At 40.9% G+C, this 60,948-nt stretch overlaps 1 pseudogene; it reads right to left on the bottom strand.

Moving 5' to 3' along the window:
• Positions 1-443: 443 nt before the first annotated feature.
• Positions 444-50,266, bottom strand: LOC133575018 (uncharacterized; annotated as a pseudogene).
• Between the last annotated feature and the right edge of the window lie 10,682 nt (positions 50,267-60,948).

Genomic DNA, 60,948 nt, shown 5'->3' with positions numbered 1-60,948 from the left:
AAGCACTTTGGGAATCATGCCAGGAATAGTAAAGCACTATTATTGAAGCTCAAGATGAGGGAAAAGAAGGACATCACTGCAAAGAGTTTAGCATCAAGACTGCATTTATTACACAGAATGTGCACAGCACAAACATACAATTAAATGATTTTCACATTGAACACATAATTTCCACCATATAACAATATGCTATTTATTTCTTAGATCATGGAAATAATCTACCAACCAATCCTTTTCATGATCACTCTTGCACACTTTTGTAGTCCAAAAGAAAGAAAAGTGAGGAAGCTGCCCTGTATACAAATACAACCTTCACATTTATGGACAATTGAATTTAAATACACTTATTATTATGTGGGACTTGGATCAAATAACATTTTAACTGAAATTAAGAGTATAGGGCCCATTTAATGTTGCTGTTCTTAACTTGTAACTCACACTTTCTAGATGACTTCGTACACATTTCACCATCTCTAAGAACAAAGTGGAAAGGAAAACATTTACTCTTTGTCGTGCGTCAGCATGTGTGCCGCCAGACTTTTCTCATAAGAATAATTTTTACCACAGACTGAGCAACTAAGATTTTCTCCTGTGTGTCCTCGCATGTGTCGAGTGAAATTTCTCTTACACGAAAAGCTGTCCGCGCACAGCGAGCAATTAAAGAGTTTTTCTCCCGTGTGTGTTCTCGCGTGCGACAACATGTGCGCCTTTTGATTGAACGTTTTGGTGCAAAGTGAGCAACTATAGGGTTTTTCACCCGTGTGTGTCCGCATGTGAACATCTAAATTGCTCTTGTTGGAAAAGCTCTCGCTGCAAATGGAGCACACAAAGGGTTTTTCTCCTGTGTGTGTTCGTTTGTGTTTCAGCAAAACGTCTTTGCGAGCAAACTTCTTACCACAGACTACGCAACTAAAGGATTTTTCTCCGGTGTGTCTCTGCATGTGTCGAGTCAAATCCCACTGATGAGAATAACATTCTCCACAAATTGCACAGCTAAAAGGTTTTTCTCCTGTGTGTATCCGCATGTGTGACACCATACTTACCTTGTAAATGAATCTTTTATCACAAATTGAACAACTAAACGGTTTTTCTGATGCGTGCGTTCCCATGTGTGATACCATATTTACCTTATGAGAGAATTTTTTATCACACACTGAGCAACTAAAGGGTTTTTCGCCAGTGTGTGTTTTCATGTGTGACAGCATATTTACCTTGTGGGTGAATCTTTTACCACAAACTGAGCAACTGAAAGGTTTTTCTGTGGAGTGCGTTCGCATGTGTAAATTCAAATTGCACCGTTGAGAAAATAGTTTACCACAAATTAAGCAACTAAAAGGTTTTTCCCCCGTGTGAGTTCTCATGTGCGATACCATATTTGACTTCTGAGAGAATGTTTTATCGCAGAATGAACAATTAAAAGGTTTTTCCCCTGTGTGCGTTCTCATGTGTTCGGTCAAAATGTAATTCTCAGAAAATCTACGACCACAAACTGAGCAAACAAAGGGTTTCTCGCCAGTGTGCGTCCGCATGTGGCGGGTAAAATCACAATTGTACGAAAATCGTTTCTCACAAACTGTGCAGGTGAATCGTTCTTTGCCGGTCTTGTTATCAGAGTGTTTGTTGTCAGTGTGAGTGCTCACATCACCTTCACAGTCTGTACCGCGGCTCATAGGTTCCTGAGTGTCCTTCCTGTCTCCATCCTCAGTTGAGTTGTCACTATCTGATAGCGGAGCTAAGTGGTTGTCTGCCTGTGGTTTCTTTTCATCGTCTTCTATCTTCACAGAGACTACAGTCAGTGGCAACTTGGCGAGGTCCGTCTCCTCCAGTCCCAGAAGACACTCTCCCTCCTGAGTGGTCCAGACTTCATCGTCCGCCGCCTCCTCTTTAACGTGGGCGGGCCGTGGCTCCTCCTGCACCAAAGTAGAGCTCCCCTCCTTCAGCTGACAGGGGTGTTCTTCTTGTGGCTGGACGTCTGCAGGACACAAACACTGTCAGGTTCAAACACTGATGACATCTATTAAACAAGACAAGAAGCAAGGAATTAAACAGACAGAATTCAATTTAGCTCAATTGAGGAGAAACGCGTAGACACTGTACCCACGCTCTGACGAAAGATTGTACGCCTCCTCTTTTATTTGGACTTTCCCTGATTACATGGCAACAGCTGTTTCTAAGGGAGGGGGGTCGTAAACAGCCATCGCCTTTGGTTACAAAACAGCTAAAAGAAAAGGTCGTAAAACATCGACGTCCCACTGGGGTGAGTTTTTCCTTGCCCTTATGTGGGCTCTGTACCGAGGATGTCGTTGTGGCTTGTGCAGCCCTTTGAGACACTTGTGATTTAGGGCTATATAAATAAACATTGATTGATTGATTGAAATGTTTTCGCCTTTTTATTAGCTTATTTCATCACAAATCACGTGATGAGGTCCCCCGACCACCATGTTGAAAGAATATTCAGAACAACACTTGAAAGCTCTGCCCGGCTGTTCTTTTTAGAATGTACAATAGTAATATATTGTTATACCATGTTCATAAGCAGAGTATTGTTTGTATATTGTTCAGTATTTGCTGTAGTGGGGGCCGCAGTTCACAGATGTTCTGTTTACCTCTTGGCAGGTGCGACTGCAATTTGAATTCTGTGCAAAAAGAGGGTTTGAGCAGCGCGATCTTAAATAATTGAACATTTGAAAGAGTTGTCAATAAAGTAGTGGAATTAAAAGAACATGGGTTCGGTTTTTTTTGGATTGTGGTATCAAATAAATATTGAAAATTGCGGAAATTATTAACCTGTTGTTACTATAACAATCTACAACAGGGGTGCTCATTACGTCGATCGCGAGCTACCGGTCGATCTCGGAGGGTGTGTCAGTTGATCACCAGCCAGGCATTAAAAAAATAGTCCTAAAAATGAGCGATCATAAATCTTCACAATGACGTCATTTTCGTCACTTGATTGACATCCACGGCACCCGAGGGTCTTCTGAGATGACGCTGGCTGCTGCCAGCTCATTAAAATTACCGACTGGAAGGCGAGAAACACTTTATTTCAACAGACTCTGGCGCCGTACCTGTCGTCAAAACTCCAAAGACCGACTGCACAGTTGCACAGTTGCGCTAACAAAATAGGAGTCTAAAAAAGCTGGCGTGCACAAGCTAGCAAGCTACAGAGTTTGCCGACAATGTATTTCTTGTAAAGTGTATACAAAGGAGTACGGAAGCTGGACAAATAAGATGCCAAAAACCAACCACTTTCATGTGGTATTGGACAGAAAGGAGGACTTTTTTTCTCCTCCATTCGAAAATGCGGACCTTATCAGCACCACTGTCTGATTCCTATCAATGCAAGTCATCAGAATCAGGTAATACACCAACTTATATTCTTGTCTTCATGAAAGAAAGGAATCTATATGTGTTAAACATGCTTGTATTATCTTTAAACACCTTTAACTTATTAACAATATTAACTATATGTGTTAAACATGCTTGTATTATCTTTAAACACCTTTAACTTGTTAACAATATTAACTATATGTATTAAACATTCTTGTATTATCATTAAACACCTTTAATTTTTTAACAATATTAACTATGTGTTAAACATGCTTGTATTATCATTAAACACCTTTAACTTGTTAACAATATTAACTATATGTGTTAAACATGCTTGTATTATCTTTAAACACCTTTAACTTGTTAACAATATTAACTATATGTATTTAACATGCTTGTATTATCATTAAACACCTTTAATTTTTTAACAATATTAACTATATGAGTTAAACATGCTTTCATTATCTTTAAACACCCTTTACTTGTTAACAATATTAACTATATGTATTAAACATACTTGTATTATCATTAAACACCTTTAATTTATTAACAATATTAACTATATGTGTTAAACATGCTTGCATTATCATTAAACACCTCTAACTTGTTAACAAAAACATATATTTCATAAATAAGTAAAATATAAATGATATATATGAATGAGGTAGATCCCCACGACTTGACCAATTGAAAAGTAGCTCGCCTGCAGAAAAAGTGTGAGCACCCCTGATCTACAAGGTTAATATAGCCGGCTTCTCTTTCTTCCCCTCCGTTTATCTGCTTTCTTTTGTATCTCTAGTTATCATTACATATATGTATCGTTGCATTTGAACAACTGTATTGTTGATAATTGTCATGTCTGTGTGATCATGTTTTGTTTTAGTCATGTTCGGTTTTGTTTTTGGACCTTTTGTGCACTTTTGTTGTTTTGTCACCATAGCAACCATTAGTTTTCACCTGTCACGTCACGCACCTGTTTCACGTTTTGAGTCACGCACCTGCTTTCACTAATCATGTCTATAGTATTTAAGTTCATTGTTTTCAGTTCGTCGTTCTGGCGACATCCCGCATCCATACCCCTGTCACACTCTGTCTACCTCTGCGCACTTCATGCCATGTCCAAGTAAGTTTTTTTTCTATTAATGCCAAAGTTAGTGTTTTTGTTTAATTGTTCACAGTTTTTTTGCCCACGTGCAAGTCTTTTTGTTTGGCTAGTCAAGTTTGTACATCCGCCTTGAGCGCGCTTTTTTGTTCCTTTGAATGTTATAAATAAATATGTATTTACCTTCACGCCATGACCAGTCCAGCTTTACTTGCATCTCGGGAAAACAAACACACCATAGTCCACGTCTTGACAATAATAGAGGTAAATTATTGGTATTATTCATTATCAATGGCGCTATTTCTATTGGTATTTGTATTGATCCATTTGCAGTGTTGGGTTAGTTACTGAAAACCAGTAACTAGTTACAGTTACTAGTTACTTTATTTCAAAAGTAACTCAGTTACTAACTCAGTTACTTAAACCAAAAAGTAATGCGTTACTGTGAAAGGCAACTACCGTATTTTCCGCACCATAAGCCGCCCTGGGTTATAAGCCGCGCCTTCAATGAACGGCATATTTCAAAACTTTGTCCACCTATAAGCCGCCCCGTGTTATAAGCCGCATCTAACTGCGCTAAAGGAATGTCAAAAAAAACAGTCAGATAGGTCAGTCAAACTTTAATAATATATTAAAAACCAGCGTGATGTGGGCGCGCATGGAGTCGTATATCAACATGGACGGAGCTGCGTGAAAAAAGCCACCCGGCCTCTTCGCGTAAACTTCCCTTAACCACTCGCTCATCTTTTCTTCATCCATCCATCCCTTCGAGTTAGCTTTTATGATGACGCCGGCTGGAAAGGTCTCTTTTGGCAAGGTCTTCCTTTTGAATATCACCATGGGTGGAAGTTTCTGGCCATTAGCATGGCAAGCTAGAACCACAGTGAAGGATGACTTCTCATTCCCTGTGGTGCGAATATTCACCGTACGTGCTCCCGTTGTATCCACAGTGCGGTTCACAGGAATATCAAAAGTCAGTGGAACCTCGTCCATGTTGATAATGTTCTCTGGCCGGATCTTTTTTTCAGCTATCTTGTTTTTACAATATGCACGGAAAGTAGCCAGCTTTTCTTGAAAGTCTTTAGGCAGTTGCTGTGAAATAGTAGTCCGTGTGCGGATGGAGAGATTGCGTCTTTTCATGAACCGGAAACCTGTCGCTTAGTAGGAGCCATTTTGTGGTCTTTACAGATGTAAACACACAAAGGAAATGAAACGTAATATCCGCGCGCTTCTTCTTCTTCTTCTACGCGGGCGGGTGGTTGCTTACAGTAGAAGAAGAAGCGCTTCCTCTTCTATGGGGGCGGGTGCTTACCTTGGCGGTTGCTTGCGTAGAAGAAGAAGCACTTCCTCTTCTACGGGGAAAAAAGATGGCGGCTGTTTACCGTAGTTGCGAGACCGAAACTTTATGAAAATGAATCTTAATATTAATCCATATATAAAGCGCACCGGGTTATAAGCCGCACTGTCAGCTTTTGAGTAAATTTGTGGTTTTTAGGTGCGGCTAATAGTGCGGAAAATACGGTATTTAGTTACTTATATATATATTTTTATTTTTTTAAGGCCCCATTTAATGCCCTTTTAGCCTTCATTTTAGTACTGTTATTGCACTGGAGAATAATACAATGTGTTGATCAACTTGACATGCATTTGCATCACTGAACTCTGCTAAGCAATGTGGTCTACATACAACACACAAAGACAAAGATATGTTTTAAAGGGCCAATTTGTTTCAGACCAGAACAAATTGACAAAACTATTTTAAATAGCTGCAACTTAACATACATAAGTAACAAACAGCATAATAACAACATAGCTGTAAAACAAGAAAGGCACACACTACATACATAAAGCCTAACCAGGCGTTTTTTTTATCTCAAGGAATTCTGAAATAAAATCATGTCTGAAGCCCAGAACACTCTACACATTTCCCCACTTAGTTTAGAGAAAAGGAAATATTAGCCTGGCCCACTAGTATCCCTCTTTAGGTTTGTGAACTTTATAGTCTAAACATTTAGAGTGATGTGATAATCAAACACTCTAAAAGTCTAAAATGAAAGAGTATATAAGAGAATTGACAGAGTGTGTGTACCTTCAGTGTGCAGTGCCTCATTAAAATCCAGCCGCTGTTGGAGGTGGAGGTGAAGTGTGTGTCTCTTTACTAGCTTCGTCGAAGCATGTTGTTTTTGTCGCTGTTTCAGCATATTTGAAACTTACATTCAACTAAAATGTTCTTTTCTTTGTGGTCGATAAAAGAAACGTACTGAAAATATCTCCATTTTAAGAAACTCGGCTTCGGGGTTCGCCATGACGTCTTGATAGTAGACACAGACACGCCCCCTCCCACACACACACTCACACACACACACACACACACACACGTACACACAGACAGCGCGCGGCGCGCCTCTTTTTCGTCGCCTCTTCAGCAGCGCTGCAACACTCAGATCTTCTCAGTTTCTAGCCGATACTACATAAAAAACAACGCAAAATAACGCAGTAACGCATCATGTAGTAACGGTAACTGAGTTACTGAATATAAAAAATAACGCGTTAGATTACTAGTTACCGCCGATAGTAACGGCGTTACAGTAACGCGTTACTTTGTAACGCGTTAGTCCCAACACTGTCCATTTGTAGTGTAATAATGCACATTGTCATTTCTGTATTATTTTTTATTTCACTAACTGCTTCTTTGCTATCACTTTCACCATCATATTTGTACATATCCTATTTGCTGATGCTGCTCTATTGTTGTTGTTGTGTTTGCTGTTATTGTTTTTGTCTCTCTGTCTTCACCCCCTCTTGTCCCCACAATTTCCCCCTCTCTCTTCCTTTTTTCTCTTTCTATCCCCTCGTTCTCCGGCCCGGCTGCACCAAATGATAATATAAATACATTTAATAAAGTCAAATACAAATAAGGCAACAAGAGAAGTATTGAGGAAATTCACAGGTATTGCTATCGACTACTGACATTTGTGGTGTCGTGACAACAGAACAGGACAAAACTAGACATTTAAAGGCCTACTGAAAGCCACTACTACCGACCACGCAGTGTGATAGTTTATATATTAATGATGAAATCTTAACAATGCAACACATGCCAATACGGCCGGGTTAGTTTACTAAAGTGCAATTTTAAATTTTGCGCGAAATATCCTGCTGAAAACGTCTCGGTATGATGACGTCAGCGCGTGACGTCACGGATTGTAGAGGACATTTTGGGACAGCATGGTGGCCAGCTATTAAGTCGTCTGTTTTCATCGCAAAATTCCACGGTATTCTGGACATCTGTGTTGGTGAATCTTTTGCAATTTGTTCAATGAACAATGGAGACGGCAAAGAAGAAAGCTGTAGGTGGGAAGCGGTGTATTGCGGGCGGCTGCAGCAACACAAACACGGCCGGTGTTTCATTGTTTACATTCCCGAAAGATGACAGTCAATATTTACCATTGGCCTGTGGAGAACTGGGACAACAGAGACTCTTACCAGGAGGACTTTGAGTTGGATGCGCAGACGCGGTACCGTGAGTACGCATGCAGCTGCGGCTTCCAAACATTTGATCGCTTGCCCGTACGTGCGTGCCGCTATGTGCATGTCACGTGGGGACTTTGGGGAAATATATGTGCTGTATGAACTTTGGGGAGGTGAACGGTACTTTGGGCTGTGGGATGGAGTGTGTTGTGCAGGTGTTTGAGTTGTATTGGACGGGAGGGGGGAGGTGTTTGTTATGCGGGATTAATTTGTGGCATATTAAATATAAGCCTAGTTGTGTTGTGGCTAATAGAGTATATATATGTCTTGTGTTTATTTACTGTTTTAGTCATTCCCAGCTGAATATCAGGTCCCACCCGCCTCTCACAGCATCTTCCCTATCTGAATCGCTCCCACTGCCCTCTAGTCCTTCACTCTCACTTTCCTCATCCACGAATCTTTCATCCTCGCTCAAATTAATGGGGATAATCGTCGCTTTCTCGGTCCGAATCGCTCTCGCTGCTGGTGGCCATGATTGTAAACAATGTGCGGATGTGAGGAGCTCCACAACCTGTGACGTCACGCTACTCGTCTGCTACTTCCGGTACAGGCAAGGCTTTTTTTTATCAGCGACCAAAAGTTGCGAACTTTATCGTCATACTTGCCAACCCTCCCGGATTTTCCGGGAGACTCCCGAAATTCAGCGCCTCTCCCGAAAACCTCCCAAAATTCAGGCGCAGCTGGAGGCCACGCCCCCTCCAGCTCCATGCGGACCTGAGTGACGTGTTGACAACACACAACAACAGCGTCTACCGTAAAGCAGTTCGTCTGCCGTAAACAGCAATGTTGTGACACTTTTAAACAGGACAATACTGCCATCTACTGTACATGCATATGTGACCCACCCATAATGTGTCACATTTTTGTGTTGATTTATTTATTTTATTTTGTGGTTTGAATTCGTTTTTGGAGCTGTCATTACACATTTATCAGTATTCACATTGGTCAGTAGGGGGCAGTAGGGCGTTTCTTCCCAATTGAATGCTATCACCTGCAGACCGGAAGTGTCTTGTCATTCTGATGATAGCGACCAGTCTGTGAACAATTGAAACGTCCTGTGTGCTTTTTCCTCCTGTATAACAGGTTAGTTTTGGTGAATCAACTCACTGAATAATATCCATGTGATCTTTATAAGTTTAAGTACACATTCTGATGGTGGAGCTTAACTCTAAAGTGTTTGTGAGTTGTAGTTTGTAAATGAACACTGAAATTCAAGTATTTATTTTATATATATATATATATATATATATATATATATATATATATATATATATATATATATATATATATATATATATATATATATATATATAAAAGCTGAATTTGACCAAGCAACCCCCCCCGTACCAAAAAGCCCTTGATGAAAGCGGATACAATTTCACCCTCACCTATGAACCCACGCCAGGAAACCAGCCAAAAAAGAACAGAAAACGAAACGACATCATCTGGTACAACCCCCCATACAGCAAAAACGTCTCAACTAACATTGGACACAAATTCCTCAATCTGATTGACAAACACTTTCCCAAAGACAACACCCTAAGAAAAGTATTCAACAAGAACAACATTAAATTGAGCTGTATGAACAATATACGACAAATTATCTCAAACCACAACAAAACAATTGCAAATGAGCCGTCGGCCCCCGGACAGAGCGACTCCAAAACCAACAAAGGCTGCAACTGTCGAAAGAAACCTGATTGCCCTCTCAACGGGGGGTGCTTACAAACATCAGTTGTCTACCAATCTAAGGTAACACGCAAGGACATTAACACATCCGACACATATGTAGAATTAACCGAGGGAGAGTTCAAAACCAGATGGAACAATCACAAGGCTTCTTTCAGGAACCAAAACCTGCGGAATACCACAGAACTCAGCAAACACATTTGGGACCTCAAAGACAATAATGTTGAATATTCAATAACATGGCAAATTCTTGCATCCAGCACACCTTACAATAGTGGTAATAAAAGATGCAACCTATGCTTGAAAGAGAAACTGTTTATTATTTACCGTCCAGACCTGTCATCCCTCAACAAGCGCAGCGAAATTGTAACAGCATGACGCCACAGACGGAAACACCTCCTAGGTAACACATGAGCCAATCACCACGCCCCTACGCCAGCCTGTACCCACCCACTCTGTGCCCTATATAAACCATGGTATGTGAATGCTCCCGTTAAAATCTCCTGATGATTGAGGGAACCCCCCCTCATGAAACAGGCCTGTAGAGATGAAATAGTCTTGTGATTTTTTTTACCACACATACATATATATATATATATATATATATATATATATATATATATATATATATATATATATATATATATATATATATATATGTATATATATATAGCTAGAATTCACTGAAAGTCAAGTATTCTTTATATATATATATATATACATATATCTTAACCACGCCCCCAACCACGCACCCCGCCCCACCCCCGACCACGCCCCCACCCCCCACCTCCCGAAATCGGAGGTCTCAAGGTTGGCAAGTATGTTTATCGTCGATGTTCTCTACTAAATCCTTTCAGCAAAAATATGGCAATATCGCGAAATGATCACGGGATGATCATAGGTGATCATATGATCATAGGGACGGCGTGGCGCAGTGGAAGAATGGCCGTGCGCGACCCGAGGGTCCCTGGTTCAATCCCCACCTAGTACCAACCTCGTCATGTCCGTTGTGTCCTGAGCAAGACACTTCACCCTTGCTCCTGATGGGTGCTGGTTAGCGCCTTGCATGGCAGCTCCCTCCATCAGTGTGTGAATGTGTGTGTGAATGGGTGAATGTGGAAATGGTATCAAAGCGCTTTGAGTTCCTTAAAAAAAGGTAGAAAAGCGCTATACAAGTACAACCCATTTATCATTTATCAAGTATGACACATAGAATGGACCTGCTATCCCCGTTTAAATAAGAAAATCGCATTTCAGTAGGCCTTTAACACCAGTACTTATGAGGGGGGAGTCGAGGGCACCACCCTCGACACCCACAAGCTGTACCTCTACTCAAACAACCTGTTACTGTAATGAGAAAGGCTAAATGGCGCCAAGTACCCATTGAAAACAGTGCTGGCTTGACCACCACGCATATTTAATGGGCGGGGCCTGAGCCGGACGTGACGTCAGTAGAATCCATGCAATCGACACCGTGATATTCATTTTGACAGTTAAACATATATTTCAAACACGACATCAATTCTATTAAAATGACAGCAAAGACGAATACATACCCTCGACATGTGATGTCATTTCCGTCTTGCAAAAGCCTTCCAGTTGTTGTCGTTGTCGCTCGTTCTCCCCTTTTGTGAGAGAAAGTTCCTCCTCGAAGGACGCTATCGTTCTTTCAAACATTTGGAATATTTCATCCGCTGCCAGCATCAACCTGTCCCTGACAAACTCTTTGTAAAACGACATTTTAAGCCTGTCTTTTCGCGGTGAAACTCAATTCCGTCAACCGGGCGCTTTGTCCTCTCGGGTCTTCTTGCTAACTTCCGCCTTTTCTTCTTCGGTGGAAGTTTGGCGGCGGCTGCAGCGTCCATGACGTCACAATGCTGCCACCGCGCGGCAGGAGTGACGACTGACGAAGTGCTTTTTCAACAGCTGAGGCTCAGACTACTACTTAGGGACCGTCTACAAAGACAACAAAATCCATAATAAAATTTAAAGCTGCAAGCAGCGTTGGTCGGGCCCGCGTATTTGGCAGGTGCTAGTCCTAAGTGTCCCAATACTTTTGTCCAGTTTTAGTAGTACGTGTCCCAATACTTTTGTCAAGTTGTAGTCCTAAGTGTCCCAATACATTTGTCCAGTGTAGGTGTCCCAATACTTTTGTCCGGTGGTAGTCATAAGTGTCCCAATACTTTTGTCTAGTGTACCTACCTTGTCTGCATTGTGTGGGCACGCTGGTGCTTCCTGCTTTTAAGCAGCCATCTTAAAAAAACAGCAGCGCAGCGGTTCTTTGAAGGGTCATAAAATCAAAACCGGAGCAGTTAGAAAAACGCTGTTCTGTACTTTTATACACAAGGGTTCAATCTCTCTCCTGTGTTAGTTTGAAGCCGAAACGACAAACGCGCTCAGAGGAGTTCGTTTTTGAAGGAAGGTGACCGGTTTTTACAAAAAATTTGTTTTGAAGGGGGAATAGCAAACTTCCTGTTGATTTTTGCGGGGGGTTGTCAATCTATGAAATGTAGGTCTAAGTGAGACCTACATAGAGGTTTTTGTTTCATGTCTCTCCGACCTTCCCAGTGGGAGTTACAGGCAGTTTTGTCATTTTTTTCCAGCGTTTTATTCAAAAATTGCGCTAGAGCACAATTTTGAGATTTGGGGTTAGGTTTTTTTATTAGATCGCAATTTTTGCCAGTCCTGATGTGTGTGTTTAGTTCGGTGAGTTTTGAAGCATGTGAAGGGGGTCAAATTACAGCTCAAAGAGGCGAAAGTGACGGTTTTTAGTACTTTTTTGTCTTGAAGGGGGAATTGCCAACTTCCTGTTGATTTCTGCCCAAGGATGTACAGTTATGAAATCTAGGTCTAAGTCAGACCTACATAGAGAATTTTGTTTCATGTCTTTCCGACCTTCCTAGTGGGAGTTACAGGCAGTCTAGTTTTTTTTCTTCCTAGGGGGCGCTAGAGCGCAATTTTGAGTTTTGGGGTTCGGTTTTTTCATTAAAAGACAATTTTCGCAGGTCCTGATGTGTGGGTCAAATATGGTGAGTTTTGAAACATGTTAAGTGGGTCAAATTAGTGCTCAAAGAGGCGGCCGGTATAATAATAATAAAACCTTACAAATTCAATAGGTCCTATATGTCCCATTGCATAAGGACTCCCTTTGGGAGTCCTTATACAATGGGCCATGCGGGCCCTAAAAACAAAAATCTAAATGATTATGTATTGTCGAGTCTCTGTAATCGTTTCAGACGTATTGGTTAACAGTACATGGCCGTGTTAGGTCGAGATAATAGTATTTAAATTTGTATTAATACATTTGTATGGCGATTCAATTCAATAACTTCATAATTGTACATCAGTGTCTTGCAAACTACACCACACATAGACGGTCACCAGTTGTTTGTACTACAAGTCCAATTTAAAATTAATAATATTTTGTGGATTTTAGACATATATTTTAAAAACTCAATTTTTAAAGGATTTGTGAATAAACAATATATATTCTCAAAAATCCCATGATTTATACATGTTGTCTAGTTGAACATACTACAAGTCTTATTTTGGGGGACACTTATTCTACTGATTTTTTGGGAAATATTTAAAATATAACATTTTCATTAGCTTTAAAATCCAATCCAATCCAATCCACTTGATTTATATAGCACATTTAAACAACAAAAATGTTTCCAAAGTGCTGCACAACAATATTAAAAACAATGTTCAAATATTATCCTTAGCCAATGACTGAATAAAAACAAATAAATAAATAGATATAAAACCAATATAAAAATAAATATGATTAAAAACGATTTTGAAGGTAAAGAAAACAAAGAAACAATTAAAACAGTAAATAGATTTTTTTGAAGCAATGGATGGAAACAACAATGGACATATATAAAATGGAGAAGATAACTGCCTTTATTAATTATAAATTGGAGAAATTTACTTCATACTGGGAAAATTGGGTCAACTATGTCACGCTCCATAAACCTGACTTTAATTTTTCGAATTAGGTATTGTATTACCAAAAAGAAAGGGAAAGAAAAAAGAAAAAAAAAAGGAAAAAAAAGGGGATTACTCCCTACAAGTGTATATGTAGGTATGTATATGTATGTATTTATATATATATATGTATGTATGTGTGGGTATATATGTATGTATATATATATATGGGTATCTGTTTATATTTTATGTATTATTATTTATTTCTCTTATTTTTATTTTTTATTTTTTATTTTTTTATTTCTTCTTTTTTCCCCCCTCTCTCTTTGTTTATTTAATTGATGTATTTGTAGATATTACTTCGTTTTGTTGTTGTTTCTTTCTTTTTTGGGGGGGGGGGGGTTTGATGTGAATATGATGTAATGGATAGGAATGTCTGATGCTGGATGTCAATAAAAATAAAATGAAAAAACAAAAACAAAACAGTAAATAGAAATCAAAATTTATAAAAAAAAACAAAACACAGAGGACAACAGAGGACAGAGGACCACACAACTCACGTAGTGTTAAAAGCCAAAGAATAAAAGTGGGTCTTAAGACGAGACTTAAAACACTCCACTGTGGGAGCAGCTTGAACAAACAAAATCATACACTATATCTTCTCAAAAATTCCATGACTTATATATGGCGTCTTGTTGAACGTACTATGTGTTATTTTAGGGAAAACTTATTTTACTGATTTAAAAAAAAAAAGTTCGTTTTTAAAATTTTCAAAAGCTTTATGAATGTAGATTGGGTCAAAACGATATAAATGGTGTCTAGTGAAATATACTTCAAGTTTTATTTGGGGTGAAAAATATGTTACTGATTTATGAGAAATAGTATAAAACATTTTTATTTTGAAAATCTTAAAGACTGTACAATATATCTTCTCAAACATCACAAGACTTATAGGTAGTGCCTAGTTCTTTCTACTACAAGTCCTATATTAGGGCAAAGTTATTCTATACTATACAGTGCTCAATACCGAGGTAGAGCGGCTTATATGTTAGGACAAGAAAAAACACGGAGGCTATTTCATCCCTACAAGCCTGTTTCGCAGGTTTCCTTGCTCAATCTTTTCAGCAACTTTTCAGTCTTTCGGCTGCTCTCCCTCTTGCGGCGTGGTCTCGGGCGCATGTGTCGGTTGTCTGGCTCAAACTCCAACACCAACTCCTGTGTCTCGGTCCGGCTGCTGCTAATAAGCATGGCAGGTGATTGGATGATCGGCCCCAGCTGGGTAATCCAATCACCTGCCAGCTGTGCTTCGAGGCCGGTCCTTACACACCCCGCTCTGCGGCAGACCTGCAGACCACGCCCCCCTCCTAAAAATAACGTTCAAAATATAAAACAATCTCATGCATCCATCCGTTTTCTACCGCACCTGTTCCAAGAAGTCGCATTAATGGTAATAAGTATTTCATTTATTATTGGTTAGCGTCAGAATAACAAGGTAATTAAAAAGAATAAGAGACTTAGTATACTCTAAAAATGTTGGTCTTACTTTTTTTTTCCAATTATGCAAATTAGACAATGATGTCATGTTGGAGACACGGATCAGGAGTTCTTAACGTTTTTAAACTCAGGATCACACCTTTTCCAGAAGAGAGGTGCTTATTCAAATATTATTAATTAATTCATGATTTTACTTTTGATTAATACATATAGTGAATGTACTTGCAGTTTAAAAACACAAAACTATGTACAAATAACAAATATATTGATTTATTATGGGGTGCCCACTGTAAAGGTTCAGTCACACTTTTCTAGCAGACATACTTTTTAGATTTAACTCGCTTTTTGTACATTTAACTCACTTTTCCTCACATTTGGCTAATTTTCATCACATTTAACTTTTTATTTATTTATTTTATTTTATTTTATTTTTTATTATTATTATTTTTATTTTTATGTTGGTCTTACTTAAAAATGCATGCATTTAGTTGTATTCGGTGTTAAAAAAATATATTATATGGTCTCATGGAAATACATTTTACAATATTTGGCTTTCATGGCTCTCTCAGCCAAAAAGCATTCCCAAGAACAGACCGGCCATACAATTTAGTGAAATTCAGATAAACGCAGATATTGAGTGTGTGGTTTTAAAAATATGGAGCACACAAAGGAGAGTCAGTATTATTAATGTCTACAATCCTGGAGGTCAGCTGGAGAGCAGTCAGCTTGAAGGTTTAGTCGGCGCAGGAGAGAAACCTGTCATTTGGTTTGGAGATTTTATTGTTTGGGGAAGTAATGCACTAAACAAAAATGGAGCTGTTTTGGAAGATTTGATTGATAAACAGGGATTAGTGGTCCTAAATGATGGGAGGCCGACATGGTTTGGAATAAGTTGGGGAGAGAAACCATGTATAGACGGAACTATTGCGTCTGCGGAACTTGCCCGAGTGGGAGAATGGGAACTAATGGACAGATGAACAATGATCCCGCTCCTATTCTAAGCAGGTCTGGGAAGGAGTTGATTAAAAATAGGCCAGAGAGGTATCGTTTTTAAGAGCTAGGTGGGAGGAATTTCGAATAAAAAGTCAGGAGGAGGTGGGCAATATGAGGGGTAATGACATAGATCAGACCTGGGAAAATTACTATAAATCTTGAACTATACCGGGGGTCGGCAACCCGCGGCTCCGGAGCCGCATGCGGCTCTTTGATCACTCTGATGCGGCTCAGCAGCTTACTTGCTGAACCCCCCAATTTTCCCGTGAGACTTCCGGATTTCAGTGCCCCTCGCAGAAAACTCCCGGGATTAATATTCACCGATTTTCACCCTTACATTTATAATAAGGGCGTGCCATGATGGTACAACATTTGGCGCCCTCTACAATCTGTATTAACAGCGTGCCAGCCCAAAACTTGTTACACATTATACATCTTCTGCTTGCGCACGCACGTGACAGCAATGCATACTTGGTCAACAGCCACACAGGTTACACTGACGGTGGTCATATAAAACAACTTTAACACTCTTACTAATAATGCGCCACACTTTGAACCAAAACCAAACAAGAATGACAAACACATTTCGGGAGAACATCTGCACCTTAACACAACATAAACACAACAGAACAAACACCCAGAATCCCATGCAGCCCTGACTCTTCCGGGCTACATTATACACCCCTGCTACCACCAAACCCCACCTCCACCCCAACCCTGCTCCCTCACACATCAACCTCCTCCCCCCCTCTCTGTGCGTCGGTTAAGGTGGGCGGGGTTTGGTGGGGTGTATAATGTATCCCGGAAGAGTTAGGGCTGCATGGGATTCTGGGTATTTGTCCTGTTGTGTTTATGTTGTGTTACGGTGCAGATGTTCTCCCGAAATTTGTTTGTCATTCTTGTTTGGTGTGGGTTCACAGTGTGGCGCATTATTAGTAAGAGTGTTAAAGTTTTTTTTTTTATACCGCCACCGTCAGTGTGACCTGTGTGGTTGTTGACCAAGTATGCCTTGCTGTCACCTACGTGAGCAAGCGGAAGCCCCATACAACGTGTGGCTGATCAGGCACGCTGGTTGTAGTGGGTGCTATATGCTGTACCATCACGGCACGCATGACGCAGACAAGCGCCATTCATTTAGAACCCGCGTGCCGCACCAGCTTTCAAATTCCACGTAAAGGTGTGGGCAGCGTGTCTGAGACCCCTGGTTTATAAATAGCACAAAGCAACAAAAAAAAAATTGTATGCAGTGAATTTCAAATTTTTTGTTTTGTTTTCTATAATTAGTGAAACTGGTCAAAATGGCTCTTTGACTGGTAAAGGCTGCCGACCCCTGAACTATACAAAGTATTTCAATGGTTGGAATCTGCGCTTTTGCATGATATACTAGTTACTAGGGGTGTGGGAAAAAATAGATTCGAATTTGAATTGTGATTCTCGCGTTGTGCGATTCAGAATCGATTCTCATTTTTTAAAAATCGACTTTTTTTTTTAAATGTATTTATTTTTATTTAAAAAAAAAGTGTTTTTAATTAATCAATCCAACAAAACAATACACAGCAATACCATAACAATGCAATCCAATTCCAAAACCAAACCCGACCCAGCAACGCTCAGAACTGCAATAAACAGAGCAATTGAGAGGAGACACAAACACGACACAGAACAAACCAAAAGTAGGCAAACAAAAATGAATATTATCAACAACAGTATCAATATTAGTTACAATTTCAACAAAGCAGTGATTAAAAATCCCTCATTGACATTATCATTAGACATTTATAAAAAAAAAAAAAAAAAGAACAATAGTGTCATAGTGGCTTACACTTGCATCGCATCTAGAGATGCTACCTCAGTAGAAGCATTTAAGTCCCATCTTAAAACTCATTTGTATACTCTAGCCTTTAAATAGCCCCCCTGTTGGACCAGTTGATCTGCCGTTTCTTTTCTTTTCTCCTCTGCTCCCCTTTTCCTTGAGGGGGGGGGGGGGCACAGGTCCGGTGGCCATGGATGAAGTGCTGGCTGTCCAGAGTCGGGACCCGGGGTGGACCGCTCGCCGGTGCATCGGCTGGGAACATCTCTGCGCTGCTGACCCGTCTCCGCTCGGGATGGTGTCCTGCTGGCCCCACTATGGACTGGACTCTTACTATTATGTTGGATCCACTATGGACTGGACTCTCACAATATTATGTCAGACCCACTCGACATCCATTGCTTTCGGTCTCCCCTAGAGGGGGGGGGGGGGGGGTTACCCACATATGCGGTCCTCTCCAAGGTTTCTCATAGTCATTCACATCGACGTCCCACTGGGGTGAGTTTTTCCTTGCCCTTATGTGGGCTTTGTACCGAGGATGTCGTGGCTTGTGCAGCCCTTTGAGACACTTGTGATTTAGGGCTATATAAATAAAGATTGATTGATTGATTGATCTCATAAGCTCGACAACACACTGTGTCCAATATTTTCCACAAAGATAAAATAAGTCATATTTTTGGTTCATTTAATAGTTAAAACAAATTTACATTATTGCAATCAGTTGATAAAAACTGAAATCTAAGTAAGATTAAATATCTCAAATAAGGGTGATATTTGCTTATTTTCTGTCTGATAAGATAATTCTTCTCACTAAGCAGATTTTATGTTAGAGTGTTTTACTTGTTTTAAGGGTTTTGGTCCTAAATGATCTCAGTAAGATATTACAGCTTGTTGCTGAGATTTGATGACCTATATTGAGTAAAACATGCTTGAAACTAGAATATCAACTGTTGCAAAGCTGTGTCATCAACACTCACAAGTATAAAACTAATTTGTTAAAGTAATAATTTCTTATTTCAAGCATGAAAAAAAAAATCATGACTTTGACACAATTGTGTCTCATAATTAAAACAGATGACAGCCAAATGCTGTTTTATTTTCAATGAAACAAGAGAACATACGTACTCATATAGTAGTACAGTTGGCACAGTACAGTAAACTGACAGTTAATATTTAAACATTTAACATGACATTTCTAACAATTTTGAACAGAAATAGTTCATGCACATTCAGATAAATTCTTCAAAATTACAATTAAAACATTTTTGTCCGGGGACCGGGCTGTATATATGCGCACTAATTGACTGAAAGAGCACGCACTTGGCGTCCGGCATTTTGAGTTAGGGTTGCGTGGTATTTTCAATGTACGTTCAAGGTTAAGAAGGGGTTAAAAACAAAACAAATTGTGCGCTCAGCAGCATTGGTGAGGGAGGGGCAGAGACAGAGAGAGAGAGAGAGTTATGATAAACGCGCATGCGTCGCCAGGCTCTGCTTTTTATCCATAGATTTATCACATTTAATTTTTTATTATCTATAGCAGGGGTGTCAAAAGTGTGACCCGGAGGCCATTTGCGGCCGGCCCACGGCACATTCTAAAAATACTATTAAAATAAACAAAAACATGGTTTTCGCCCGGAAAAGGGTGGAGTTCAAGTACCTCGGAGTCTTGTTCACGAGTGAGGGAAGAGTGGATGGTGAGATCGACAGGCGGATCGGTGCGGCGTCTTCAGTAATGCGGACGCTGTATCGATCCGTTGTGGTGAAGAAGGAGCTGAGCCGGAAGGCAAAGCTCTCAATTTACCGGTCGATCTACGTTCCCATCCTCACCTATGGTCATGAGCTTTGGGTTATGACCGAAAGGACAAGATCACGGGTACAAGCGGCCCAAATGAGTTTCCTCCGCCGGGTGGCGGGGCTCTCCCTTAGAGATAGGGTGAGAAGCTCTGCCATCCGGGGGGAGCTCAAAGTAAAGCCGCTACTCCTCCACATCGAGAGGAGCCAGATGAGGTGGTTCGGGCATCTGGTCAGGATGCCACCCGAACGCCTCCCTAGGGAGGTGTTTAGGGCACGTCCGACCGGTAGGAGGCCACGGGGAAGACCCAGGACACGTTGGGAAGACTATGTCTCCCGGCTGGCCTGGGAACGCCTCGGGGTCCCACAGGAAGAGCTGGACGAAGTGGCTGGGGAGAGGGAAGTCTGGGCTTCCCTGCTTAGGCTGCTGCCCCCGCGACCCGACCTCGGATAAGCGGAAGAAGATGGATGGATGGATGGATAACAAAAGTTAGTGGCCTAGTGGTTAGAGTGTCCGCCCTGAGATCGGTAGGTTGTGAGTTCAAACCCCGGCCGAGTCATACCAAAGACTATAAAAATGGGACCCATTACCTCCCTGCTTGGCACTCAGCATCAAGGGTTGGAATTGGGGGTTAAATCACCAAAAATGATTCCCGGGCGCGGCACTGCTGCTGCCCACTGCTCCCCTCACCTCCCAGGGGGTGATCAAAGGGGATGGGTCAAATGCAGAGGACAAATTTCACCACACCTAGTGTGTGTGTGACAATCATTGGTACTTTAAAAAAATAAAAAAATAAAAATAAAAAAGCTTAAAGGTGAAATGTAATTTAGAAAAAGTTGCAATGTTGACTAATAAAACAAAGCTGTTTTTTTTCTTTCAAACTGTCATTGCTCAAAACATAATATTGAATCAAAATCAATGTTATTATGAATTATGGACCTATCCAAGGTTCCCATTACTTCACATCAAATATTACACTAAGAAAAATATTTTTGGTGGAAGATTTTGCAAATTAGGTAAATAAATAACCCAAAAATGTATATTTTGTTGTTTTCTTACTGTACTGAAAATGAACCGAACCGTGACCTCTTATCCAAGTAGATTTCAACAGCTCATGCTCATAGACTAAGATTGGTCAGATTTGGTCTTGCGGCTGGTGCTCCAAAAACCAGGAGGGTGTGCCTGCATGGGCAAGGATGGTTTTTCCCCCTGGTAGTTAAAAAAAAACAACTGTTTTGATGCAAGCAAGCAATCTCACTGTCAATCAACGTTTCTAACTCCTGTTATTTGTTAGAGGCTAAATTAGGAGTCTTTTAGGAATGGTTGAAAGGACAGTGTTGTATGTGGGAGACTGGTGGTGTCGCAGACCTCCTCTTTTGTTCAGGGATGTTTTTTCAACCTTCCCTCACTCCTCTTTTGTACCACCCGTCCTCCCTGTTCAGAATCTGTACATTTTTGTTGTCAAAGGAGTGCTGTTTCTCCCTGGCCGGAAGAGTTTGCCCGTCTATGCTGTGCCATACGTCGGCTTAGTGGTTGTTTTGTTTCCCCAGTATATGAATCAGTGCGTTCATCATTACACTGGAGAGCATACTGTTAGTAATAAACGCTGGGAATAGGTTTTTATTCCCCGCTGTGTGTCTGCATATGCGCCATCAACGTGGACTTATGAGAGTAGCTTTTCCCACACACCGAGCAACTGAAAGTGGTTTCCCCTGTGTGTGTTCTCATGTGTGTCGCCATGTTTGCCTTCTGGAAAAACCTTTTACCGCAAACCGAACAACTGAAGGGTTTTTCCCCCGTGTGGGTTCGCCCGTGCACGACCAAAGACACCTTCTGAGCGAAGCTGTCGCCACAGACCGAGCAAGTGAAAGGTTTCTCCCCCGTGTGTATTCTAATGTGCGACACCATGTTTGACTTTTGGGAGAATTCCTTGGCGCAAAAGGAACAACTGAAAGGTTTTTCTCCCGTGTGCGTCCTGGTGTGCGCAATCAGAGTGATCTTCTGCGCAAAACTGTCGCCGCACACCGAGCACGTGAAAGGTTTTTCGCCTGTGTGCGTTTTCATGTGGGATACCATGTTCGCCTTTTGGAAGAACGTTTTACCGCAAACGGAGCAAGCAAAGGGTGTTTCTCCCGTGTGTGTGTTTGTGTGTGCGACTAAAGCCACCTTTTGAGCAAAACCTTCCCCACACACTGAACAAGCGAAAGGTTTTTCGCCCGTGTGTATCCGCACGTGTGTTACCATATTTGCCTTGTGAGAGAATTTTTTACCGCAAATGGAGCAGCTAAAAGGTTTTTCTCCTGTGTGCGTTCTCATGTGCGATTCCATGTTCACTTTTTGAGCGAATCTTTTGTCACAAACTGAACAGCCGAATGGTTTTTCACTGTGCGTCCGCGCGTGCGCGTTCAAGTTGCTCTTATAGGAAAAGCTTTTACCGCAAATTGAGCAAGTGAAAGGTTTTTCTCCCGTGTGCGTCGTCGTGTGCGCAATCAAAGCCACCTTCTGGATGAACCCTTCACCGCAAATCGAGCAGCGAAAAGGTTTCTCTCCTGTGTGCGTTCGCATGTGCAGAGTCAAATTGCACTTGTAAGAATAACTTTCACCGCAAACTGAGCAGGCGAAACGTTTTCTACCTGTGTCCTTATTAGAGCATTCAGGGTGTTTGTTATCAGTGTGAGTCCTCACATCGCCTTCACAGTCTGTATCGCTGCTTAAAGCGTCTTCAACCCCATCTTCAGCCTCACTATCTGATAGTGGAGCTAAGAAGTTGTGTGCTTGGAGTTTGTCTTCATCATCTTCCGTCTTCACAGAGACAACTGTCAAGTCAGCGTCCTCCGGCCCTCGCAGACACTCTTCATCCCGAGTGATCCAGCGTTCCTCCTCTTCTTCTTTGAGGTGGGGGGGTTGTGGATCCACCCGTTTCAAAGTGGAGCCCTTTCCCTGCGACTGAGGGGGACGCTCTTCTTGACCACCAATCAGCTGCTGGACGTCTGCGGGACACAAGCAACACAAACACACTTAAATTCAGAAGTCCCTCACAAAGAATCGCATGCATCGGGTACTTAGTCTCTGTTTAAAAAAAAAGTTAGATGATAATGCAAAATAACTATGGGGCCATAGAAAGTTGCAATAGAGTGTCATACCTGCCAACTTTTGAAATCAGAAAAACCTAGTAGCCAGGGTTTAAGGGCCGCAGGCCCCGGTAGGTCCAGGACAAAGTCCTGGTGGAGGGTTCAGGGCTTCGCCCCCCGACGCAAAATGATTATTAGCATTCAGACAGGTTAAAATGTTGCTAAAACCATCACTTTTCTATCAGTCACAGTGACTTTTCAAAACAAAAATATTACAGCAAAAATCATATGGGTTGATTGACATGTTTATTCTGTAAGCTAACTTCAATAGTTTGAAATTATTTTGACAGTTAATGCCAGTTATCCTGTCAACCTTTCACAAGACTTCAATTTGTTAATTGAAAGTATAAACAGTATAAACACTTTTTACAGTAAACAAATGGTAAAACAGTACTAAACAATTCCATTAAAAAAAAAATTGGTGTCATTATTAACTTTCTGTCCAAGCTTGTATAATCTACTGCCTTGTTCAATTGTAAAAAATATTCTGTGCCTAAAATTCACATTTCTATCACAATTATCATACTGTAAACATGGTAAGCTAACTTCATTAAAATTAATAGTCCTGTCAATAGCATGGAATTACAATTCAAATGTAGTTTTTTTGTAAGCCTTTCAAAAGAATTCAAAATATGAAAAATTAATGAAAATTAATTTAAGCCATCAGACACTTGAAAAGTGGCACATCACATCTCTAATGTAATCATTTTAACTTTTCAACAGAAATAGCACTGCAAAAATATTAAGGACATACTTCTGTATTTTGGTAGTTATGCTGTCAACATTTAACAAGATTTCTTCAACTTGGACTTGAAAGCATAAATAGTATAAACACTTTTAACAGTATGTCGTGCTGTGAAATACAGCCGACAGGATTGCGCACCAAACACGAAGCAAGGCCAAAGCGCATGCACGTGCAGGAGAACAAAGGACTTCTTTCATTTAAGGTTTGTGATAAACCATCAAACTCATTCGTTAAAAGGACTCTATAGTAATATAAAGCACATTTTTCTGGACATTATCATGCAAGAAAAGTTTATTTTTGGGACCGCGATCACCGCGTAATGATTTTTAAAGGTTGTATTACAAACATTTAACTGTCCCATGTGATCAGCCAGTGCGATTGGAAATCCATGCTCAATTATTGCCTCCGTAAATAAAACTTCGGCATTTATCACATCCAAAGAATCTGTTTGGGCGACGAAAAACGTTGAAAGTTTTCCACTTGTATCGCTAGCAACGGCATTAGACTTGTGTTTTTTTGTCCCAAAGTGGTCTTTTACATCGCTAATTCCTCCGTGTCCGATCGAAAAATCTTGTCTGCACAGGGTGCAATTCGCGTAGTTTTCACCCTTTTTTTTTTTTAATTAATGAAAAACCGTATTTTTTTTCACTGCAACCGTAACCCGGAATAGGTTGATGAAAACCGTACGAATTACGGGAAAACCGGAGTAGTTGGCAGGTATGGAGTGTCCGCCCTGAGATCGGTAGGTTGTGAGTTCATACCAAAGACTATAAAAATGGGGCCCATTACCTCCCTGCTTGGCACTCAGCATCAAGGGTTGGAATTGGGGGTTGAATCACCAAAAATGATTCCCGGGCGTGGCCACCGCTGCTGCTCACTGCTCCCCTCACCTCCCAGGGGGGTGATCAAGGGTGATGGGCATACTTGCCAACCCTCCCGAATTTTCCGGGAGACTCCCGAAATTCAGCGCCTCTCCCAAAAAACTCCCGGGACAAATATTCTCCCGAAAATCTCCCGATTTTCAGCCGGAGCCGGAAGCCACGCCCCCTCCAGCTCCATGCGGACAGCCTTTTTTCATGACGGGAGGACAACAGGGTGACAAGAACTAAATCATCCAGACTAGAGATCAATTGTATTATTATGTTTATTTTACCTAAAAATAAATATATTTATTAATAAAAAAAAAAAAAAATAAAAAAAAATTTTTACTATATTTTGCTAAAAACATCAAAATTAATTGTATTTTTATTTGTATTTTTTTCGTGACTCCTTATTACACCCAGCCATAGAATTATACAATAAAATAAACATATTTCAAATAATTGATTTTAAATTATCATAATAATTCATTTAAAATGACCATATTTAATTATTAAAATAATTGCTTGTTTATCAACAACTTTCGCATTTTATTCATTACATTTTGAAACTCTCAGAAGCCAAGTTATGTTATATTCCTTAATATTTATTTATGCAAGTTTGAAGTATCAATTATCTAAACACAGTTTTGTTTGCATATTTTCAGGATGTAGATATATATATATATATATATACAGGTAAAAGCCAGTAAATTAGAATATTTTGAAAAGCTTGATTTATTTCAGTAATTGCATTCAAAAGGTGTAACTTGTACATTATATTTATTCATTGCACACAGACTGATGCACTGTGGCACAAAATTAGAATATTACTTAAGGCTAATACAAAAAAGGGATTTTTAGAAATGTTGGCCAACTGAAAAGTATGAAAATGAAAAATATGAGCATGTACAATACTCAATACTTGGTTGGAGCTCCTTTTGCCTCAATTACTGCGTTAATGCGGCGTGGCATGGAGTCGATGAGTTTCTGGCACTGCTCAGGTGTTATGAGAGCCCAGGTTGCTCTGATAGTGGCCTTCAACTCTTCTGCATTTTTGGGTCTGGCATTCTGCATCTTCCTTTTCACAATACCCCACAGATTTTCTATGGGGCTAAGGTCAGGGGAGTTGGCGGGCCAATTTAGAACAGAAATACCATGGTCCGTAAACCAGGCACGGGTAGATTTTGCGCTGTGTGCAGGCGCCAAGTCCTGTTGGAACTTGAAATCTCCATCTCCATAGAGCAGGTCAGCAGCAGGAAGCATGAAGTGCTCTAAAACTTGCTGGTAGACGGCTGCGTTGACCCTGGATCTCAGGAAACAGAGTGGACCGACACCAGCAGATGACATGGCACCCCAAACCATCACCCAACCATGCAAATTTTGCATTTCCTTTGGAAATCGAGGTCCCAGAGTCTGGAGGAAGACAGGAGAGGAACAGGATCCACGTTGCCTGAAGTCTAGTGTAAAGTTTCCACCATCAGTGATGGTTTGGGGTGCCATGTCATCTGCTGGTGTCGGTCCACTCTGTTTCCTGAGATCCAGGGTCAACGCAGCCGTCTACCAGCAAGTTTTAGAGCACTTCATGCTTCCTGCTGCTGACCTGCTCTATGGAGATGGAGATTTCAAGTTCCAACAGGACTTGGCGCCTGCACACAGCGCAAAATCTACCCGTGCCTGGTTTACGGACCATGGTATTTCTGTTCTAAATTGGCCCGCCAACTCCCCTGACCTTAGCCCCATAGAAAATCTGTGGGGTATTGTGAAAAGGAAGATGCAGAATGCCAGACCCAAAAACGCAGAAGAGTTGAAGGCCACTATCAGAGCAACCTGGGCTCTCATAACACCTGAGCAGTGCCAGAAACTCATCGACTCCATGCCACGCCGCATTAACGCAGTAATTGAGGCAAAAGGAGCTCCAACCAAGTATTGAGTATTGTACATGCTCATATTTTTCATTTTCATACTTTTCAGTTGGCCAACATTTCTAAAAATCCCTTTTTTGTATTAGCCTTAAGTAATATTCTAATTTTGTGACACACGGAATTTTGGATTTTCATTTGTTGCCACTTCAAATCATCAAAATTAAATGAAATAAACATTTGAATGCATCAGTCTGTGTGCAATGAATAAATATAATGTACAAGTTACACCTTTTGAATGCAATTACTGAAATAAATCAAGTTTTTCAAAATATTCTAATTTACTGGCTTTTACCTGTATATATATATATATATATATATATATATATATATATATATATATATATATATATATATATATATATATATATATATATATATATATGTATGAAATACTTGACTTGGTGACTAGCTGTCAATATACTCCTCCCCTCTTAACCACGCCCCCAACCACGCCCCGCCCCACCCCCGACCACGCCCCCACCCCCCACCTCCCGAAATCGGAGGTCTCAAGGTTGGCAAGTATTGTGATGGGTCAAATGCAGAGAATCATTTCGCTAAACCTAGTGTGTGTGTGACAATCATTGCTACTTTAACTTTTAATTACCAGCACTTGGATACAAAAGGTGGCTCCTCCCTTTCCACTAGGGATGTCCGATAATATCGGACTGCTGATATTATCGGCCGATAAATGCTTTAAAATGTAATATCGGAAATTATCGGTATCGGTTTCAAAAAGTAAAATTTATGACTTTTTAAAAGGCCGCTGTGTACACGGACGTAGGGAGAAGTACAGAGCGCCAATAAACCTTAAAGGCACTGCCTTTGCGTGCCGGCCCAGTCACATAATATCTACGGCTTTTCACACACATAAGTGAATGCAAGCATACTTGGTCAGCAGCCATACAGGTCACACCGAGGGTGGCCGTATAAACAACTTTAACACTGTTACAAATATGTGAACCCACACCAAACAAGAATGACAAACACATTTCGGGAGAACACCCGCACCGTAACACAACATAAACACAACAGAACAAATACCCAGAACCCCTTGCAGCACTAACTCTTCCGGGACGCTACAATATACACCCCCTGCTACCTCCCCACCTCAAATCCGCCCACCTCAACGCCCTCATAGTCTCTCTCAGGGAGCGCATGTCCCAAATTCTAAGCTGCTGTTTTGAGGCATGTTAAAAAAAATAATGCACTTTGTGACTTCAATAATAAATATGGCAGTGCCATGTTGGCATTTTTTTTTCCATAACTTGAGTTGATTTATTTTGGAAAACCTTGTTACATTGTTTAATGCATCCAGCGGGGCATCACAACAAAATTAGGCATAATAATGCGTTAATTCCACGACTGTATATATCGGTTGATATCGGTATCGGTAATTAAGAGTTGGACAATATCAGAATATCGGTTAAAAAAGCCATTATCGGACATCTCTACTTTCCACTTATTATCATCTTTGCCAACAAGATGATTCAATAAAGGTAAATGTCAAGTCATTCATTATTTATATGTACTTCAGTGTTTAATGCATGTAAAACTACAGTTAGTCTATACCACGGGTGTGCCGTCAGGGCCAGCAAGGCCTTCTCTGCTGGACTAACATAACCAGAAATCATGATCATAATTAAAGATAAAAGTAATCTTTTTATTTACTTTCCCTAAATATCTCAAAGTATTCATATTCTCTTCATGTCATATTATGCTCCTTCCAGTGCTGTTCTTTTTAGGATCGAGTTTTTATCCAATCAGAATTCAGCAAGCTTATGTTGCCATGCTGTATGAAATCTGCCCGGGGCCTTCAGAATCAACAATGCGGGTGTCAGTGCACTGTAAGTGAACGGGCACATAGAGTTGATAGATAATTGCGATAGCCAATCAGATCACGAGTTGTTGTCAGTAAGGCCTTCTAGCTAGCCACACGTTGAAGGTGACATTTACCCGTCCTGTGATTGGATACTCACTGGTTTGAGCCGCGGCGGTGCAATGCAGATCAGCTGAGTCACACCCGGGACCGTTAACAGATGAATTTGAGAACACATACAGTTGATAGACAGTTGCCAGGGTTTCCCGCAGCGTTTTGTTGTTAAGGCGACCGCCTTAACAACAAAGAGCCACCGCCTAAACTAAAGTCTTAAAAAAAAAAAAAAAAGAAAAAAAGAAATATATATATATATATATATATATATATTAGAGATGCGCGGATAGGCAATTATTTCATCCGCAACCGCATCAGAAAGTCGTCAACCATCCGCAATCCACCCGATCTAACATTTGATCAGAACCGCACCCGCCCGCACCCGCCCGTTGTTATATATCTAATATAGACGATGCAAGGCATTAGTGAGGTTATAAAGCTTTTGCCTGTTAAAGAAAGGAGACTGATCCAATGCAGCACAGACATTCGCGTGCCACGCTGTCACGACCCAGACGCACACCAGTGCGCAATCATATGGGAGCCGCGCTGAGCGCACCTCCAAGCGCGTCTCGCTGCCGGCGACGGCCGGGTATATGGGCCCGACGCTCCAGCGCCATCCATTTTCAGGGCTAGTTGATTCGGCAGGTGGGTTGTTACACACTCCTTAGCGGGTTCCAACTTCCATGGCCACCGTCCTAGCTGCTGTCTATATCAACCAGGGTGAGCCCCACCCCTTTCGTGAGCGCACTGCGCGCGGAGTGACCCCGGTTACGCGCCCCCGGCAACAGGGGTGGCGGGCAGGTAAGCTGCGCGGGCAGGTAAGCTGCGCGGGCGGAGCGCGCGGAGTGACCCCTGTTACGAGCCCCCGGCCACGGTGGTGGCGGGCAGGTAAGCTGCTTACCTGCTGCGCGTGACGCCGGCCACGGCGAAGGCGGACGAGGCAGGGTGTCGGTGCGGTAGGCGCGGTGGTGACCCTGGACGTGCGTCGGGCCCTTCTCGCGGATCGCCTCAGCTACGGCTCCCGGTGGGGCCCTCTCGGGGGAAGGGGCCTCGGTCCCGGACCCCGGCGAGGCGTCGGGGGCCTTCTCCGCTCCGTAAAAGTGTCCATCTCTTTTTTTTTTTTTCTTCTGTTGTGGCATATGCAGCAGGTGCCTGCTCGTTTTTCGTATGTGGGTAACAACATTTAACTATGTATATATATTTCCGAATTGGTTTAACTGCCACCCGCCTGAATCTATTTAAAATCTAATTTTTTTCAACCGCCCGACCCGACCCGACCCGCGGATAAAATCTAATTTTTTAAAATTTCATCCGCCCGATCCGCGGATAATCCGCGGACTCCGCGGTTGTGCCCGCAAACCGCGCATCTCTAATATATATATATATATATATATATATATATTTTTTTTTTTTTTGTCCTGTCCAGCTTCTCAGGCAAATCATATAGTTGATGTAGATGCCCATATTGGCTGTTCAGATTTACTTTACAAAAGAGAAGTGTAGGATACTTCAGCCTAGTTTTGAATGGCAGGGTCCCTGCTATCACATGTTGATAAAAAAAAAAGTAACATTTACATAATAAAAATCAACTACAGGCTTCCCAAATACTGTAATAAATTAAGCATGATGAGTTGAGCAAATGTCAGCCTCTGGGCCCACTTTTAACTCTTTTTTTTCCAAACGCTTATTGCAAACAATTATTTACAGTAAGTCATTAATTTGACTTCGTCATTGTTTTGTCTTAGTAAGTTAATATTTACTAAGTCAAAATAATGACGGAGTCAAATTAATGACTTACTGTGTTGTACTTACTGATATATATCTCAATATTTTTTCCGTAAAGTAAAAACAAAACACAAAACAGTCCTAGTTACCTGAGGTACTAAGTATGTCATTATTTTGTCTTAGTAAGTTAATATTTACTAAGTCAAAATAATGACATACTTAGTATCTCAGGTAACTAGGACTGTATGAAAAAGCCTACAATTTTTGGTTGTGTTTGCTAAATAGCAATATACGATATATATCTCGATATTTTTTCCGTAAAGTAAAAACAAAACACAAAACAGTCCTAGTTACCTGAGATACTAAGTATGTCATTATTTTGTCTTAGTAAGTTAATATTTACTAAGTCAAAATAATGACATACTTAGTATCTCAGGTAACTAGGACTGTATGAAAAAGCCTACAATTTTTGGTTGTGTTTGCTAAATAGCAATATACGATATATATCTCGATATTTTTTCCGTAAAGTAAAAACAAAACAAAACAGTCCTACTTACCTGAGATACTAAGTATGTCATTATTTTGTCTTAGTAAGTTAACATTTACTAAGTCAAAATAATGACATACTTTGTATCTCTGGTAACCAAGACTGTTTTGTGCTTTGTTTTTACTTTACGGAAACAATATCGAGATATATATCGTATATTGCTATTTAGCAAACACAACCAAAAATTGTAGGCTTTTTCATGCGACGAAGTCGGCCTACTTCACCACAGTAAGTTAATATTTACTAAGTCAAAATAATGACATACTTAGTATCTCAGGTAACTAGGACTGTTTTGTGTTTTGTTTTTACTTTACGGAAAAAAATATCGAGATATATATCGTATATTGCTATTTAGAAAACACAACCAAAAATTGTAGGCTTTTTCATGCGACGAAGTCGGCCTACTTCACCACAGTAAGTTAATATTTACTAAGTCAAAATAATGACATACTTAGTATCTCAGGTAACTAGGACTGTTTTGTGTTTTGTTTTTACTTTACGGAAAAAAATATCGAGATATATATCGTATATTGCTATTTAGCAAACACAACCAAAAATTGTAGGCTTTTTCATGCGACGAAGTCGGCCTACTTCACCACAGTAAGTTAATATTTACTAAGTCAAAATAATGACATACTTAGTATCTCAGGTAACTAGGACTGTTTTGTGTTTTGTTTTTACTTTACGGAAAAAAATATCGAGATATATATCGTATATTGCTATTTAGCAAACACAACCAAAAATTGTAGGTTTTTTCATGCGACGAAGCCGGCCTACTTCACCACAGTCTGTAGTCTATTGCCCCCCCCAGGCAGCGATGAGATGGAGACGGGATGGTGGCGACAGGCCAAATTACACTGTTCCTTACACCAATCAGATCACAGGTTGTTGACAGTAGCCTATGTAGGTAGCCTGATGTTAACGAAACTGTGAGTGGATAACCACTTGTCATTCCAAAGTGATTTCATTCCAATCACCAGTTGCTAAAACAGGAAGTGTTGCACCGTAGCCGTACCAGGCTGGCAGAGAAATCACCGATACTCACTTTTTTAACCCGCAAAGAAGGAGAACAAATCGTTGATTGGGTGGCAGATATATATTTGCAAGGCCATTTTCAAGAAGGATATTTAAAGAGAAACTACATCTCGTGAGACGATGTCGGCCAACCTCGGAAGCTAACTGAGCTGTCCCGGCGATGAACTGACTCGAATCAACCGACTATGAGCGGTACCAGTGGCTTATACGGTGTTGAATGGGCGCCACAAATTGTGAGTTTGAGTATTTTATTTCTTTATTTTTTCCACATTTAATATGCTTTTTGACGCTAGATCAGGGGGTGTCAAAGTCAAGGCCCGCGGGTCAGATCCAGCCTGCAAATGAATTATCTATGGCCCCCCGGGATGATATTTGATTAGTATTAGAACCCAGGGACCCCACCAAGTCATAAAAATGTTGTCCCACAGTACATTTTTGGGGGTCCCACTTTTTGTTGTAACCGTTTTGAAAACAAATGATACATGTATGCATTATCCTGTTATATCTCTACATTGTGTTTTGGAAAAAAGGTTGTCATAAACCAGGGGTAGGGAACCTATGGCTCTCGAGCCAGATGTGGCTCTTTTGATGACTGCATCTGGCTCTCAGATAAATCTTAGCTGACATTTAGGGATGTCCCGATCCGATATTTGGATCGGATTGGCCGCCGATATTTGCAAAAAAATGCGTATCGGCAAGGCATGGGAAAATGCCGATCCAGATCCAGTTAAAAAAACAAAAACTCCGCTCCGTGTTTTCCAACGCACCTATTTAAATAATACATTCCACTTTTCTGCTGCTACCTAATTTCCGTTCCGCATTTTCCAGCACACCTTCAACACATCCACAGGTGTGGATTCTCACGCAGTTGCTTTTAGCTGCTGGCATTACACGACAGGCTCTTCTCACTCTTTTCTGTGTCTCCCTCTCACAGACAGCAAGCGCACCTTCTTACACACGTCACATACTGTCACGTCATACGTCACATACGTATACGTCCTCCCCGAGCAGAGAGGTACCAGCATGGCTAACGTTAGCTGTGATGCTAGCGCAGCCGTGTGACCAACGTTCTCTCTAAGGTGCGCGCTTGTGCAATTGCGCACTGTTTAAACGTCCTCTGCGCATAGCAATTATATGCCACGCACAAAATCAAATAAAAAAATAAGCGCATAACAATTTTCGACACACGGACACGACAGGGAAAACAGTTTTCGTCATCATTGTTCAAATATTATAACGTCTGTCGAGACGCTTATCTCCATTCGGTGCCACACGTCCACACCATCAAAATGCGGAGGCAAAAATTTCCACATCAACACCGTATGAAAAAATTTGTGATTTTTTTAGTTGTGATTTCCTTCTCTGCATGAAAGTTTAAAAGTAGCATATATTAATGCAGTATGAAGAAGAATGTTTTAATGTAGACATGCAAGCCTTGAAAGAAAATGTTGAAAATCAAGACTACATTTCCTGCAAATGGATGCATTTCTACCCTATATTTTAACTTTAGATTTATTTTCATATCAAACTCTTTTGGCTGTCTTTTTGACACTTACATCCGGCGCCCCCCTCCACACCCTGGATTATAAATAATGTAAATAATTCAATGTGATTATCTTGTGTGATGACTGTATTATGATGATAGTATATATCTGATAGTATATATCTGCATCATGAATCAATTTAAGTGGACCCCGACTCAAACAAGTTGAAAAACTTATTGGGGTGTTACCATTTAGTGGTCAATTGTACGGAATATGTACTTCACTGTGCAACCTACTAATAAAAGTCTCAATCAATCAATCAAAACACATAGAATCATCATACTGCTGTGATTATATGCATCAAGTGTTCATTCAAGGCTAAGGCAAAATATCGACATATATATCGTGTATCGCAATATGGCCTTAAAATATCGCAATATTAAAAAAAGGCCATATCGCCCAGCCCTTGTTTCAATGATGCCATTTCTGTTTGTCATGTATAATTTTGTCTATTTTGTGTTTATCCTTGAATAAACAGGTCAGTTTCTTGTTACCAACCATTGTGTATTATTCAAACTCACCTAATTCAGCTGGCTAGTTGTTATCAAGAGTACTAAAACCCTTTTCAACATGATTCTGACAACTAAGTAGGCTAAATAACTTTAAACTTTAATACATGCTCAAATAGGCCATTATCGGTCAGTATCGGTGTCGGTCAGTATCGGTATCGGATCGGAAGTGCAAAAACAATATCGGTATCGGATCGGAAGTGCAAAAACCTAGATCGGGACATCCCTACTGACATTACTTAACAGGATAAGTACTGAATAATTCCGCTGGTAATCACAGTGTTAAAAATAACGTTCAAAATATAAAACATTCTCATGCATTTTAATCTATTCATTTGTTTTGAAGTATTGAAGTATTTTATTTATTATTGGTTAGCTTCAGAATAACAGTGTTATTAAAAAGAATAAGAGACTTATTATACTCTAAAAATGTTGGTCTTACTTAAAAATGCACGTATTCAGTTGTATTCAGTGTTAAAACATATTATATGGCTCTCACGGAAATACATTTTACAATATTTGGCTTTCACGGCTCTCTCAGCCAAAAAGGTTCCCGACCCCTGTCATAAACGTTACTTAATTCATTAAAAAATAATACAAAAGAAAACTGCATATGTACTAGAGATGCGCGGATAGGCAATTATTTCATCCGCAACCGCATCAGAAAGTCGTCATCCATCCGCCATCCACCCGATGTAACATTTGATCAGAACCGCACCCGCCCGTTGTTATATATCTAATATAGACGATGCAAGGCATTAGTGAGGTTATAAAGCTTTTGCCTGTTAAAGAAAGGAGACTGATCCAATGCAGCACAGACATTCGCGTGCCACGCTGTCACGACCCAGACGCACACCAGTGCGCAATCATATGGGAGCCGCGCTGAGCGCACCTCCAAGCGCGTCTCGCTGCCGGCGACGGCCGGGTATGGGCCCGACGCTCCAGCGCCATCCATTTTCAGGGCTAGTTGATTCGGCAGGTGGGTTGTTACACACTCCTTAGCGGGTTCCAACTTCCATGGCCACCGTCCTGCTGTCTATATCAACCAGGGTGAGCCCCACCCCTTTCGTGAGCGCACTGCGCGCGGAGTGACCCCTGTTACGCGTCCCCGGCAACAGGGGTGGCGGGCAGGTAAGCTGCGCGGGCGGAGCGCGCGGAGTGACCCCTGTTACGAGCCCACGGCCACGGTGGTGGCGGGCAGGTAAGCTGCTTACCTGCTGCGCGTGACGCCGGCCGCGGCGAAGGCGGGGTGTCGGTGCGGTGGTGACCCTGGACGTGCGCCGGGCCCTTCTCGCGGATCGCCTCAGCTACGGCTCCCGGTGGGGCCCTCTCGGGGGAAGGGGCCTCGGTCCCGGACCCCGGCGAGGCGTCCCTTCTCCGCTCCGTAAAAGTGTCCATCTCTTTTTTTTTTTTTTTCTGTTGTGGCATATGCTGCAGGTGCCTGCTCGTTTTTCGTATGTGGGTAACAACATTTAACTATGTATATATATTTCCGAATTGGTTTAACTGCAACCCGCCTGAATCTATTTAAAATCTAATTTTTTTTAAATTTCAACCGCCCGACCCGACCCGACCCGCGGATAAAATCTAATTTTTTTAATTTCATCCGCCCGATCCGCGGATAATCCGCGGACTCCGCGGTTGTGCCCGCAAACCGCGCATCTCTAATATGTACATTTATTCAGTTATAATTCATTCACATTCATGGATCTAAACCAGGCCTGGGCAATTAGTTTGACTCAGGGGCCCAAATTTAGAGAATAAAATGTGTCTGGGGGCCGGCATATCTATTTTTAGGAACACTAATACAAAACCTCACAATAATGTTGGATTGAATACTAAAAACGTTATGACAGACGGCCTTAAAAAACTGAATTTTTCTATGAACGATAAAACACTGAATATTGACAAAATATGAACGTCACACCCCCTCTCGATCGACATATTTTACAATCAAGTGAAGCGCAACAAAACTGCAACAAACACAGCGAAATATGAACACGAAGGGTAAAAAAACAACAACACCTACAATCTGATATATCTAATACATCACTAAGCTTTAGAACTTTGTTGTAAAAATCCCCTGATTGAAACACTCTGTGGAAACGCTTCCCACCCACACTGCTTAGTGCCTCGTCTGAGCTGTTATGACTTAGATTACCATAGTAACTAATTAGATTACCATAGTAACTAATAGGGCTGTGAGTCTTTGGGTGTACCACGATTCGATTAAAATTTGCTTTTTTTTTCAATTCAACACGATTTTTTTCCCGATTTAAAAGGATTCTCTATTCATTCAATACATAGGATTTCAGCAGGATCTACCCCAGTCTGCTGACATGCAAGCAGAGTAGTAGATTTTTGTAAAAAGCTTTTATAATTGTAAAGGACAATGTTTTATCAACTGATTGCAATAATGTAAATTTGTTTTGACTATTAAATGAACCAAAAATATGACTTATTTTATCTTTGTGAAAATATTGGACACAGTGTGTTGTCAAGCTTATGAGATGCGATGCAAGTGTAAGCCACTGTGACACTATTGTTCTTTTTTTATTTATTTTTTTATACATTTCTAATGATAATGTCAATGAGGGAATTTTAATCACTGCTATGTTGAAATTATAACTAATATTGATACTGTTGTTGATAATATTCATTTTTGTTTCACTACTTTTGGATTGTTCTGTGTCGTGTTTGTGTGTCCTCTCAATTGCTCTGTTTATTGCAGTTCTGGGTCGGGTTTGGTTTTGGAATTGGATTGCATTGTTATGGCATTGCTGTGTATTGTTTTGTTGGATTGATTAATTAAGAAAAAAATAAATAAATAAATAAAAAAAATATTAAAAAATAAATAAATAAATCAATTAAAAAAAAAAAGAGAATCGATTCTGAATCGCACAACGTGAGAATCGCGATTCGAATTCGAATCGATTTTTCCCCACACCCGTAGTAACTAATTAGATGACCATAGTAACTAGTATATCATGCAAAAGCGCAGATTTCAACCATTGAAATACTTTGTATAGTTGAAGACTTACGGTCATTAGAAAACATGAGTGCACATCATAATGGCAGCTACACTTTCCATCTTAAAGATTTAAAAAAAATATTTGGTAATGTCCGGCGGGCCAGATTGAAAAGCTTAACTGGCCTCAATTTGCCCAGGTCTGATCTAACTTCTCCTCTCTGAGCTGCCACCTTAACGTGGTAGAGGAGTTTGCGTGTCCCAATGATCCTAGGAGCTATGTTGTCCGGGGGCTTCTATGCCCCCTGGTAGGGTCTCCCAAGGCAAACTGGTCCTAGGTGAGGGATCAGACAAAGAGCAGCTCGAAGATCTCTATGAATAACACTGACAAGGAACCCAGATTTCCCTCGCCCGGACGCGGGTCACCGGGGCCCCCCTCTGGAGCCAGGCCCGGAGGTGGGGCACGATGGCGAGCGCCTGGTGGCCGGGCCTGTCCCCATGGGGCCCGGCCGGGCACAGCCCGAAGAGGCAACGTGGGTCCCCCCTCCAATGGGCTCACCACCCATAGCAGGGGCCATAGAGGTCGGGTGCATTGTGAGCTGGGCGGAAGCCGAAGGCAGGGCACTTGGCGGTCCGATCCTCGGCTACAGAAGCTAGCTCTTGGGACGTGGAACGTCACCTCGCTGGGGGGGAAGGAGCCTGAGCTAGTGCGCGAGGTGGATCGGTTCGCAGCCGAGTGTGAAGCGACTGGGATGAGAATCAGCACCTCCAAGTCTGAGTCCATGGTTCTCGCCCGGAAAAGGGTGGAGTGCCATCTCTGGGTTGGGGAGGAGATCTTGCCCCACGTGGAGGAGTTCAAGTACCTCGGAGTCTTGTTCACGAGTGAGGGAAGAGTGGATCGTGAGATCGACAGGCGGATCGGTGCCGCGTCTTCAGTAATGCGGACGCTGTATCGATCCGTTGTGGTGAAGAAGGAGCTGAGCCGGAAGGCAAAGCTCTCAATTTACCGGTCGATCTACGTTCCCATCCTCACCTATGGTCATGAGCTTTGGGTCATGACCGAAAGGACAAGATCACGGGTACAAGCGGCTGAAATGAGTTTTCTCCGCCGGGTAGCGGGGCTCTCCCTTAGAGATAGGGTGAGAAGCTCTGCCATCCGGGACGAGCTCAAAGTAAAGCCGCTGCTCCTCCACATCGAGAGGAGCCAGATGAGGTGGTTCGGGCATCTGGTCAGGATGCCACCCGAACGCCTCCCTAGGGAGGTGTTTCGGGCACGTCCGACCGGTAGGAGGCCGCGGGGAAGACCCAGGACACGTTGGGAAGACTATGTCTCCCGGCTGGCCTGGGAACGCCTCGGGGTCCCACAGGAAGAGCTGGACGAACCGGCTGGGGAGAGGGAAGTCTGGGCTTCCCTGCTTAGGCTGCTGCCCCCGCCACCGGACCTCGGATAAGCGGAAGAAGATGGATGGATGGATGGATGATCTAACTTTACCGCTGCCTGTATTTTTCCCCCATATTTTTATTGTAATATTTTCAGAATGTGTTTGTTCTATTTTTGGCCAAAGTAAAACAAAGAAAACAATCTGAAGTTGAAGCTTTTTTTTTTTTTTTAGCTTTAATAACATGATTTGAATAGTTTGGCCCGCGTGTGCACAGATTTCCCTCCATGTGGCCCCTGAGCTAAAATGAGTTAAACACCCCTACCTTAAAGCGTCCCTGCGATAATTTTGCCTAAATAATAAAGCATGTACGATAGCAAGAGTTTGACCCTAGAACAGACTATTTTTCCCCCCCGTTCATCTCTATGGAGAAATTAGTATAAATAAATCGGAAGTGGACAAGCGTCCGGGGGAGATTGGATTCGACCTCGAAGGTTCTATTGTTAATAATACAAGTAATGTCATAAACGTACTGGATAGAGAACATGTCAAATAACCTTTGCTGGGTAGCTCAGTTTCAGTCTTGATAACAGCGTCCAGTTGACGTCGTTGTCGCTCGTTCTCCTCTCTCGTTCGAGAAAGTTCCTCCTGGTAGGACGCAATAGTTCTTTCAAACATGTCGAATATTTCATTGGCGGCTACCATCAAACGCTCCCTTACAAAGTCTTGAAAAGACATCTTTGCGTCGCTCAACCAGGCGCTTTGCTCCAGGTTCCCTTGCTAACTTCCGCCCGTTTCTTCTTCTACGACGGAAGGTTTAGTTTGCCGCACCAGCGACGTCACATTGACGCCATCTTGGGGCGGTATTGAAGACGCAAACAACCGACCTGGACATCATCTGGACTGTACTTAAATGATTATTTTGAAAATGTAATTTTGTTTATAGATTATATGCATTCTGTTGTTGTGTCCCCTAATTTTCAGTGTACATTGTTAGAATAATTATGTATATATTATCACACTAACTTTAGTATGCTTAAAGGGGAACATTATCACCAGGCCTATGTAAGCGTCAATATATACCTTGATGTTGCAGAAAAAAGACCATATATTTTTTTAACCGATTTCCGAACTCTAAATGGGTGCATTTTGGCGAATTAAACGCCTTTCTAATATTCGCTCTCGGAGCGATGACGTCAAATCGGGAAGCAATCCGCCATTTTCTCAAACACCGAGTCAAACCAGCTCAAGACCCACGCCGAGCTTCGCCGCCTGACTCACCACGCCAAGCCACGCCTGCCACGATGACGACGCGCCTGCCTCCTCGTCGGCTACGGATATGGCCGCTACCTGGTCGCCCGCCACGCCAAGTGCGCCCACCTCCCAGTCGGCCACGAATGTGGCCAATCCCTGGGCGCCCGCCTCGCCTGCTGCAGCGGCGTTCCACTCGCCGCCGCCACTTGACTTTGCCTCGGTGGATTCGGGGCCACTTGGGCTGGCGACCCACCGCCATGTCCCCCTCCCGCCCTCCCATGACTCTTGTTGAGTTTTTTCTTGGACATCTGGGATCTGTCCGTAAGTGGGGGGTTCTGTCATGTCTGTGTAATCATGTTTTGTCTTAGTCATGTTTTGTTTAGTTTCTGGCTTTTCACTCCCTCGTCTTGTTTCCATGATTACCCATTAGTTTCACCTGTTCCACGTTTGGATTCATTGTGCACTCTTGTTTATCACCATAGCAACCCATTAGTTGTCACCTGTCACGTCACGCACCTGTTTCACGTTTTGAGGTACGCACCTGCTTTCACTAATCATGTCCATAGTATTTAAGTTCATTCTTTTCAGTTTGTCGTTCCGACGACCTCACATTTATGCTCTGTCCATTCCTGACACTTCTTTCCATGTCCATCCTTCATGCTACTATTTTTGTCCAAGCCAAGTAAGTTTTTGTTCCATGTTTATAGTCTTTTTGGTTTCATAGTTTGTTCTCCGCCATTGTGCGCGCCTTTTGTTTACTTCCTTTTGTTTACTTCCTTTTGTTTTTGTAGTTATAGTCTTTAAATAAAAATGTACTTAAATTCCCGTCTCGCCCGAGCCAACTTTCCGTTGCATCCCGGAAAAGCATACACCCAGGACCAAGTCATGACAATCACCAGACCTATGTAAGCGTCAATATATACCTTGATGTTGCAGAAAAAAGACCATATATTTTTTTAACCGATTTCCGAACTCTAAATGGGTGAATTTTGGCGAATTAAACGCCTTTCTAATATTCGCTCTCGGAGCGATGACGTCACATCGGGAAGCAATCCGCCATTTTCTCAAACACCGAGTCAAATCAGCTCTGTTATTTTCCGTTTTTTCGACTGTTTTACGTACCTTGGAGACATCAAGCCTCGTCGGTGTGTTGTCGGAGGGTGTAACAACACGAACAGGGACGGATTCAAGTTGCACCAGTGGCCCACAGACGCGAAAGTGCCAAGAAATTGGACGTTTGTTCCGCACACTTTACCGACGAAAGCTATGCTACGACAGAGATGGCAAGAATGTGTGGATATCCTGCGACACTCAAAGCAGATGCATTTCCAACGATAAAGTCAAAGAAATCTGCCGCCAGACCCCCATTGAATCTGCCGGAGTGTGTGAGCAATTCAGGGACAAAGGACCTCGGTAGCACGGCAAGCAATGGCGGCAGTTTGTTCCCGCAGACGAGCGAGCTAAACCCCCTGGATGTCTTGGCTCACACCGTCCCTTATGCCACCGAAGATGATCAAGAGAAGAATATCGACCCTAGCTTCCTTGGCCTGCTGACATCAACTCCAAAACTGGACAGATCAGCTTTCAGGAAAAGAGCGCGGATGAGGGTATGTCTACAGAGTATATTACTTCATGAAAATTGGGCTGTCTGCACTCTCAAAGTGCATGTTGTTGCCAAATGTATTTCATATGCTGTAAACCTAGTTCATAGTTGTTAGTTTCCTTTAATGCCAAACAAACACATACCAATCGTTGGTTAGAAGGCGATCGCCGAATTCGTCCTCGCTTACTCCCGTGTCGCTGGCTGTCGTGTCGTTTTTGTCGGTTTCGCTTGCATACGGTTCAAACCGATATGTCTCAATAGCTTCAGTTTCTTCTTCAATTTCGTTTTCGCTACCTGCCTCCACACTACAACCATCCGTTTCAATACATGCGTAATCTGTTGAATCGCTTAAGCCGCTGAAATCCGAGTCTGAATCCGAGCTAATGTCGCTATAGCTTGCTGTTCTTTCCGCCATGTTTGTGTGTGTTGGCTTCACTATGTGACGTCACAGGAAAATGGACGGGGGTATATAACGATGGTTGAAATCAGGCATTTTGAAGCTTTTTTTAGGGATATTGCGTGATGGGTAAAATTTTTAAAAAAACTTCGAAAAATATATTAAGCCACTGGGAACTGATTTTTAATGGTTTTAACCCTTCTGAAATTGTGATAATGTTCCCCTTTAAAGTAAGTTATTTAGCTATTGTGCTAAAGTTGGACTTTTTCTAATGTAAGCAAGGACAAATACTTCTTGTCTGAGGGGTGGCCTCAGCCATAGATGTTATCTTTGTTTGAGCCCGCTAACAGCCAAGGAATTCAACCGACCTCAGCGAAGATGGGAACGACGGCACGCGGACGAGGCAGAGACTTCAAGGACCTCAACAAGATAAGATTCCAACAGGCAGACGAAGCGGTGACGGGGCGAAATCACAAGGCCCCCAGAACATTCTGTCACGTATCGTGCGTCCTGGACCTGCTTTGCATAAAATATGTGACCACTCCTTTGAGAGGCGGCCTTAGTATTGTTGACTGTGGAACTCCTGAATAAAAAGAGTGACGCAAGAGCTGGACCTTAGAGCGTAGGTCGAGACTTTGACTAAGGGTCCGGCTCCATGCGTTCTCCTCATGAGCTAGATTGAAGTCTGTCTCTGATTGATTCCTTGCTTCTTGTCTGATTAATAGATGTCATCATACTTGCCAACCTTGAGACATTTGATTTCGGGAGGTGGGGGGTGGAGGGTGTGGTTAAGAGGGGAGGAGTATATTGACAGCTAGAATTCACCAAGTCAAGTATTTCATACATATATATATATATATATATATATATATATGTATGAAATACTTGACTTGGTTAATTCTAGCTGTCAATATACTCCTCCCCTCTTAACCACGCCCCCCACCCATATATATATATATATATATATACATCCTGAAAATATGCAAACAAAACTGTGTTTAGATAATTGATACTTCAAACTTGCATAAATAAATCTTAAGGAATATAACATAACTTGGCTTCTGAGAGCTTCAAAATGTAATGAATAAAATGCTAAAGTTGTTGATAAACAAGCAATTATTTTAATAATTAAATATGGTCATTTTAAATGAATTATTATGATAATTTAAAATTAATTATTTCAAATATGTTTATTTTAATTCTATGGCTGGATGTAATAAGGAGTCAGAAAAAATACAAATAAAAATACAATTAATTTTGATGTTTTTAGGAAAATATAGTAAAAATGTATTTATTTTTATTTTTTTTAAATTAATAAAAATATTTATTTTTAGGTAAGATAAACATAATAATACAATTTGTCTCTAGTCTGGATGATTTAGTTCTTGTCACCCTGTTGTCCTCCCGTCATGAAAAAAGGCTGTCCTCACTCAGGTCCGCATGGAGGCCACGCCCCCTCCAGCTCAGGTTGAAAATCGGGAGATTTTCAGGAGAATATTTGTCCCGGGAGGTTTTCGGGAGAGGCGCTGGATTTCGGGAGTCTCCCGGAAAATTCGGGAGGGTTGGCAAGTATGGATGTCATCAGTGTTTGCACCTGACATACATAAATGAAGGTGTGTGTTGCTGAGCCCGACTTTGATTGATTGATTGATTGAGACTTTTATTAGTAGATTGCACAGTACCGTACATATTCCGTACAATTGACCGCTAAATGGTAACACCCCAATAAGTTTTTCAACTTTTTTAAGTCGGGGTCCACGTAAATCAATTCATGGTAAAATAACTCAGGTCCCGCCGAGATTTGAACTCGGATCGCTGGATTCAGAGTCCAGAGTGCTAACCATTACACCATCTGCCCCCCTCTCCCTTATGGATGGGGAGGGGGTCACAGGTCCGGTGGCCATGGATGAAGTGCTGACTGTCCAGAGTCGGGACCCGGGGTGGACCGCTCGCCTGTGCATCGGTTGGGGACATCTCTGCGCTGCTGACCCGTCTCCGCTCGGGGTGGTCTCCTGCTGGCCCCACTATGGACTGGACTCTTACTATTATGTTGGATCCACTATGGACTGGACTCTCACTATTATGTTAGCTCCACTATGGACTGGACTCTCACTATTATGTTAGATCTACTATGGACTGAACTCTCACTATTATGTTAGATCCACTATGGACTGGACTTTCACAATATTATGCTAGACCAGGGGTCGGCAACCTTTTAAATGAAATAACACTGCATACAAAGTTTTTTTTTTGCTTTGTGCTATGCATAACCAGGGGTCTCAGACACGCTGCCCACGCCTTTATGGGGACTTTGAAAGCTGGTGCGGCACGCGGGTTTTACATGAATGGCGCTTGTCAGCGTCATACGTGCTGTGATGGTACAGCATATAGCACCCACTACTGTCAGCGTGCCTGATCAGCCACACGTTGTATCTTGCTAAGTAGGTAACAGCAAGGCATACTTGGTCAACAACCACACAGCTCACACTGACGGTGGCGGTATAAAAAAAACCTTTAACACTCTTACTAATAATGCGCCACACTGTGAACCCACACCAAACAAGAATGACAAACACATTTCGGGAGAACATCTGCACCGTAACACAACATAAACACAACAGGACAAATACCCAGAATCCCATGCAGCCCTAACTCTTCCGGGATACATTACACCCCCCCCCTACCAAACCCCGCCCACCTCAACCGACGCACAGAGAGAGGGGGGTGGGGCCGGGGTTTGGTGGTAGCAGGGGTGTATAATGTAGCCCGGAAGAGTCAGGGCTGCATGGGATTCTGGGTGTTTGTTCTGTTGTGTTTATGTTGTGTTAAGGTGCAGATGTTCTCCCGAAATGTGTTTGTCATTCTTGTTTGGTTTTGGTTCAAAGTGTGGCGCATTATTAGTAAGAGTGTTAAAGTTGTTTTATATGACCACCGTCAGTGTAACCTGTGTGGCTGTTGACCAAGTATGCCTTGCCGTCAAGTACGTGTGCAAGCAGAAGATGTATATTGTATAACAAGTGTTGGGCTGACACGCTGTTAATACAGATCTTAGAGGGCGCCAAATGTTGTACCATCATGGCACGCCCTTATTATAGCCGTAAGGGTGAAAATCGGTGAATATTAATCCCGGGAGTTTTCTGCGAGAGGCACTGAAATCCGGAAGTCTCACGGGAAAATTGGGGGGTTCAGCAAGTAAGCTGCTGAGCCGCATCAGAGTGATCAAAGAGCCGCATGCGGCTCCGGAGCCGCGGGTTGCCGACCCCTGTGCTAGACCCACTCGACGTCCATTGCATCTGGTCTCCCCTAGAGGGTGGGCGGGTCACCCACATCTGCGGTCCTCTCCAAGGTTTCTCATAGTCCTTCACATTTGACATCCCACTGGGTTGTGAGTTTTTCCTTGCCCTTATATGGGCTCTGAACCGAGGATGTCGTTGTGGCTTGTGCAGCCCATTGAGACACTTGTGATTTAGGGCTAATTGAATAAACATTGATTGATATGGTAGCATCAGAAAAAGAGCAAAACACTAATATGGATTTAATCCTTTACACTTAGCACAAATCGCGCAACCAAAGGGTTTCCTCCAGCGTGTGTCCGCATGTGATTATTCAGACTGCGCTTGTAAGAATAGCTTTCGTGGCAAATCGTGCAAGCGAAAGGCTTTTCCCCGGTGTGCGTCCTCATGTGCGACACCATGTTCACCTTGTGCGAGAACCGCTTGCCGCAAACTGAGCAGCTGTAGGGTCGCTCCCCCGTGTGCTTCCGCATGTGGGACTTCAAGTTGCTGAGGTAGGAAAAGCTCTCGCCGCAGATGGAGCACGTGAAGGGCTTTTCCCCCGTGTGCGTTACGGTGTGCGCCGTCAGAGAAGCCTTGTGAGCAAACGTGTCGCCGCAAACCGAGCAGCGGAAAGGTTTTTCTCCTGTGTGCGTTCTGGTGTGGGACAGCATGTTGGCCTTGTGGAAGAATCCTTTACCGCAAAACGAACAACTGAAAGGTTTTTCTTCAGTGTGTGTTCTCCTGTGCTTGATCATATTGCCCTTTAGAGAGAACTTGTCTCCACAAACTGAACAACTGAAGGGTTTTTCCCCTGTGTGTGTTCTCATGTGTCGAGTCAAAGCGCTATTGTAAGAAAAGACTTTAGCACAAACCGAGCAGCTAAAACTTTCTTTACCCGTCTCCTTTTTAGAGGGTTTGTTGTTGGCGTCGCTCCTCATATCGCCTTCATGGTCCGTATCGCTGCCTAACGGTTCTTGGGTGTTGCCCCTGTCTTCATCCTCAGGTGTTGTGTTGCCACTATTTGATTGCGGAGCGAAGAAGCTGTCTGCTTGCGATTCGTCTTTGTCGTTTTCGTTCTTCACAGAGACAATAGTCAGATCGGCCTCGTCCAGCCCAAGAAGACGTTCTCCCTCCCGAGTGAGCCAAAGTTCCCCCTCATCCTCTTTAATGTGGGGTGGCTGTGGATCCTCCTGCGGCCAAGAAAGACATTTTCCTTGGCGTCCAATCCGCTGCTGGACGTCTGCTAGGACACACTCAGAATTATTGTGGAATTTGTATTAACAAAAGCAAAGGTTGATTATGTACCGTATTTTCCGCACTATTAGCCGCACCTAAAAACCACAAATTTACTCAAAAGCTGACAGTGCGGCTTATAACCCGGTGCGCTTTATATATGGATTAATATTAAGATTCATTTTCATAAAGTTTAGGTCTCGCAACTACGGTAAACAGCCGCCATCTTTTTTCCCCGTAGAAGAGGAAGTGCTTCTTCTTCTACGGCAAGCAACCGCCAAGGTAAGCACCCGCCCCCATAGAACAGGAAGTGCTTCTTCTTCTACTGTAAGCAACCACCCGCCCCCGTAGAAGAAGAAGAAGCGCGCGGATATTACGTTTCATTTCCTTTGTGTGTTTACATCTGTAAAGACCACAAAATGGCTCCTACTAAGCGACAGGTTTCCGGTTCATGAAAAGACGCAATCTCTCCATCCGCACACGGACTACTATTTCACAGCAACTGCCTAAAGACTTTCAAGAAAAGCTGGCTACTTTCCGTGCATATTGTAAAAACAAGATAGCTGAAAAAAAGATCCGGCCAGAGAACATTATCAACATGGACGAGGTTCCACTGACTTTTGATATTCCTGTGAACCGCACTGTGGATACAACGGGAGCACGTACGGTGAATATTCGCACTACAGGGAATGAGAAGTCACCCTTCACTGTGGTTCTAGCTTGCCATGCTAATGGCCAGAAACGTCCACCCATGGTGATATTCAAAAGGAAGACCTTGCCAAAAGAGACCTTTCCAGCCGGCGTCATCATAAAAGCTAACTCGAAGGGATGGATGGATGAAGAAAAGATGAGCGAGTGGTTAAGGGAAGTTTACGCGAAGAGGCCGGGTGGCTTTTTTCACGCAGCTCCGTCCATGTTGATATACGACTCCATGCGCGCCCACATCACGCTGGTTTTGAATATATTATTAAAGTTTGACTGACCTATCTGACTGTTTTTTTGACATTCCCTTTAGCGCAGTTAGATGCGGCTTATAACACGGGGCGTCTTATAGGTGGACAAAGTTTTGAAATATGCCGTTCATTGAAGGCGCGGCTTATAACCCAGGGCGGCTTATGGTGCGGAAAATACGGTATACATTTATTTATTGATTCATTTTCTGGCTAAACAGGCAAACTCGTGTTGTGAATACGCAAATTGGTAATCAACGCAAAAATTGGCACGTTGGCCCATCAACATCTGAACCAGTTTCTCCAAGCGGGGAAAAACTGCATTCCAAGATGTTCAATATTTATTGAAGCGCAATTTATTTTTTATGTTTGTTTACTTAGATAGATAGATAGATAGATAGATAGATAGTACTTTATTGATTCCTTCAGGAGAGTTCCCTCAGGAAAATTAAAATTCCAGCAGCAGTGTACGGAAAATAAATAGGAAATAATGGGGGTATAAATGGAAACAAAATAGAAAAATATTAAAATAAGAATAAAATAAAAAGCAACAATGAGAATACAAATATAACAGTAAAATAAGAATATAACAAGAGAAACTAGGCAGTAGTGGCCATATTATGAAAAAGTATTGCACTGTTTTGCATATGCTTATGTGGGATGATTAAAAGTTATTGACCTTTTTCAATTACAATGGTAAAAATACTAATAGGTTTAATTATCGACCTATCTAAGGCTCCAATTACTTTACATCACATATTCCACTTTGAAAATCTTTTTTTGGTGAAAATATTGCATAATATTTTGTGTTTTCGCCAAAAAAACAACAGGGTTTTTGACCAAAAAAAAGGGCATAAAACATAAAAAAAAACTCAATTCCTTTATATTGACAGATAGACCTGAAGTTGAACAATTAAAAACAACTGAAGTTGAAAAAAAAAAATGTTTAAGATACCCTTCCAAGTCCATGGGATTTAACTTGAGGGCTCAGGAATCATTTTGGTGATTTAACTCCCAATTCCAACCCTGGAAGGTTATTAATAGTTTGTTTTATGCTCTAACTAAAAAGAGTCGATTTATTAATAATAATCCCACTTTGCAAGCATTTGTTAATCACTGTCAGGCCTGGAAGCAATTAGACGCGATAAACAAGGGACCACTGTATTTTAATTAACAAAGAGAATGCCTGAAATGAGGGATACATATATATATATATATATATATATATATATATATATATATATATATATATATATATATATATATATAAAATAGGGCTGCAACTAACGATTAATATTTGATAATCGATTAATCTGTCGATTATTACTTCGATTAATAATTGGATAAAAGAGACAAACTACATTTCTATCCTTTCCAGTATTTTATTGAAAAAAAAACAGCATACTGGCACAATACTTATTTTGATTATTGTTTCTCAGCTGTTTGTACATGTTGCAGTTTATAAATAAAGGTTTATAAAAAAATAAAATAAAATAAAAATTAATTTAAAAAAATAATTGCCTCTGCGCATGCGCATAGCATAGATCCAACGAATCGATGACTAAATTAATCGCCAACTATTTTTATAATCAATTTTAATCGATTAGTTGTTGCAGCCCTAATATATATATACATATATATATATATATATATATATATATATATATATATATATATATATATATATATATATATATATATATATATAGCAGTGACATGCGATCACAAACATGGAAAGAAAAAAAATGTAAAAAGAAACAAAATTAATTAAATTGTTATATGTATCCACTGATTATACTATAAAGTTATTTTCCATTTACCGTCACCAGTTTTAGATTATTTTTATTCAAAATCGCTGAATTTTCACATTTGCCATTCAAATACTGAGAAGAGACTTGCGGTGATCAGCAGCCAGTTGAGGCACGTCACTCAATTGTGCCTCACCATGGATTGCGGACTCGGCTAACTGCTGGCCTGCTGTGTAGTGAGACCGTATTGCTATATGAATTATATTATACATTTCCATAGTTTAATTAGCTGAGGTATATAATGTACAGTGTATTTTGTCAACAACTGTATGTGTGTAACGTATTTCTTGTGCTGAGCAATCATAAAACTGCTGCGAAGACGCACTGTGTGAGGCTCGCGTAATCCCGCCTCCTGGTGCCGGTTAATGCACCTCCGCCGCAGACTGCACCCCCCGACGGGAGCGCCACACCAACCAAAGCACACACCCAAACCCTCCACATGCAAGACTGAGTCCACCCAAAAAAAGTCACTTAACAAGAAGCCAAAAAGTGCAAAAACAACACTGCTCGCGCCGGAGGAGCCGTGAACGACTGCAGGGACACAACATTAGGTACACCTGCAGACTGCAGCACGGATTTCATATTTCATTCATTCACAACTCCTCCAACACCAACACCACTGTTCCCGCACTTATAAGTAAAGGCAAGACCATAATAACGTTTTTTTTTTTTAAATGTGCTTTTTTGTGTGCTACAGTTTGTATGTGTAAAGTTAAAGTTTAGTTAAAGTACCAATGATTGTCACACACACACTAGGTGTAATGAAATTTGTCCTCTGCATTTGACCCATCCCCTTGATCACCCCTTGGGATGTGAGGGGAGCAGTGGGCAGCAGCGGTGCCGCGCCCGGGAATAATTGTTGGTGATTTAACCCCCAACTCCAACCCTTGATGCTGAGTGCCAAGAAGGGAAGAATGCTGGTATGAGCTTTTAAACATAACCCGTTAACTGCTGCCAATCAAATGGTGAATAAGATACTCTTTAGGGTTCATATGTTTGTAAATCTGACTGTGATGAAGTCAGTGCCTTACCAGTCATGAACCTCACCGCACGTCACTGATATATATATATATATATATATATATATATATATATATATATATATATATATATATATATATCCCTCATTTCAGGCATTCTCTTTTCTCTGTTCGTAATTCTGAATTTCCCCCAGGGATCAATAAAGTACTTTCTATTCTAATTCAATTACCTTTTAGGGAAATGACTAATAACTCTAATTCACTTTTCAAAAGTACTTTTCCCAACACTGGTCTGGTGGCAAATGTAAACAACTAACTGAAACACAATGATTGCTATAAGTATCATTGAGTCGACACTATGTAACATTGTTGATGTTTATAGTCGACCGACTATTCTCCCATGATGCAACGCGCTCCTCTTCGCTTCGTTTCCGCACGAATGTTAGTGAATTATTTAATACTTATGTATACAGGTATAATTTACGTATGTATGTAATATATGTTTAAACGTAACAATAACTTAACTATATTTGCCTTGTAAATATGAAAATATACCTCGTCGCTTATTGTCGGCTTCCAGTCGTCGACGTCGTATGGCGTTCTCTTCTCCTGCTCGAATAAGTTGTTCGTCGTACGAGGCCATTTTCCCGTCAAACGTGTTTTAATACGTTGTCCGCAGATGCTGCCATTTGTTCCCTCAGCAGCACTTTGAACAAACTATTTACATTATTTCGTCCTTCCGCTATTATCCGGCATTTTGCCGCCTCTCCTTTTGCGGAAGCGACGCGGTTGCCCCCTTTTTTTTTTTCGTTCTTCTTCGGCTTGTTGTGGTTGTGCTTCCAGGTTAGGTTGAGTCGACTGTGGCGTTTTGCTGCCCCCTCTGTCCATTTTACATATTGCAACTCTATCAAGTCCCATTGTATTCATTTCTTATTTTCTGTGGCCCATTACAATTGAGTTCAGTTTATTTGGAACATGCATACGATACAATGTAATGCATGACATATTTCCAGTTGTTTCATTACAGCACGTCCGAAAAGGAGTAGGTAGAAGCAGAGCGTATTTAATCCTACCCCTTTTCATATCATAGCAATATTATCCAATTTCCTTGTTCTTTGTTAGTAACAGAACAGTGAATAAATAAACAATATAACATAGTAAGTAAACAAATGTTAAATACATAAATAATCATTATCTCAAAAAAAAAAAAAAGAATCAGGATGTACATCATAATTATTGTTCTGCGCACTTGTAGTTTGAACAGTCTCTTAAACTGAATAATATGTGGTCCTTTGTTTGATTTCTTTGCTTAATAGCGTTGATAGAGTGATACAGTCCTTCACATTTTAGGTAGTTTCGTACATCTTCACCTTAGTCCATACTTGCCAACCTTGAGACCTCCGATTTCGGGAGATGGGGGCGTGGTCGGGGGCGGGGCGGGGCGTGGTTGGGGGCGTGGTTAAGAGGGGAGGAGTATATTGACAGCTAGAATTCACCAAGTCAAGTATTTCATATATATATATATATATATATATATATATATATATATATATATATATATATATATATATATATATATATATATATATATATATATATATGTCTTAATAAGGTTATCCAAAAAATAGTGCTCGAATCTCCTGATGATTGAGGGAACCCCCCCTCATGAAAACAGGCCTGTAGAGATGAAATAGTCTTGTGATTTTTTTCCCACACATACATATATATATATATATATATATATATATATATATATATATATATATATATATATATATATATATATATATATATATATATCTACATCCTGAAAATATGCAAACAAAACTGTGTTTGGATAATTGATACTTCAAACTCGCATAAATAAATATTAAGGAATATAACATAACTTGGCTTCTGAGAGCTTCAAAATGTAGTGAATAAAATGCTAAAGTTGTTGATAAACAAGCAATTATTTTAATAATTAAATATGGTCATTTTAAATGAATTATTATGATAATTTAAAATTTATTATTTCAAATATGTTTATTTTAATGTAAAATTCTATGGCTGGATGTAATAAGGAGTCAGAAAAAATTAAAATTAAAATACAATTAAATTTGATGTTTTTAGCAAAATATAGTAAAAATGTATTTAGTTTTTTATTTTTTTTAAATTAATAAATATCTATTTATTTTTAGGTAAGATAAACTTAATAATACAATGTATCTCTAGTCTGGATGGTTTAGTTCTTGTCACCCTGTTGTCCTCCCGTAGTGAAAAAAGGCTGTCCTCACTCAGGTCCGCATGGAGCTGGAGGGGGCGTGGCCTCCAGCTCCGGCTGAAAATCGGGAGATTTTCGGGAGAATATTTGTCCCGGGAGGTTTTCGGGAGAGGTGCTGAATTTCGGGAGTCTCCCGGGAAATTCGGGAGGGTTGGCAAGTATGCCTTAGTCAAGTCAAGTCAAGTCAAGTCAACTTTATTTATACAGCACGTTTACGACAACTTTTAAATTGAACCAAAGTGCTTTACAGGTTAAAAAAAGCATAGAGCAAAAAAAAAAAATACAAAACAAAAAAAACAAACAAACAAAGAACATAAACAATGAATGAGCTGAACAAGATAAAACGGTAAAAGGGGTAAAATAAAAAGTAAAAATTTGCTAAATAAAATAAAAATAATGATAATAATAACAGTGCGACAAATTGAAAACTAGAAATGGTGGCCTAATGGGCGGACTCAGCTCAGGTCAAAGGCCAGCGAGAAGAGGTAGGTCTTAAGAAGGGTTTTGAAGACCTTAAAGGGGAACATTATCACCAGACCTATGTAAGCGTCAATATATACCTTGATGTTGCAGAAAAAAGACCTTTTTTTTTTTTTAACCGATTTCCGAACTCTAAATGGGTGAATTTTGGCGAATTAAACGCCTTTCTAATATTCGCTCTCGGAGCGATGACATCACAACGTGACGTCACATCGGGAAGCAATCCGCCATTTTCTCAAACACCGAGTCAAATCAGCTCTGTTATTTTCCGTTTTTTCGACTGTTTTCCGTACCTTGGAGACATCATGCCTCGTCGGTGTGTTGTCGGAGGGTGTAACAACACGAACAGGGACGGATTCAAGTTGCACCAGTGGCCCAAAGATGCCAAAGTGGCAAGAAATTGGACGTTTGTTCCGCACACTTTACCGACGAAAGCTATGCTACGACAGAGATGGCAAGAATGTGTGGATATCCTGCGACACTCAAAGCAGATGCATTTCCAACGATAAAGTCAAAGAAATCTGCCGCCAGACCCCCATTGAATCTGCCGGAGTGTGTGAGCAATTCAGGGACAAAGGACCTCGCTAGCACGGCAAGCAATGGCGGCAGTTTGTTCCCGCAGACGAGCGAGCTAAACCCCCTGGATGTCTTGGCTCACACCGTCCCTTATGCCACCGAAGATGATCAAGAGAAGAATATCGACCCTAGCTTCCCTGGCCTGCTGACATGAGGGTATGTCTACAGAATATATTAATTGATGAAAATTGGGCTGTCTGCACTCTCAAAGTGCATGTTGTTGCCAAATGTATTTCATATGCTGTAAACCTAGTTCATAGTTGTTAGTTTCCTTTAATGCCAAACAAACACATACCAATCGTTGGTTAGAAGGCGATCGCCGAATTCGTCCTCGCTTTCTCCCGTGTTGCTGGCTGTCGTGTCGTTTTCGTCGGTTTCGCTTGCATACGGTTCAAACCGATATGGCTCAATAGCTTCAGTTTCTTCTTCAATTTCGTTTTCGCTACCTGCCTCCACACTACAACCATCCGTTTCAATACATGCGTAATCTGCTGAATCGCTTAAGCCGCTGAAATCCGAGTCTGAATCCGAGCTAATGTCGCTATAGCTTGCTGTTCTTTCCGCCATGTTTGTTTGTGTTGGCTTCACTATGTGACGTCACAGGAAAATGGACGGGTGTATATAACGATGGTTAAAATCAGGCACTTTGAAGCTTTTTTTAGGGATATTGCGTGATGGGTAAAATTTTGAAAAAAACTTCGAAAAATATAATAAGCCACTGGGAACTGATTTTTAATGGTTTTAACCATTCTGAAATTGTGATAATGTTCCCCTTTAAACCTTTTGCATATTTCGTCTTCTATCGAGCTTATCTTGTTTTCTTTTTAAATATTATTTTAAATTTTTATAGTTTTATTTTGTATTTTATTTATTGCTATTATTAATCCTATTATTCCAACAATTGTATGTTTTATTACCGTATTCAAGTAGTATTTATATTTTATTTACATATATTTATTAATCATGTTTCATACTATTTTTTAGATGGCGTTAATTTGAGTTGTTCTCCAGTGTTGATGCCACAAAGATGACGTTTTTGCCTAATACTCAATGCCATGCCATGTTTTGTTGTCTATGATGGTTCTCATTTGTTTTGTTGTCGTCATTGTCAATAGTGCTGCGTGTGCGTGCATTTCTATGTATGAGTTTTCTTCTCTTCTTCTTTTTTTTTTTTTTTTCCTGAAACACATTATGTTTGCCACTTGCCTGTGTATGTAAAGTGCAACATAAATAAAGATAAAAAAATATATATCAATGGTCAGCGCTGGAACAGAAAATGGAACACAAAGAGGCAAGAACGCTGAAACAGAAATAAATACCAAAATGCAAGAACATAAACGAACACTAAGTCCAACCTGGTCCTGAAAAAAAACATTGCAGACATTTTTTTAGAATAATTGTTTCTAAATTATCACAAAAACGTTGTGTTACATTGAGGGTCTGGTGAGAAGACAAAAGCTGTCTTTGAAACCTACCAAGAGTAAGGCTCGTAAAACTTCACTGTGTAGGGGGGCGGGGGAAGCAAGATGAAGGTGTTCCTGTGTTCTTTCATGTATGGTAATCAACAGAAGGGTGTTGTTCTGGCCCAAGGACTTCAGAGCAGAGAGATGACAGGATCTGCCCAATTTCCAGACGACCTCTTTTTGAAGTTTTTAAAAACTCTTTTTGAACTATTTTATGGAACTATTTTACAAACTCTTTTTGAACTGACCTTTCCTGTGAATTGTTTACGACCTTTTCTGTGAACTTTTTGCGACCTTTGTCCTTTGGAAACTAAGGTGGCCATGTGGTCGGGGAGGGTCCAAAATAAAAGAAGGAGGCGTGCAATCTTTTGGCAGAGCGTGCTGGAGACTGTACAAGAGTACAGTGTGCCCAGGCGTGTCTCCTCAAATGAGTCCAAATTGAATTCTGTCTCTGTTTAATTCTTTGCCTCTTGTCTTGTTTAATAGATGTCATCAGTGTTTGAACCTGACAGTTACTTTACCTGACTGTGTTAAAAATAAATATTTGCAGTTTGCAGCATTATTGTTGAGCACTTCTTGAAAAGAGTACAGGATATTTTTACTTTCTCTTTAGGTCCTTACATATATAGGCCCACTTCAAAGTAAACTATGACGATTGCTATGGATTTGCCAATATATTTTGTCAAGTTACAGTAATCATTCATCACATATGCTAAAAAGGTCGGGCAACATGCCCCAAACATGTGATTTCTTATAGTAAAATATAGGTTTTTACAAATGTATTTTGTATTTATCACTGTTCTGGGTAACTCACTCCAATAGTGTCTTATCATTTGAAGTCTGTGTGAGTGAGATGACAATAAAACTGCATTTTAAAAAAACCGCTTGCTTTATTTTGATGAATGGGCGTATGTTTTGACCAAAGTGTGTCATTTTGCAAATAATCTAGGAATTAAGAACATTGAACGTGGTGTTTGGAAAAGTGTGTATGTCTTCTGAAAAAAAAGACACAGTTAGTAAAATTGTGTGTAAGCAAGTTGGAAAAATCTGTAAAAAAATATATATTTGCAGTTTGCAGCATCATTGTTGAGCACTTCTTGAAAAGATTACAGGATATTTTTTACTTTCTCTTTAGGTCCTGTCATGTCTGTGTGATCATGTTTTTGTTTTGGTCATGTTCGGTTTTGTTTTTGGACTTTTTGTGCACTTTTGTTTTGTCACCATAGCAACCATTAGTTTTCACCTGTCACGTCACGCACCTGTTTCACGTTTTGAGTCACGCACCTGTTTTCGTTAATCATGTCTATAGTATTTAAGTTCATTGTTTTCAGTTTGTCGTCCTGACGACATCCCCGCATTTATACTCTCCACACACTTACGACCCTTGCTGCGCTTTTTCATGCCGTTTTTGTCCATGCCAAGTAAGTTTGTTTATTATTGCCACAGTTAGTGTTTTTTGTTGTTCATAGTTTTTGCCTTTGTGCAAGTATTTGGTTTCATAGTTTGTTCTCCGCCATTGTGCGCGCCTTTTGTTTACTTCCTTTTTTTGTAGTTTAAATAAAAATGTACTCACATTCCCGTCTCGCCCGAGCCAACTTTCCGTTGCATCCCGGAAAAGCAAACACCCAGGACCAAGTCATGACAGGTCCTTACATATATAGGCCCACTTCAAAGTAAACTATGATGATTGCTATGGATTTGCCAATATATTTTGTCAAGTTACAGTAATCATTCATCACATATGCTAAAAAGGTCGGGCAAAATGCCCCAAACATGTGATTTCTTATAGTAAAATATAGGTTTTTACAAATGTATTTTGTATTTATCACTGTTCTGGGTAACTCACTCCAATAGCGTCTTATCATTTGAAGTCTGTGTGAGTGAGATGACAATAAAACTGCATTTTAAAAAAAACGCTTGCTTTATTTTGATGAATGGGCGTATGTTTTGACCAAAGTGTGTCATTTTGCAAATAATCTAGGAATTAAGAAAATTTAATGTGGTGTTTGGAAAAGTGTGTATGTCTTCTGAAAAAAAAGACACAGTTAGTAAAATTGTGTGTAAGCAAGTTGGAAAAATCTGTAAAAATAAATATTTGCAGTTTGCAGCATCATTGTTGAGCACTTCTTGAAAAGATTACAGGATATTTTTTACTTTCTCTTTAGGTCCTGTCATGTCTGTGTGATCATGTTTTTGTTTTGGTCATGTTCGGTTTTGTTTTTGGACTTTTTGTGCACTTTTGTTTTGTCACCATAGCAACCATTAGTTTTCACCTGTCACGTCACGCACCTGTTTCACGTTTTGAGTCACGCACCTGTTTTCGTTAATCATGTCTATAGTATTTAAGTTCATTGTTTTCAGTTTGTCGTCCTGACGACATCCCCGCATTTATACTCTCCACACACTTATGACCCTTGCTGCGCTTTTTCATGCCGTTTTTGTCCATGCCAAGTAAGTTTGTTTATTATTGCCACAGTTAGTGTTTTTTGTTGTTCATAGTTTTTGCCTTTGTGCAAGTATTTGGTTTCATAGTTTGTTCTCCGCCATTGTGCGCGCCTTTTGTTTACTTCCTTTTTTTGTAGTTTAAATAAAAATGTACTCACATTCCCGTCTCGCCCGAGCCAAATTTCCGTTGCATCCCGGAAAAGCAAACACCCAGGACCAAGTCATGACAGGTCCTTACATATATAGGCCCACTTCAAAGTAAACTATGACGATTGCTATGGATTTGCCAATATATTTTGTCAAGTTACAGTAATCATTCATCACATATGCTAAAAAGGTCGGGCAACATGCCCCAAACATGTGATTTCTTATAGTAAGATATAGGTTTTTACAAATGTATTTTGTATTTATCACTGTTCTGGGTAACTCACTCCAATAGTGTCTTATCATTTGAAGTCTGTGTGAGTGAGATGACAATAAAACTGAATTAAAAAAAAAAACGCTTGCTTTACTTTGATGAATGGGCATATGTTTTGACCAAATTGTGTCATTTTGCAAATAATCTAGGAATTAAGAAAATTGAACGTGGTGTTTGGAAAAGTGTGTATGTCTTCTGAAAAAAAAGACACAGTTAGTAAAATTGTGTGTAAGCAAGTTGGAAAAATCTGTAAAAATAAATATTTGCAGTTTGCAGCATCATTGTTGAGCACTTCTTGAAAAGATTACAGGATATTTTTTACTTTCTCTTTAGGTCCTGTCATGTCTGTGTGATCATGTTTTTGTTTTGGTCATGTTCGGTTTTGTTTTTGGACTTTTTGTGCACCTTTGTTTTGTCACCATAGCAACCATTAGTTTTCACCTGTCACGTCACGCACCTGTTTCACGTTTTGAGTCACGCACCTGTTTTCGTTAATCATGTCTATAGTATTTAAGTTCATTGTTTTCAGTTTGTCGTCCTGACGACATCCCCGCATTTATACTCTCCACACACTTACGACCCTTGCTGCGCTTTTTCATGCCGTTTTTGTCCATGCCAAGTAAGTTTGTTTATTATTGCCACAGTTAGTGTTTTTTGTTGTTCATAGTTTTTGCCTTTGTGCAAGTATTTGGTTTCATAGTTTGTTCTCCGCCATTGTGCGCGCCTTTTGTTTACTTCCTTTTTTTGTAGTTTAAATAAAAATGTACTCACATTCCCGTCTCGCCCGAGCACAACTTTCCGTTGCATCCCGGAAAAGCAAACACCCAGGACCAAGTCATGACAGGTCCTTACATATATAGGCCCACTTCAAAGTAAACTATGATGATTGCTATGGATTTGCCAATATATTTTGTCCAAGTTACAGTAATCATTCATCACATATGCTAAAAAGGTCGGGCAAAATGCCCCAAACATGTGATTTCTTATAGTAAAATATAGGTTTTTACAAATGTATTTTGTATTTATCACTGTTCTGGGTAACTCACTCCAATAGCGTCTTATCATTTGAAGTCTGTGTGAGTGAGATGACAATAAAACTGCATTTTTACAAACGCTTGCTTTATTTTGATGAATGGGCATATGTTTTGACCGAAGTGTGTCCATCCATCCATCCATTTTCTACCGCTTGTCCCCTTCAGGACAAGCAGGACAATAATCGGAATTAAGAAAATTGAATGTGATGATTGGAAAAGTGTGTATATCTTTTAGTAATTAGTAAAATTGTGTGAAGCAAATCGAAAAAATGAAGTCAGTTATCATAGATTTAAGTTCTGTTTTACCCAGTAAAGACAATTTGTGGTATCATCCCATCACCAATCACATATTGTCTCCTCAACTACTTCACTCAACTACGACCATTTTTGTTTTAAAGTTAACGTTAAAGTTAAAGTACCACTGATAGTCACACACACACTAGGTGTGGTGAAATTACTCTCTTCATTTGACCCATCCCCTTGTTCCACCCCCTGGGCGGTGAGGGGAGCAGTGAGCAGCAGCTGTGGCAGCGCTCAAGAATCATTTTGGTGATTTAACCCCCAATTCCAACCCTTGATGCTGAGTACCAAGCAGGGAGGTAATGGCTCCCATTTTTATAGTCTTTGGTATGACTCAGCCGGGGTTTGAACTCACAACCTACCCATCTCAGGGCGGATTCTCTGTGTGGCTCAAACGCTGCTTCAAAACAAGCTCCTTTTGAAAGAACAACTTCCCTCTCGTCTTTCCTGCAGAAGCCCCCCCCAAAAATTGCAAGACATTGGTCACCCTGTGCCACAAATCATCCGTTCATAAAAACTACACAGCGGTTTGAGATGAATGGCTACCAGCCCGGTAACCTTGTGATGATGTTTCATTTCACCATCTCCTTGTCTTCGCCGCGCTGGAGGAACACCTTCCGTCGGGCCATAAAGCTTTAGACTTTGCGCGAAATTGGATTTGAAGGCGAGTGAAGGCCCTGGAGGCGACAACACCATGATGTCTACCTTTTCTTCTTTGCTTTTCATTTTCCACACTATGCATGCACACAATACACTACATATATATATATATATATATATATATATATATATATATATATATATATATTGTCGGAGGCAGATATTTACATATATCCGAATTTAAGTTGTGCTTCTTTTATTTCATAGTCATATTTGAAAACAGCTCGTGTTTTCCATTTCTTCTCTTGCTGCTCTGTCTGCAAGTAAACTGTGTGTGTTAACCTTGAGGCTTTGGAATGTAAGAAGGAGCGATAATAAGCATTTGTTTTGACAAGAGACAGAGGACTGCCAGGGACTTAAGGGCGGAGAGGGTGTTTCGGGGGGGGGCAGACCAGTTTGGCGGGGCGATAGAATGTTCTATGCTGGACTGGTCTCAAATGTATATCTGCAAAGCTTTGAAAATATACAACAAAATACCTATTCTGTCTCTGGTGGTTTTTCAACTCAGCTTTAAGTGTCGTAAAGAGCTTGGGAGCGACTTGTGACTTGAATTCCCTGGGAGGAACAACTGGTCCAAAACGCAACAATTTACATATATATATATATATATATATATATACCGTATTTTCCGCACTATTAGCCGCACCTAAAAACCACAAATTTACTCAAAAGCTGACAGTGCGGCTTTTAACCCGGTGCGCTTTATATATGGATTAATATTAAGATTCATTTTCATAAAGTTTCGGTCTCGCAACTACGGTAAACAGCCGCCATCTTTTTTCCCCGTAGAAGAGGAAGTGCTTCTTCTTCTACGCAAGCAACCGCCAAGGTAAGCACCCGCCCCCATAGAACAGGAAGCGCTTCTTCTTCTACTGTAAGCAACCACCCGCCCGCGTAGAAGAAGAAAAAGCGCGGATATTACCGTATGTTTCATTTCCTTTGTGTGTTTACATCTGTAAAGACCACAAAATGGCTCCTACTAAGCGACAGAGATCCGGTTCATGAAAAGACGCAATCTCTCCATCCGCACACGGATTACTATTTCACAGCAACTGCCTAAAGACTTTCAAGAAAAGCTGGCTACTTTCCGTGCATATTGTAAAAACAAGATAGCTGAAAAAAAGATCCGGCCAGAGAACATTATCAACATGGACGAGGTTCCACTGACTTTTGATATTCCTGTGAACCGCACTGTGGATACAACGGGAGCACGTACGGTGAATATTCGCACCACAGGGAATGAGAAGTCATCCTTCACTGTGGTTCTAGCTTGCCATGCTAATGGCCAGAAACTTCCACCCATGGTGATATTCAAAAGGAAGACCTTGCCAAAAGAGACCTTTCCAGCCGGCGTCATCATAAAAGCTAACTCGAAGGGATGGATGAAGAAAAGATGAGCGAGTGGTTAAGGGAAGTTTAAGTTTACGCGAAGAGGCCGGGTGGCTTTTTTCACGCAGCTCCGTCCATGTTGATATACGACTCCATGCGCGCCCACATCACGCTGGTTTTAATATATTATCAAAGTTTGACTGACCTATTTGACTGTTTTTTTGACATTCCTTTAGCGCAGTTAGATGCGGCTTACAACACGGGGCGGCTTATAGGTGGACAAAGTTTTGAAATATGCCGTTCATTGAAGGCGCGGCTTATAACCCAGGGCGGCTTATGGTGCGGAAAATACGGTATATATATATATATATATAATGTATATATTTACACATTTAGCTGCTCAAGCATTTTTATTACAGTGTAATTTGTCAAGGGACAATACTAAAGAACAAGGGAGAGCAAAGTGCAGTACGGGGGTCATTTGCAGCCCGCAGCTAAATTTTAATGGCCTGTG

This window comes from Nerophis lumbriciformis, linkage group LG03, assembly GCF_033978685.3.
Source record: "Nerophis lumbriciformis linkage group LG03, RoL_Nlum_v2.1, whole genome shotgun sequence".
Classification (NCBI taxonomy): Eukaryota; Metazoa; Chordata; class Actinopteri; order Syngnathiformes; family Syngnathidae; genus Nerophis; species Nerophis lumbriciformis.
The sequence above is the reverse complement of the archived record's forward strand: the minus strand, read 5'-3'. Positions and strand labels throughout refer to the sequence as shown.